Here is a 72,089-nt window from a genome sequence, read left to right on the forward strand (position 1 = left end):
CGTCGATCGCTTTCTTCGGACAATCACTATCAGTTCAAATAATTAGTTATAAATATTGAGTACAATAACTGAAATTAGTTGTTGCCGACAAATAGAAAGAAAATTGGAATCTCTTGTTCTTCAAACTTTGGAGTAGCCTTTCGGTGTCGTCGGAGCCTTTTCGAAGTAGCATATAAGAATGAAACTTATAGTTGTTGATGTTCTGAAGCTATTGGTCGAAGGCCCTTATATAGGCATATTCCAGGCGCCTAGACCATTACTGATGTGGCGATCTCTTATCAAAACTTTATTCGCAAAGTTTATCCACTTTCAGGCTCCCATACTCCCTTTGGGCGCCTAGACCATTGACATGGGCTCGGGCAGTTGACGCGCTCCAACTCAACTTAGGTTTAATTTTTCTGGTCAGGGCGTCTAGACTAGCTTCGGGCACCCAAACCGCTCGTGTTCCTGGTGCCCGCCTGGACGAGGCTGGTCTGGGTGCTCGAACCAACTCCAAGTGTCCGGAATCTGAGCACTTGAATCCCTCTCGGGCGCTTGAACACCCTTTTTTCAACTTTCTTCCCTGCAAAAAAGAGTTAGTCCTGAGAAAATAAAAATATGTTTATCCTGTAAAATAAAGTTAGCAGAACATAATAAGATAGAAGTAGTAATTAGATCCTGTCTCTCCAAGAGCGGGATCTAGTCAAGGTCTCAACTTAGATTTCCCAAATGTATCTAAGTTGGATTGATGCCTATAGTACCCTCAATCGGGAATGCGTCCTTACTGGATCTCTCCTCCAATTGCTTGCCTCTTACTTACCAACTGCAGTTGATTGATTTGCCTTTGACCCACCAGGTCTTCCTGCTAGTTGTCAGATCTCGTGGACCCAACTAGACTTCAGTCGGTTATCAGGTCCCACGGACCCAACCGAACTTCCCGCCAGATATCTAGTCCTGCGGACCTATCTGGACTTCCCACCAGCTATCAAGTCCCACAAACCTATCTAGATTGTAGTCTGGTGTTAGGTCCTTCAGACCCGTCAACTCCTATGCACTTGGTAAAGCAATTAGATCACAAAATACTCTAACTTTAATTCACTTGTCATTCATCAAAATCTAAGTTAGATCATTAATGTAAATTACACCAACACTTTGATCCTCGAGTGTAGATGCGTGACTATTTCACCTTATTTTATTCTAAAATTGATGATCTAATTCCAGAGTAGATTCCGTCTTACGAGTTTAGCCTCCGAGATCCCTTCATGCACTTCCAAAAAATTTTCCCAGAGGTCTTTGGCTGACTCGTAGGCTCTGATCTGGTTGACTTCTTGTGGTGGTAGAATGCTTAGCAAATAGAAATTTGCCTTGCCATTAGCCACAACGTTGGCTTGCTCCTTCTTCATCCACAGATATTCTTCTTTTTTGGCTCCTTGCTAATCTTGAGATGCTATAAAACTATATTTCATTATTAAAAGTAAATCAAAATTGATTTTGAAGAATACTTCCTTCTTTTTTTTCCATGTCATGAACTCCCCCCTCGAACTTAGGTGAGTAGATGCTGGGTCCAGCCATCGTCTTTGTGCTTTAATCAACGATTACTCCTTTTGATGCAGTTGGGTTCTGATATCACTTGTTGGCGTAGGTAGGCCGGCTAGAGGGGGTGAATAGCCTTGTAATAAAATAGAACAATTTTTTACTTTTCGAACTTAGCAAGGATATAAGTTAGTTACGCACAAGCAATTAATACTCAAAAAATAATAACAACTTAAAAGAAAAGAGGTGCAATAGTTACTTGGTTACAACCTAGGTGGTTGTTAATCCAAGGCGGTTGAAAGCTCAATGAAAATCTCATTCGTTGAAGGCGGAGAAACCTCTTACACTCTTTGAAAGCTTATAAATATACTAGGAATTGATCACTAGAGTTGTTATTTAATTCCTATCTCCAGGGGTCATTTTATAGCCTCTGAAAAAACTTATCCGCTGCTCCAACTAGGTCCATGTAACGACCCGGCCCTTTGGCCTCTTGGGCAGCCCTTGCGGCGGCCCACTGGCGGCCCTTATGTCGTCGGCCCATTTGGTGACCTCCGTTACTCACTAGGACTTTCCACCCCTGGCCAGTGGATTTTTGCCTCCCCGAGGATTCGAACTCTAGACCTCCAAGCTTAAGTACTAGAGTTTATGAATCCTGGTAGCCAAGTGAGCGACGCTCACTTGTCTACCAGGATTCATAAACTCTAGTACTTAAGCTTGGAGGTCTAGAATTCGAATCCTGGGAAAGGCAAAAATCCACTGGCCAGGGGTGGAAAGTCCTAGTGAGTAACGGCACGGCCAAGGGTCGTCGGTCGACGACATGAGAGGTCGCCAAATGGGCCGACGACATAAGGGCCACTGGTTGGCCACAAGGGCCGCCAAGAGGCCAAAGGGTCGGTCGTTACAATAAGCCTTTTATTGTAACGACCGGCCCTTTGGCCTCGGCGGCCCATGTCGTCGATCGCGATTTGGCCGTCACGACTTCCACACTGGCAGTAGATTTTTGCCTTCCCCAGGATTCGAACTCTAGACCTCCAGGCTTAAGTACTAGAGTTTATGAATCCTGGTAGCCAAGTGAGTGGCGCTCACTTGGCTATCAGGATTCATAAACTCTAGTACTTAAGCCTGGAGGTCTAGAGTTCGAATCCTGGGGAAGGCAAAAATCCACTGCCAGGAGTGGGAAGTCCTAGTGAGTAACGGCACGGCCAAGGGTCGTCGGTCGACGACATGAGAGGTCGCCAAATGGACCGACGACATAAGGGTCGCCACAAGGGCCGCCACAAGGGCCGCCCATGAGGCCAAAGGGCCAGGTCGTTACAGTCCAAGGCACCTTCCATAAGACAAGTTTTATCCACTAAAGATAAAACTTTATCTTCGGCTAACGGGTATTGAAGACACCTTCCATGAGGCATTGAAGGCACCTTTAATCTAGTTGAAGGCACCTTCCACAAGGGTGATAAGCTTTTAGCTAGTCTTCTTCGTGTGGGTGATGCTCCGGTTATTCGGAGTTGAGCTCACCCGAATCCAACTCTGACTGTCTCCTCGAGTAGACTTCCACTCCGGCTTCTCATCCCTTAGAACTGTCATACGCGTCCTTCTCGCTCTACTGGCGTACTCTTCCATAATTTCTCGTTCCTTGGATGCACCGAGCCAGTCAACTCGATTCTCATGCTATCCTTTTTGTCCGCTACATCTTCTTCTCGACTTCTTATGCTCCAAAGTTTCTGCACACTTAGACATAAGGCATCAAATACAAACATGACCTAACTTAACTTGGTTGACCATATCAAAACTATCACGTGGTACTTATAGCAGCCAACGTGTTACTCTTAACAAGACTTTGTAAGTACCCCATGGAGGTTTTGATGTGAGCCCTATTTCTTGAATAAGCTCAATATCGCATATTGACTCATTTAAGCATGGTCATGCATTCTTGTGTCCTACTAATCAAGGGGCCCATAGATATCACTTCCGTCATATGGAAAGGATAGATCCCATCAACATCACTCACATCCCTCCGAATAACTTATTGCATACCCAGTGATCGACTTTATGGTCCACCCTGTTACGGGTGAAGTTTGACGATACCAAAGTATACAACTCCTTATGTAGGGAACCGTAGTGACTTCAGGTCTAAGGACTATTCATACTAATAGTCACATGAGAATGTTTATGACACTCATATAACGATCCATGAAACATTCTCATGGCGGGTCATTCAGTATATATTCTCTAATATATACCTATGTGTCAACCTGATATTTCATATCCATGACTTGTGAGATTAAGTCATCCGTTGACCTACATGCTAGTCTCAACGCATTAATATTTTCCTTGCATATTAATGCTTGACTAGGAATAGTTAAGAGTAGTGTTATATGTATATCTACAATATCTCACTATCATTTCAACTAATTGATATGTTGTAGATTAGAACCTCCTACTCTAGGACATTATTATACTAATTCATTCGGCACTAAATTGAAATAAATATAATAACCAACTTCGCCATTATTAATAATGAAATATGATACAAAAGGAGCTCTTTACAATCATCTCATAATTGGTATTAGGGCTAATACTAACAGTCGAGGCAGAAGATTAGAAGAAATAGGGTTGTTGTTAAGAAAGAAAAAGTAGGACAACAGAGAAAGGAGAAGATTGATGTTGATCTTGGTGGCTTGGGGAGATGAAAAATATTGTTGTTGGCGGCACATACGTTTGAGAAAGCAAGAGAGAAAGGAAGGAGAGTGCCTGGATTAGCCTTCGAAGTAGAGGGAGGAGAAAGAGGAAAACTTTCTTAGCGCTTTGGGCGTAAAAGATAAGATGAAGATGGTAGTGCGTAAGGGATTACATTGATCGAAGTTAGGCAAAGAAGGAAAAGGAGCGTCTGAGTTAACCTAGAGAGCAAGGTGTGTGCAAAGAGGAGAAAATGAGGAAGAAAAAAAGTGAAAAGAGAGGAAAGAAATAGGAGAGATAATAGATTTTTTTTATCAAAGGAGAGGAAAGTTAAACAGCTCTCTAAAATGAAAAAAAAAATAAGGGAGAAAAAGAGAGGAGGAAGAAGCTGAAGCAATTGAAATTGAGGAAAAATGATTTTGATTGTTGGTGGTGGAAGAGGGGGAGAGGAAGTGTTTGGATGAGGAAGTAGGAGGTAGCGGCCAATTGTTATCTTTTAAAGAAAAAAATTGCATAAGAAAGGGAAAAGAGGGGCGAGAAATCCTAAATCTTCATAAGGAAAAAAAAACAATGGGTGAACTATAGAAAAATAAAGAGAGAGAGAGAGAGAGAGAGAGAGAGAGAGAGAAATAACATTAGAAAAATGTAGAAAGGAAGGAAAGAAGATATTAGAGCAAGGCACAATGGAAAAGAAGAGAAGAAAAGAAAGTAGGGTGCCACGAGGAGCTTCAACAAGTGCATCGCAGCTGCAATAGAAGCTCTATTGCTTGCTGGAATTACTAGATGGAGAAGGGGAAGACTTGTTGTTATTACTTGTTGAAAAGAGTGAAGGAAGGCTAAGGGGAAGATAGCGATTGCAATCCAAACATTGTAAGTCATTCGTAAGAAATAAATTTCTGATTAATATCCTAAATTGCTATCTTTGTTGTCATTATCAATCAAGTGAGAGCCAGCCATGCAAGATGAGAAATATTCTTTGTTATCTAACCAAATATGACAATTAGCAGAGTTACCACATAGGAAAATGATATTGTAAAATAAGTGGGTTTACCAAATAAAAGAACTACATAATTGTAGAAAGCATAATAATGCAAGATTAGTTATGAAAGGTTTTTAGTAGAAAGAAGGAACTGATTACTCTAAAATAGAATTTTTAGTGGTTAAGTTAACCATAATTAGAGCAATTCATGGGCTAGTGGCGAAGGAAAATCTGTATCTTCAATAAATGGATGTATAAGAACTTCCTTTTTTTCTTGGTGATTTGGAGGAAGAAATTTACCTGCAATATTGAGGTATAGGGAAAGGATAAAATAGTGTGCAAGCTTCAAATGAGTTTGTATGACTTAAAATGTTTAGATAGTGGTATAAAAAGTTTGACATTTTATGAGCAATAACAAAATTCTGAGATATCAAGTAGATTACTATTGTTACATTAAAAAGTTTGATAGCCCATATATCATTTTCTTACTATATGTTGATGATATATTGATTGTTGGAGCTAGTATATTGAAGATTGACATGCTATAACAGAAATTGTCAAAGGAGTTTGGTACTGCAAAACAAATCCTTGGAATGAAAATTTATTAAGGAGAAAGAGGTCCTGAAGTTATCTCCGGAAGAATATGTAAAGAAAGTGTAGCAGATTCAACATGGATAAAGCAAAGCTAGTGAAGACACCTTTGGCTTATCAATTTGGTCTATTCAAGAATCAGTCATCAAGAGGAACAAGTCTACATGGAGAAGGTACCCAATGCTTCTACTATTAGTTGTCTTATGCATGCAATGCTATGCACTAGACCAAACATATCCCATGTAGTGGAAGTTGTGAGCACGTTTATGAGCAATCCATGAAAACAACATTGGGGACAGTTGGATTTTGGGCATGGATATCTTCATGCTGATATGGCAACTTGAATTGTAGAAATAGTACTATTGAATTTATTTATACACTGGGTGATACTACTGTTAGTTGGGTTCGAAATTACAAAGATAGTAGTAATTCTACTATTGAGGTAGATTATGTTGCAGTAATAGAGGTTAGTAAAAAAAATGATTTAGTTGCAACCTTTTCTAGAAGAGTACTTGGGTCATAAATATAAAAAATATGTATTATATTATACAGTAGGAGTGTCTTCCATTTGGCTAAGAATCTTATTTATCATGTTAGGACAAAACATATACAGGTTGGACATCACTTTATAAGATCAACTTTAGAGGATGGAATTTTGGCTCTTGAAAAGATACTAAAAAGTCATAATCTAGTTGACAGACTATGATAGTTGAGAAACTGAAGTTGAGTAACTTCAATTGGACTTTTCCATTAAGGACTAAGGAGTCACTACCGCTCTACTGCAAATGAAAACAGTTGATGGTGAATTAATCTCCAAGTGAGAGATTGTTAGTATATGTGTGCACATTAATTATTTTATGTAAAGATATTTTAGGAATTTAACACATAATAATTGTAACCCTAATAACACTTATAACCCTAATTCACATATAATTGTGGATGGTCACCATTGAAAGAGGTGATTCACAGAGAGAGATAGCAAAAAAAAAAAAGTTTTGAGAGATTAAATTCTTGAATTCTCTTTGTAATCTGGGTTTCAATATAGTGAAAATTTATAACAGTGGCAAGTGGGCGTAGGTCTCAGATCGAGTGTGAACCACTATAGATCTTGTGGGTTCTCTGTGTTTATTCTTTCTCAATTTTTTATCGCTTTCGCAATTAGGATTGGTGCTTTGATCCTAACAGTTCACAAAAGCTACTATGAAGAAGGTCCTTGCCTAGCTTGATTGAATCTTCATCATTATAACTTTAATTAATAGCAATGGAGATTTAAATCAGTCAAATGATAATTGAGCGGCTTTTTGTAGCCATTTCTGTAGCAGATGCTTCTATAGGAATTGTGTGTGAGGAACATTCTGACTCATTTGTATACAAGGCGATTTCAAAGATGCAATGATAAACGACTAAAGTAGTTTTTTTTTTTCCATTTGGAGACTAGGAGTGAATAATACATATACATTACAATTTTTACACTGACATCAGGAGATGAAGAAACTATTTCGAATTTGCAATGTAGAAGGCCTTTGAATAAAGTACAATGCACATCCGGATAGCTACAATCTCATCTCCTTTGGCAGGCTGATGTCTAAGAAATATAGGCTGAAAAATCAAGTACCTTGTGAGTCGAATAAAGACAAGAACAAAAACAGGAGAAGATACAACAGTTAAATCATATAAATCATACATCACAATGTTCAAGTTTATTGATCTGCTGGGACCAAAACCAATTTATATACTAGATATGGATACGATTTGAGTTTAGTTGACTAAGAGTTGTGATGCAGCAGATGGTTAAATAAGCATGGTTCATAAACATATTGAGAGAGATGTTGGAAACTTTATAGCTGGTGCCAACTCAAAAGAAAAAGGAAAAAAAACTAAATGAATGATAAGCAAAGATACTAAGTGTTGAGGCTGTTTTGTGCATGTAGGTGTTGTCCTTAGTGTATCATTCAATTGGCCCATTATGGTTTGACCTCATTGGAGCATGTGTAGAAATGAGATGTTTAGTTCTAGTGTGAACCGATAAAGCATTTGGATGAGCAATAACCTTCCAGACATGAAAGCCATGCCGAGGAACAATGCCTGAATAGCCTGTTTATGTCCTGCATTGTCAAATGCTGTCGGCAGCATCTCATGCAGCGTGAGGAAGGCCATCACTCCACCAACTATTAGTTCAAAGAAAATACAACAATCAGAAAATTTAGAAATGATATGTATCTTTTGTTGCCAACTTCTGGGGATAAAGAAAGAATCGGTAAGCAACCTGATCCCAGTAACCCTTCAAGAATTTCGGGATTTAAACGTCTTGGGAAAATGTAAGCTGCATTAATCAAGCATTCGTATCAGAAGGTAAACATATAATGATGAACAAATTTTGTGCACCAACAAATTTAAGCATATCTTAATTTGGAAGACAATCGACAGTTTGGATAGTACAAATTTTGAATCCAAGTAAAATGAAAGAATCCAACTGCTTGAAAAAGAATTCTCCGCGACCTTGTAAAATTCGATATCATTTTAACAGAGTGAAGAAGTGACTTTTGTTGCATAGAATACAGAGAATAACTTCGATCTAGTAGGCAATCATGGCATTTGATTCCATAAGAGGAAATCAATCAAGTAAATGTAAAGATAAGACATGTTAGTTTTTTTTTTTTTTTGTTGCTCATTTTCTTTTGTAACTGAATGATTTTAATTCTGCACATCAAGAAAAAGATTTTTGGAACGTCTCCCACTGAGCTGAATAAGAAGTGTAGTAATAGTTCACAAGAATAGACAGAAATAAGCTACAAGGCCAACCTGATCCACAATATAGGAAGTTCCAAATAAGCCACAAAATCCTTGACAATCCAAAATATTAAGATAGTAATATGTAATTGGAGATGCACATACCCACAAATATCACTCCTATAGGTTCAGCAAAACCAGAAAGCGCTGCCAGTTTGAAAGCTTGCCATTTGCTAGTTCATGTGGATACCACACCAAAATTGACAAGGCATTAGTCTCTTCTTGTTAAAGAAAATAGAAATAGCATACGCACCTTTTATTTTTTGCTCAACTTTAGTTATTTTATACAGCAAAAGAAAAGCAAGTGTCAAAATCTATACCACCAGAAAAATACCTTTCAGTAGCATAATAGATAGGAAGAGCAACTGCAATACCCTGTAATAGAAATAATAATAATAATAATGTGTTCATTGAAGGTGAACTCTCAACTTCGATTGATATTCAAAAAGAAAGTTTTACAATGTGTTCATTGAAGGTGAACGTCTCCCATTGAAGGTGATTAGATGCATATTCAAAAAGAAAATTAAGCTGAGAAGCATTAAAAAATGTTTGACCAAAGTATAATCTTTTATTATACCTCAGGAATGTTGTGAAGAGCAATAGCCAGAACCAAGTTAACGGCAATTCGAAGTCCCTGTAAGAGTTGCAATGAAGTAAAACAATCAACAGAGGGCTACCATAAGGGGAAAAGGGAAAAGAAAGAGAATGGTCAATCAAATACATATTACACTGGTAAATTTTCCTAAATTCTTAGTTGAAGGTGGAATAAATTGTGTTTATGATAAACATTCTTTTAATACAGAAAAAAAAAATATAGATTAAAACCACATGTCATCACCAAAAATATGGTAGTGGCACTTCTGATTTTTTTAAGCAGTTGGACCATATATATAGAAGTAACTTCAGTTTTACTGAAAAGACTTCCAAAATCTGAAGTTTAGAGCGAGAGGTACCCAATCAAATGCAAAGATAACATTATATCCATATTTTTTAATATATATATATATATAGAGAGAGAGAGAGAGAGAGACCTCTACAACCTACTAGAATTAATACCCTATGTGAAACTATACTCTACCATAGTAAAGGGTTGGTTATTTTGTGAGTATACAGAAAGAAACAAAAGATAGCTATTCAGAAATGATTCCAAGGACTGTGTAGATCTTTTTCATTTTATTCAAATAGAAATTTGTCAAGAAGTTACAAAAAAAATAGGGAAAATAAAAGAACTTTTATGCTCCAAATTCAGTTTCATGGATAGATTGGAGAACAAATGGAAGAGTTGTGAAAAATTGGCTAGTAGTCACAAGGCATTATTAGGAAATAGTTTCCCCTAAAAAACTTAAGAATAACTAAACATTTATTTAAAAAATTTAGAGAATATGGTTACTATACAGAAAAATCCAAACTTAAATTAAGGGAGCGAATATAAATAAATAGAGAAACTAAAAGGTTCATTAAATGACACTGTAACCATAATTCGAAGCCTAACTATTTTAGTAATCTTGAATTGTACGTCTTAGCTTGGTCAAAATTATTTCTATAGTATAAACAAATCACATTTCAATAAATGATTACAAGAATTATTCGAGAAATTTGATCATTCATTCCTCAACTATTTTAATATATTTTTTCAGAAACGTGATTCAACTATAAATATATTGACTTATCATCACTTTTGAATGAGTAAATTCACTTCACATGAAAATGAAATTATCTTCCAGATTTATAAGTCATATATCTTAACATTCAGTCATAAAATCAAATTTTAATTATAAAGCAATTTCATAATTCAATGGGAGCTTGCTCATGACTAACCATACCTTCATCTAACACAAGTTCTCATAAGTATTAGAACAGATTCCAGTAAAAAAAAACAAAGAAAATGAATTCTAGAATAGCTACTGTCTTCTAATGATGAATTTATACCTTCATTGATCCAACAAAAAGGGCCATTCCTTCAGGAAAGTTGTGCACAGTAATACCTGCAACTGAAAACCACTTGCAATTAGATGAAGTAAAGAATTTTTAATTTGTCATTCTTGGAATTAGTGTATTATTAAAAGCGTCGTTAGAAAATAACAAACAAGAAAACCATATCAATCAAGTCGAAGGCATTAAAATATGCTAGTCATAAAAAAAGTTAGTGAGAGTTCCTAAATAATAGTTTTATCTTTTTTATTATTCTTATTTTATTTTTTTAGTTGGCTCTATATATCCCACTTATGCTAATTAATTCTGAGAGTAACCGGTCCGGTCTGGCCCCATGAGAGTTTTCTACCGACCACCAGGATATATCAGAAAGCGTTTACAATGGGTGGCTCATCAATCCAGCGTTCTTAAGTTAACAATCTGTTAAGGAAAACTCATCCGTTAATTCACTGAAGCTGAGACTCGATCCTTACATGCCTGAAGAACTGAGAAGACACCTTGCCGCTACACCATTGCCTCAAGGGCGGCAATAGTTTTATCTTTGGAGCAAAAGATGATATCACTCACCCTAAGCATTCCAGTATCGTCGACTCCACGTCAAAATACAATAGGTAATCACGAGGAGTATTTTGTCCTAGCGCAATGTCCCTTTGCATAAGGGAGGTTAGGCACTTAATGAGGTATTTTGTGTCTGTTGAAAATTGAACCCAAAACCCATTAGAGCAAACACCCATGTATCAACTATACCAAAAATTTTATCTTTTGGAGCAAAAGGTGATATTGCTCATCCCAAGCAACCTATTATCGTCGGCCCCACAATAAGATACAGACAGATAAATTACCTAGAGCAATGACCTTTTACATGGGAGAGGTCAGATGACCTCAAGACCTATTGAAGTAAATACTTATGCAAGTACCAACCATGTCAATAATTTTATCTTTTGTACATAACATATATGCTAATTAATTGGTTAATGGATTCTAGTTTGTTTTATTAATTTGATGTAACTACATAATCTGACACAAGAATTACAATTGCTCATGTGTTTATTATAGTAACCTTTTTTACGATGCACATACTAAAAAAAAGTTTGTGTTGAAGATAAAAAGATTGTCAATAAAGTTAATAATCTATCACTAAACATTTTGATGATAATAATCTTGTTACTATTAGAGCAAAAGATGATAATGTTCATCCCAGACGGCTCAGTATCGACGGCCCTCCAACAAGATATAGGTAGGTAAATCATGGGAGGCATTATGTCCTAGCATAGCGACCCTTTGCATAAGGAATGTCAGACACCCAATAATAATTTTGTTACTATATTCCTTTGCATAAGTGTCATAGTTAAAATTATTGAATTTTACTATTCCTATTAGGTAGACTTATTTGTAAATTGAACATGTGAATACAATCTAAACCCTTTAAAGTGATCTAAATTATATTTATTGGATTTTGAGTTATTGGATGCAGATTCAATGTATAGAACCCTTATGCCCAATCCGTTATCATCTATATGCTGATAATGGATTGGATTCCTATATAAAGGGGAAGTCCTAAAGGGTTTAGGTGAATCTTGACATAGTTTCTTGTTCTCCATAGATAAAAAGCTTTTTGGCGACATCACCCTCTAAGTTCCTTGGAATACCTTTCTCTTATTTCTGTTGCATCTTCTTTCACAAGGATCCAACCGATAATGTTAGGACAAGGACAATGGTTGTTCAATGAGGTTCCTTGTCCTTATGTTTTTGTATTACTTTCTTATATCATCTTTAATTGATGAAATTAGATCTTCTTGTTCTTGTATTTCTTATATGTGAGTTCTTCACGTTTAGAATTTATGCGGCTTAGGTTTTTACAAGAATTAACATGTGGTATCAAAGATTTGCATTTCATCATTTTTTATGGCTCTTAGGTTAAGTTTTTCATTGATTTGTTGTTTGCTTGCTAAATCAAAATTTTCTAGTATAAGACAATTTTTGATCGTCAAAAATCATGAAAGAAAAACCTAGGATAGGCTTGTTTTGTAAGATTTTCATGTTTCTGTGAAGAACATGAAAAAAGACGGAAAATCTCGTTGTTTAACCTAATTTTAGGTTAAAATCATGATGGTTCAATCTATTTCCTTGGTCAGGCAATCGATTGCCGCTAAAAATAGTGAATAGAACCATCAAGAATCGATTGACTTAATCGATCAGTTGGCCCTAACCAATTGCGTTGGTTTGGCAATCGATTAGCTCAACAATAATCGAATACGCGATTGACTTTAATTGATTACAAGTTTGTTCATGGATGCCTAATTTATTTGTGATTTTCGTTAATCGATTGAACGCTTTAAAATTAAACACATAAATGATTGGAATAGATGGATCAATCGATTAAAGTTATCCTAATAGATTGGGAATATTTTTCAATCAATTAACAACTTTAAGTTACAACATAATCAATTATCAATCAATTAGATTTTTTTTAATCAATTAAAAGCTTATCAATTGATTGGAATTCTTTCCAATCGATTAACAATTTTCTACGTGAAAGAAACAATTTCATCTATAGTAGGATTAAATTATAGGTTTGAATGTATTGCATGCATGCAATTGATTTATTGTATGCTTGAAATGCATGAGAAATGATTCATCCATGAATATTCAAGAATGAGATTAATTGATATTAAATAAGGATTAAATTAGAATACTTAAAGGAAGCTTTAGCTTCTTAAGGGTGTGTTATATATGATCATGTAGTCGTATACATTAAGCTTTCAAATCGATTATAGTAATTGATTGGGTAAAATCAATCAATTGTCATATAGTATCAATTAATTAATAAGCCTAATTTGGAGTTATTAAGGCTGATTAAGTAATTATCTGTTTGACTAAAGTTCCTAGTGTTTTTTATATCTATCTACATAACGTGCTAATAAGTTGAACTATTGTCTCAACGCAAATGAAGGCGCCTTTAATACATTTTACGTTGGTAGACGTATATCTATACTAAGAGTAATTGGCCTAAAGGAAGATTACTTTTATGTCAGACATATGCTCAAGTTAGCTTACAACTATGAAACAAAATTTTATTTTGTTCGGATCATGCACAAAATATATTGGTCCAAAGGAAGATATATTATGTGTCTGATTAAGGTTGTTATGAGCTATGGACAAATATATAGCTCATATAAAGTAACATATTATGCACACAATGGATCGGCTCAAAGGAAGACATATTATGTGGTCAATTAAAATTTGAGTTATATCAGAGAGTGTCGCTAATAAATTGTATTTTAGTCCATAGAGTGAAATACAATGTTATATTTTAGTCCATAGTCTTAAGTTGCATGGATTTAGATTATTAATTAAGGAACGATCGCCCGCACCTCTAACCAATTCTAGCACTATAAAATAGAGGATTGAATTTCAGCTATGGGAGAAATTAAATTGTATGTGTCTGAGTATTATGAGGCTTTCCATAACGGCACCAATAAAGAGCTCAATAACAGAGGGAGAAGATGCTAGGAGTTTCCTGAACCAACTGGCAAACTGATTCACCCCAAATGAAAAGGCCGAGATTACCACACTTCTTACGAAATTGGTAACCATGTGATACAGTGGTAAAGGAAAGATAAGGGAGTATATTATGGAGATTCCCAATATAGCGACAAGTCTGAAAGCACTAAAACTCGATATGTCTTAGAGTATGTTAGTGCATTTCGTCTTGATGTCTCTACTTGCACGGTTCACTCCTTTTAAGATATCATATAATACAAAAGAAAAAACAGACATTAAATGAGCTCATTGCTCAATGTGTGGAGATTGAGACATCTAAGAGTGCTCATTTAGCATCTGATTCTCAAAGTGTGATGAAGAAGTGAAAGATGATCAATAACAAAAGAAAAGGAAAATAAATTGCAGATTCAAGAGGCAATGACCATAAGGAGTACAAGAAGCAGGATAAAGAATCTATTTATTTCTTTTGCAAGAAGAAAGACTACCTCAAGTATGTCAATTGGTGTGTAAAGAAGGATAAACTTCTCAACTTTATTAGTTTGGAAGTAAATTTATCTATTATACCCACTGACACTTGGTAGATAGATATGGTGCTACTACTCATATAAGTGTCAATATGCATGTTTGTCTCAAGAGCTAACTTCCACTTGATGGTGAAAGATACATGTATACGGAGAAAGAAAAGAAGGCTAAATCGAGTAGATTATTGTTTTTAGGCTTTGTTTAAGAACTAATATCTTTTTAGATTTAAAAAATATATTTATTGTATCGTCTTTTGGATAAAATTTAATTTTAATTTTTTGTTTACACAAATCAGGTTATTCTTATTTATTTAGAAATAAATTTTTTAATATTTTCTTTAATTCAGTATTGGTTGACAATGTTTCTTTGGTTGATAAAATTTATAAATTGAACATATTTACTCCTATAGTTGATAAAATAATAATACATAGTATAGGTACGAAATGCAAATTGATTAACTAGAGTTCTTCCATGTTGTGGCATAGGTGTTTAGTGTTAGGACCTTCGGATGCGGCTAGAGAGGGGGGGTGTGAATAGCCGACCCCAAATTTTCGTTTCTTCCTACAATTTAGGTTAGCGCAGCAGAAATACAATGTAGAAACGAAAGTGGAGAAGATCAAACCTCAAACACGATGATGTAACGAGATTCGGAGATGATACTCCTACTCCTCGGCGTGTCCGTGAGGTGGACGAAGTCTATCAATCCGTCGGTGGATGAGACCCCTGAAAACCGGCTAATAGAAACTCCTTCTGGGTGGAGAAACCTCGCCACAAACTTCTTGCAACAGCAAGATAGGAGTACAAAGATACAGCACAATACAAAGGCAGTAAGAATGTAAAAACACAGCTTGTCTTCTCATCGACTGGATGAAGCAGCAACTTCACGAAACACCTACAACAGCAGGAACCAGCCGAAGGAAGCTTCCACGAAGCTTCAGGAAAAATGAGAGCTCAGCAAAGCTCTGATTGCAGTAAGTTCAGAAGGAAAAGAGAGGCAGTTTTCTTTACTATAGAGGCACTCGACCCCTTTATATCCCTCCTTTATATCCCTGAACCTGTGAACCTGCGAAGAGGGCAGAAGACATAGCAGAAATCTAGCCGTTGTGACTCAACGGCTAGAGCTGGACCGATCAGGCTCCAGACCTTCTCTGATCGGTCTTGGGACCGATCAGGACCTATGCTGATCGGTCCCCAGACCGATCAGCACGCTTCACAGAGAGTTGCCCAACTCTCTGATCGGTCTGTGGACCGATCAGGACTCAGGTGGATCGGTCCACAGACCGATCCCCCTCTTTCTTCTCCCGATCTTCTTCGCTTCTGTATGATTATTGATCGGTCACCAGACCGATCAAGTAATTCACAGAAACACACTGTTTGGTTACTGATCGGTCACCAGACCGATCAGTCAACCAGCGTATCACTGGATCGGTCACCAGACCGATCCAGGTTTAGAGCTCCCAGCCCTAAACCCTACCTGGTCCTGAGAATGAGCTACCGAGCCCTCTCTGACCTAGTCCGGAGAACGAGCTGCCGAGCCCTCTCCGACTTCGTCCGGTCCAGAGAACGAGCTACCGAGCCCTCTCTGACCTAGTCCGGAGAACGAGCTGTCGAGCCCTCTCCGACTTCGTCCGGTCCAGAGAACGAGCTACCGAGCCCTCTCTGACCTAGTCCGGAGAACGAGCTGCCGAGCCCTCTCCGACTTCGTCCGGTCCAGAGAACAAGCTACCGAGCCCTCTCTGACCTAGTCTGGAGAACGAGCTGCCGAGCCCTCTCCGACTCCGTCCGGTCCAGAGAACGAGCTACCGAGCCCTCTCTGACCTAGTCCGGAGAACGAGCTACCAAGCCCTCTCCGACTTCCCATGCCAAGTTTCCATACTTGGACTTTTCCCGTGCCAAGCTCCCTGCTTGGACTTTTCCGTGCCAAGTCTCCATACTTGGACTTTTCTCGTGCCAAGCTCCCTGCTTGGACTTTTCACCAGATGTCTGGTCAACCTTGACCTATCTGGATTTCCCTTGCCTGGCTTCACTCACCAGAACTTTCCAACTGCCTGGCTTCACTCACCAGGACTTTCCCTTGCCTGGCTTCACTCACCAGAACTTTCCAACTGCCTGGCTTCACTCACCAGGACTTTCCCTTGCCTGACTTCACTCACCAGGACTTTCACCTGGCTTCACTCATCAGGATTTCCCGAATTAGATCGACTCACCTCGGGTCAACCAGGTCAACCTTGATCAAAGATTGCACCCACAAACTCCCAAGTTTGTATTCTGTCAAACATCAGAATACAACTTTTCTACTCTCGTCAAACATCAGAATAGAACTTTTCTATTCTCGTCAAACATCAAAATACAACTCGAGTCAGGTCAACTCGAGTCAGGTCAACCTTGACCTAAGGTTGCACCAACAATCTCCCCCTTTTTGATGTTTGACAAAAACCATAATCAAGTTAGGTTAACCTAAATCAAGTTAGGTTAACCTAACTTAGGTTTTCCAATGTTCTTCCTTGAACATTCTCCCCAAACTCTAATGTTCTTCCTTGAACATTCTTTGGACATTCTCCCATTCTCCCCCCTTTTTGACACACATCAAAAAGAGTTAATCAAGGTCAAGAGTTTCTTCCTAATGAAGGTCTCATACCTTTCATTGAAACCCTTAAATTCCCCCTTGATACTAAAGTCAACAATCAACTTAGTGATAATCCCATATCACTCAAGTCTTTAGAGTAAAAAGTCCCCCTAAAAGTCAACTCCCCCTTGACTAATAGGTAAAACTCCCCCTAAAGGTCAACTCCCCCTTGACCATTGCACCAACAATGTCTTGGAGAGTTTCAACCCTTTAGAAATCTAAAATACCAACTTCCAGCTGAAATTTCAGACAATCAGTCGAAAATCAGCATTTTGGCACGCTCAGCCTTTACTAGATCGGTCACCAGACCGATCAGACTTCCCTGGATCGGTCCAGTGACCGATCCACACTACTCTGGACCGATCAGGCTCTTCTCTGATCGGTCCACAACTCTCTGATAAGAGTTCTGATTTTTTTTTTCTTCCCGAAATTCACAAACCCCTAAAAAATTACAGAAAATTCTAAAAATTGTAAAATTTTGAGGATACATTCCTCATAACATATATCATCATGGAAAAATAGTTTTTTATGAAAATAACTTCCATTTTCGAATCTTGATACAAAGTTTGAAAAACTTTGAAATAGCTCAAGGTTAATCCATCTTTGTATCAACTTGCTCAATGATGAATGCTATCACTAGAAAAGCTTCATCAAGGTTTTTCAAATCAATTTTGAAATGATTTTAAACCATTCAATTTAGGACCACAATCTTAGGGCTAAATGTACATGACTTGTACACAAGCTTTCCCTATGATCCTCAATTATGAACTAGGCTCATCTAGGTACAAGAACTATGCACCTTGATCCTAACTCATAATCCTAATATCTCACACACATCTAAGGTGTATCAAACACATCCAAGTCAATTTTGATGTGAGATATGGATTTAGGTCATCTTAAGCTACGTTCTAATGTATTTTCTAAACAACAATTTGATCTCCATATCAAGTTGTGTTTTTATCCTTACATCAATTTAATTGATCATACATGCAAGAGATGATGACATGGCATAAAATAATATCATAAGTGGAAACATGTGCCAATGTCATGATGTCATGGCATAAAGTATGAAACTTAAATAAGGCATGACATATAACTAACCTAAGCATTATCATGACATTTCAAATGATGGTAAATTAGATATGATGTCGTGACATGGCATATGGCAAACAATATATGGCAAATAACATATAAAGGTATAGAAAATACCTAATTCTAGCCTTAGTTGCCATTTTTGATAATTTTGATCATTTTGCCACAAACTCTATATTCCTAAGTGTAATAGACCTAAAATCATATACTAAAGACTTTTAGATCACTATGTGCCAATTAGATTGATCTTAGTAAACTCCTCAAATGTGGTTGGCACATCCTAATCACCTTAGGAATAGTTCTTAATTTCATTTTCAAGGCTTGATTACACCTTGAATATTCCTAAAATGCCACCTTTTGCCATGAGTAGGTTAACTACCTATCCAATTAAGGTTGGCACACCCTAACCCATCTAGCGTGAAGGAATCACGCTCCTAGGAACCCAATACCTATTTGAGCTCATTGGGTTCACTAAATATTCACTAGGGATGACTTCCCTTGCAACCCTCCTAGGCTTTAAAGCCTTGGTCATTTGGGACTCATCAAGATCAACTCTAGGGGTGACTCCCCTTGTGACCTTGGTGATGGTCTTCCTAGCCCTAGATCTTGTTCCATAATTGAATGGAACATTATGATAAGTGGGCTTGACCACTTGAGACTTAGGTTTGTGACCCAAACCTCTCATGTCCTTGGGCTTTGATTTTTGACCCTTAGACCCTAGAGTTGGCTTTTCCAAATTCTTAAGAGCCTTTTCTAAAGTGTCAAGTCTTGACCTCAAGACTTGATTTTCCTTCTCTAATACCTCAAGCTTTAATTTTCCATTTTTCTTTGAGGTACTCCTAGGCATATGTCTAGTTGTTTTGGGATTCCTACCTAGGTTTTCCTTAACCTTAGATGAGTTAATTCTAGGATTGGTATTTCTAGTATCATCCTTACCTAGACTAACATGTTTGGCACCTAAGCACATGTATCGGTTTCTATGGTTATCATGCTTATCATCATTGGCAATTGCAATAAAGCTACTAGCATGTTTCTTATTAGAATTGCAATAATGTGCCTTAAAAGATACCTTAGGGTTTACCTTAGCTCCCCCCATAGATGTGCTTGGTCTCTTGTCCTTGTGAGGTTGCCTCCCCCTCGAACATTGGCTCCTATAATGTCCCCTTTGCTTGCATTGGAAGCACACCACGTGCTCCTTGCCCTTGTGTATCGGGACTCCGGCTTCCTTGACTTTTGGTGTCGGTGGAGTCTTCCTAATCCTCTTTGGACATTTACTCTTGTAATGCTCATATTCCCTACACTCAAAGCACATTATATGTAATTTACTTGAAATTAAGTTGCTTGAGTTACCTAGGGTTGAGGATGGATATAAGCTCTCTTCTTCATCCCTTCTGGAGGTAGAAGCTTCTTCTTGCACCAATCTTGATGAAGAACTCTCCTCCTCTTCTTCCTTAGATGTTGAGTAGCCCTCAACTTCTAATTCCATACCTCCATGATGTGAGCTACTTGGCTCACTTGACTCCTCTTCATGACTTGAATTGGAGCTCTCCTCATGGAACTTAGCCAAGTTGTTCCACAACTCCTTGGCATCGTTGTATCCACCTATCTTACACAAGATATCATTAGGTAATGAAAATTCAAGGATTTTCGTCACCTCGTCGTTGATTGTGGATTGGTGGATTTATTCCTTCGTCCACTTCTTCTTCTCGAGAGGTTCTCCCTTTTTATCCACCGGAGGAGTAAAACCTACTCGTACACAATTTCAATTCACTAGGTTAGTCATAAGCAAATACTTCATTCTTACCTTCCAATACGCGAAGTCGTCGCGATCGTAGAAGGGTGGAATCGTGATGTCTTCTCCAAGTAGATCCATTCTCTAGCTTGTGCTCCCCCTGATGTTAATCCGACGAAGAGCAACCTCGCTCTGATACCACTTGTTAGGACCTTCGGATGCGGCTAGAGAGGGGGGGTGTGAATAGCCGACCCCAAATTTTTGTTTCATCCTACAATTTAGGTTAGCGCAGCGGAAATACAATGTAGAAACGAAAGTGGAGAAGATCAAACCTCAAACACGATGATGTAACGAGGTTCGGAGATGATACTCCTACTCCTCGGCGTGTCCGTGAGGTGGACGAAGTCTATCAATCCGTCGGTGGATGAGACCCCGGAAAATCGGCTAATAGAAACTCCTTTTGAGTACAAAGATACAGCACAATACAAAGGCAGTAAGAATGTAAAAACACAGCTTGCCTTCTCGTCGACTGAATGAAGCAGCAACTTCATGAAACACCTACAACAGCAGGAACCAGCCGAAGGAAGCTTCCACGAAGCTTCAGGAAAAATGAGAGCTCAGCAAAGCTCTGATTGCAGTAAGTTCAGAAGGAAAAGAGAGGCAGTTCTCTTTATTGTAGAGGCACTCGACCCCTTTATATCCCTCCTTTATATCCCTGAACCTGTGAACCTGCGAAGAGGGCAGAAGACATAGCAGAAATCTAGCCGTTGTGACTCAACGGCTAGAGCTGGACCGATCAAGCTCCACCCTGATCGGACCAGACCTTCTCTGATCGGTCTTGGGACCGATCAGGACCTATGCTGATCGGTCCCCAGACCGATCAGCACGCTTCACAGAGAGTTGCCCAACTCTCTGATCGGTCTGTGGACCGATCAGGACTCAGGTGGACCGGTCCACAGACCGATCCCCCTCTTTCTTCTCCCGATCTTCTTCGCTTCTGTATGATTACTGATCGGTCACTAGACCGATCAAGTAATTCATCGTTGCTTATTCCCGATCGGTCACCGGACCGATCAAGACCCCTCTGGATCGGTCCCCAGACCGATCCGGGCTAGAGTCCTCTCCAACTTCCTCCGGTCCCGAGAACGAGCTACCGAGCCCTCTCGACCTAGTCCGGAGAATGAGCCGCCGAGCCCTCTCCGACTTCGTCCGGTCAGAACGAGCCATCGAGCCCTCTCGACCTAGTCCGAGAACGAGTGCCGATCCCTCTCGGGCCGTCGGTCGAGAACGAGCATCGAGCCCTCTCGACCTAGTCCGAGAACGAGCTGCCGAGCCCTCTCCGATTCGTCCGGAGAACAAGCTACCGAACCCTCTCGACCTAGTCGGAGAACGAGCTGTCGAGCCCTCTCCGACTTCGTCCGGTCCAGAGAACGAGCTACCGAGCCCTCTCTGACCTAGTCCGGAGAACGAGCTACCAAGCCCTCTCCGACTTCCCATGCCAAGTTTCCATACTTGGACTTTTCCCGTGCCAAGCTCCCTGCTTGGACTTTTCCGTGCCAAGTCTCCATACTTGGACTTTTCTCGTGCCAAGCTCCCTGCTTGGACTTTTCACCAGATGTCTGGTCAACCTTGACCTATCTGGATTTCCCTTGCCTGGCTTCACTCACCAGAACTTTCCAACTGCCTGGCTTCACTCACCAGGACTTTCCCTTGCCTGGCTTCACTCACCAGAACTTTCCAACTGCCTGGCTTCACTCACCAGGATTTCCTGAATCAGATCGACTCACCTCGGGTCAACCAGGTCAACCTTGACCAAAGATTGCACCCACAAACTCCCAAGTTTGTATTCTGTCAAACATCAGAATATAACTTTTCTACTCTCGTCAAATATCAGAATAGAACTTTTCTATTCTCGTCAAACATCAAAATACAACTCGAGTCAGGTCAACTCGAGTCAGGTCAACTCGAGTCAGGTCAACCAGGTCAACCTTGACCTAAGGTTGCACCAACATTTAGAACATATATCCAAACAATGCCTAGAAAGATTAATATCACATGAAATTTTTAATTCCCTTGACATGTCAGACTTTGATGTCTGCATAGAGTATCTTAAGGGCAAGATCACTAACAAAAGGAACAATGGGGTTAGCCATTGTAGTGACATTTTGGAGCTAATACATATGGACATTTGTGAACTATTCCCTAAGGTATTTTGGAATTGACACACATATTTTATTAGCTTCATAGATGATTATTCCATATTTAGATATATGTACCTTATTTATGAGAAGTTGCAATCTTTGGACATGTTTAAAATTTTTAAAGCAAAAGTTGAACTTTGACTAGGTAAGCAAATTAAAGTTGTCCGATCTGCCCATGAAGGTGAATATTATGGTCGATATGATGGATTAATTGAACAACGTCTATGACCTTTTGCGAACTACCTAGTTGAGTATGGGATTATGCCATAATATACCATGTCTAGTATACCTAGTTAGAAAGGTGTAAATGAGCATCACAATCAAACCTTTAAAGACATGGTGAGAAGTATGTTGGTATTCACTTCTCTATCGGAGTTTTTATAGGTTGAGGTACTCAAAACTGTAGTTTAACTACTCAATAGAGTATCTAGTAAGACAGTAACTAAAATCTCATTTGAGATGTGGATGGATAGACGACCTAGCATTAGACATTTACATGTCTACTGTTGTCCAACTTAGGCTAGGCCTTACAAGCCCAATGAAAGGAAACTAGATTTAAGAACTGTTAGTTGTAATTTTATAGGTTACTTTGTGAAATCAAGGGGGTATAAATTTTATGATCCCTCTAATAGATCATTCAAAATAAAAAATGTAAAATTTATTGAGGACAGTGAGAGTGAAGGAAAATATCTTTTGAAAAAAATATTTGGTGATCCTCTTGTGATCACTACTAGTGTGATTAGTTGCGTATGTTACCATACCACATATTATGAATATTTCACATCTAGTGAGCGTAGTGAACTAAAATATTTTCATGACATCTCCAATGCAATTAGAGGAGCCAACCATTGAAATTGAGGTATTGACTTATATTGATGAGCAAGTACCTAACCACCTCAAACACAAGTGTCTTTAAGGTGATCCATAAGTGAATGTGTAAAATACCAGAAAAGGGCAGATAATGATAAGGAAAATTTTCCGGAATTTTTGGAAATTTTTTGAGAATTTTTCGGAGACCGTATGGACGAGTTTACGGGGATAAAAACGGGGCCCGGGAAAACCTATTTAGGCTACCCCATTTTAACGAGGAAAAGTTTTATATCTCCTTTTCTTTTCCTCTTATTCCCGTGCCCTAACCCATGCGACGCCGTCTCCTCCCTTTCTTAACCGGCGCCGCACGCGACGGTTCTTCCTTTCCCTTCCTCTCCGATCGACGCCGGCCAAGCTTCTACTTCCGCGTCTCTTCCTCTCTTCCGGCCGAGCAGCGCCAACTTTCCCTTTCCCTCACACCGCCCCGGTTGCTACGGCCAACACCGGTCGCCAGCCGCTGGTTTCCTCTTCGCTTCTTCGCGCCACCACCCTAAGCATACCTCGGCGCTAACCGATCGTTGACCACCGGGGGTTTGAGCTCTTCCCCCTGCCCTAGTTGGATTCGCCAATCCTCCCTTCTCTCCCGCGCAACCAACCCAAGCTTCTCTGCCCTAGATGCGGTCAACATCGTCGCAGCTCTTGCATATGGTTCCGGCGCCTGCAATCGGGGGCTACTCGATCGTCGACCATCCTCACCAGGCTGCCGCCGTCAAACAGAGCAACGTCAACCACCAGATCTCTCCGGTGTGCCCTGGATTGGGTCTATAGCTGTCGAATGCGCCACTGATCGATCCACTACCACCTACTGCAGTCACCTCCCGATGCCTAGTGCCCTCTGCCCTAGTTCACCACCACAGACGCATTTGGATTCCATCTGAGGGAAATCAGTGGACTCAGTTAGGGCTTTTGGCTGCTAGATTTGAGGGATAGTTGGATTGTCTTTTTCTCCAACAGTTGTTCAGCAGCTGAGACATTCAGATTTAGGTAAGGTTTATATTCATTTAAAATCTATTATTCTGTTAGAGATGTTTGTGGAGTTATTTGGCCGACCATTGTTGATCCTATTACAGTTTTTCTAGCAGCAGTTTCTCCTAGCTCCAGCCATTGTTTACCAATGGCAGGTTTTCTTCGGTTGTGAGCCTACAAAGGAGCATCCAAATTTGGGTAAGTTTTGGAGTTAAATTCATTTCTACATTTAATTGGTTTAGTGGTGATTGATCATGGATGTGTTAATTGAGGATTAATTGATACATGATAGATTGTATTGAGATAAGATCTGATCAGTGGTTGATTATTTGAGTGTTTGTTCCATTTGGTAGTAGATTGGTTATTTGATTATAGATTGGGTGGGTTGTACATATTATATGATTAAGGGAGATCTGATTTCTTGGTTGTGATGGATGGATCATTTTCCAAATTGGATTGGAAATCTGTTGTGATTTGATTTTGGATTAGAGATGATTTATGTATAAATCTAATCTTGAGAAGGACATAATTGAGATTAATCATTTCGATTAGGGTTTTATCTATGGGTTTGAATCTTTGGGTTTAGCTAGTTGTCGCTTATGTAACTAGCTAAACTGTATATTATATGGTTATGCAGGAAGTTGATTTGAGACAAGCGCCTCGATGTGGGAAGTGTATTGGCACGGTTTTCGCAATGAAGGCGGGTACCTTGACTTATCTTTGATAATGTCATGTTGATATGTTTAGCAGGTTATAGCCTTTAGTAATAATTATGTTCGTTCTTATTTCGATATGTCACTACCGGATACCTGTTACATGCTTGTTTGCTCACCTGTTATGCATTTATTGTTAGTACCCACATGATTTTATATATGCTCATATGGTATGACATACCATGCCTCATTATGCTCAGGACCTAGGTTTTTATATCCTACTTGACCTGTGTACCTTAGGTCTTCAGATTTGACCATCGATACTACGGTACATATTTTATATATATGGATATTGTTATGCTGATCAGGTTATTTCCATGCTTAGTGGCATGCATCATCTCGCATGATTGCATGCTGCGCCATAGTCTGCTCCATTATTGTCGAGCACATCGCCAGTTACATGTATCCGTATATACCATCACTCATGGGTTAGTGGTATATCAGACAGGTGTGTGACAGTTCTGTTGTTTGGCTCCGTTGGTCTGGTGACTCAGCGTGGTAGCCGGCAGACATTTGGTTTAGTGTAGCAGCGTGGTAGTCGGCAGGCGGTTGGACTCTGTTTGACTCCGTTGGTCCGCTCATGGGTAGTGTGACGCAGCATGGTAGCCGGCAGAGATTTCCTCCCCGTCATCATGTACCGGGAGATGAGAGCATTGAGCTCCCCCATTATGATTTGGGATAGGAGGATAGGTGTACTCCGACAGCATCCCATCTACTCGGTCACTCATCAGGAGCAGTGACGTCAGAGTGCACGGTTGTCACAGCCCTACCCACTCGGTCTCACCATTGTGTGTGAGATGGCTGACTGGCGTCAGGCGTGACCATGTCATTGACATCATATGCATTTATGCATTTACTGATTGTGTTTGTTGTATTTATATGTTGCATTTGGATGGATGCATATGTTTGACATGCATACAGGATTTATGATACTCTCGGTCTGACGACCTAATTATTCTGATAGGAGGCCTTGGTGAGTATAGTTCTCTTCAGCCTTTTCTATTGTGCATTTCCAGCTTTTGTCCAGGAGACTGTACTCCATAATTATTACTGTCTGTTATAGCTTACTATACATGTCAACTGGTATCTGCTGAGTTGTTGAACTCACCCCCGTGGACACTATTTTTTTCAGGTACCAGGTCGTTATGAAGTCGCTTGGAGTATCATGTTTGCCGGTCCTCACATCACATCAGAAGATTTACAGTTTCCCTTTATGTTTTATTTGATTTATGTGTCAGTGTATTTAGCTTTGTGCTCCGATTTTGTTTCTGGAGTGTTGTTGTTGTACGTGGTATTTTGTATTATTTGTTGGTTGTGTAAGCCTAGCCGGCTAGCAGTCATTTATTTTAGTTTGTTTGTGTGTCCGTTGTATTTTCGCTGTGTTTGATTCTAGTACAGCCGAGTGGGCTGTTAGTTTTACATACAAATGCGTGGTGGTGTTTTTATTATATCAGCCGAGTAGGCTGCATATAAACTGCGTGGTTGTGTGTTTATTCCAGCCGTCTGTGGCTGAGGTATATTGTGCATGTAGAAATGATTCAAATTGTCAGCCGTACAGGGGAGGTGCTGCCGAAATTTCTTCGGACAAGGACTCCCCAGGGACATGATAATTTAGTGGTATCACAGCAGGTATACGATACTTGCTATGTGTTCTAGATTTTCGAGATTTATCTAATACCAATTTATTGGTATCAGAGCTCGGTTTACGAGTCTTATTTCTCGTATTTCAGATTTCGTGTTTTAATCTTCTCGATGTGACTTTTCGGGTTTTGGGACCTGGCAGCGGCAGGACATCTCCAAGCTATAGGAGGTATGTTGGTATACCGTTATCCTACCTTTCTGTCGGTGTATACATTGTTGACTGTGATAGTTATGACATGTAATAGCACTTTGTATCTGGTATCTGTCTGATGTTGTAGCCATATTACATGTGATGGGTTAGCCACTGATGATAATCAACCCTATTAGAGATCAAGGATTACAGTTTCTGGTAATTTTTCATATCATACACCAGTAGTTTTAGCTTCTGTTACTACTAGTTGGTTAGCAGATTGAGGCACGTACCAGCCTCTACTATTATTAGCTGAGTAGTAGATAGTATCTATATCTTCATGTTGACCTAGCCAGTAGTATATCATTTTATCTTAGTTAATTGCATCAGTAAATATTGATTTACTCTTGTTAAATCGGTCAGTAGAAGACTGATTTACGTTTATCGACTTGGGTAGTCGTAGATCGATATACCTTTGTGATTGCGGAGGATTAAGTACATTTGTTAGATTTAGATAGTCGATGACTGATTCATTTTGGGTTGGTCCGATCAGCAGGGGATCGACTTACTCTATTTTATAGAGATGTTGATCTTTGGGTTATTCGTGCTTAGTTAGATATCTTGAGCACATTGAGTACATGGCTTGTACTGACGTGGGGAAAGACTGAATTAGCCATATACCGTTGTCGGTTTGGTTAATCTATAGAGGATCGATGTATCCTATTCCATGTGGACTTTCATTGTAGACTGTATGTACCCAGTTGGATAATTTAGAAAGTAGCATAGGGAATGTCAGGTTGATTGGATTAAATATTCTGATTCTGCATATCTATGTGGTGTGTACATATGATTATTATGTGTTGTAGGAGTGTTATGATGGGCGGTCTAATTGCATGTAGTGGGTATATACTTTTTCAGATTATGATTGTTGTGGGTTTCTAGTAGATTATACCCGAGTGGTCTGATTGGTTTATTGGAGGTATTTTGTCGATTAAATCTATGTTGTGATATGTGCAGATGTGTTCGGTGTAATATTCGAGGTATCTTGTTCATTATATTTGTTCTGTGTGTACACTCGTGTCGATTATGATTTGTTGAAAGTATTACGTTGATTATACTCTTGGCATAGGTGTATATATGTCATGTGAGTGTTGTTTGAGGTGTATTGTCGATTATACATATGATGATTTATGCACACGGGTTCGCATGTAATGTTGGAGGTATCACACTGATTTTTACCTATGTTATGAGTATGTTTGGTGTGTACTAATTGGAGAATTATGTTGATCATACCTATGTTGTGTGTGCACGTGTGCCAGGTGTATTGTTGGTAGCGTTATGATGATTCTACTTATATGCAGTGTCTACACTATGTCATTGTGGTATTGCTCTGTCAACTAATTCTTTTATTAGTGGGGGACCCACTACGATGTTGATGGAGTTGACGATGGATTTGATTTGCTTATTGGGTTGTGATACCCCTGGCTTCCACAGTGATATGTGGTTGAGTGATCTCGTGCAGTCTTTTGTTGGATAGTTTGAGGTCTTGTTCACTTATGGAATGTTTTGGTGGAGCGTGCTCCTATATATTATGGATTGCTTATGGTAGAGCATTGTTCCCACATATTTTAGATTGCTTGTAGTGGAGCATTTCTCCCATATTTATTGTAGATACATATTTCGGATTTTATGTGGTGGAGCGTTGCTCCCACAAATGGAGGATTTCTTGTGGTAGAGTGTTGCTCCCACATATGTGGTATTTCGTGTGATGGAGCGTTGCTCTCACACTGGAGGAGCTATTCTTTGGTGATTTATATCGTTGGTGATCAGATTCCTGATATGTTATCGAGGATCTTATGGTTAGAAATGTCTGTAATACGGACATTATGTCTTGGTTTTACCATTAGGGCTTGCGGAGCCTTAGATGTTTTCAGGGACTCGATGAATTTGGTATTCCTAGGATGTTGGATCGATTTCCATTGTCTTTGTTGACAATGTTGTGATCTATTTCAGATCCGAGGTGAGTCACGTACACCATCTTCACATAGTTCTAGAGATGTTTCGACGAGAACATTTATATGTGAAGATCAGTAGTGCGTATTTGGTTGTCTTCTGTGAGATGTTTGAGACACACGGTCACCAGTAGAAGTATACCGTGGTTCCACAGGAGATAGAAGTTGTTACCGTTGGGAGTAGACGGAGTCTATAGAGGAGGCTCGCAACTTCCTTTGTTTGGCTCGATATTTCCGGAGATACGTTGAGGGTTTCTCTCGGATTGCTATGCCACTTACACGCCTAACCAGGAAAGGCATGAAGTTCACTTGGACTGAGGATTGCGAGACTAGTTTCCAGGAGCTGAAGCGGAGACTAGTGTCGGCTCCGATTTTGGTTTTACCTTCTGGAGAGGACGGATTCGTGCTCTATATCGACGCATCTCTACAGGGTTTGGGCGTTGTTTGATACAGCACGGCAGGGTAGTCTTCTGCTTCTCGATAGTGGAAGGAGCATGAGAAGAACTACCCAGTTTATGATCTGGAGCTAGCTGCCATCATCTTTGCTCTGAAGCTTTGGCGACATTATTTATACAACATTACCTTTGAGATTCTCACGGATTATAGAGTCTCAAATATATTTTCATCCAGAAGAAACTTAATTTTCGACAGAGGAAATGGATGAAGTTCCTGAAGAGTTATGATAACACCATTAGCTAACACCCGGGGAAAGCTAATGTGGTTGCTGATGCACTCAGCAAGAAATCCAGAGGGACTCTAGCTTACCACCGAGTTATGGTCACAGATTTGATTCAGGGCTTCTCTGAATTAGACCTTGAGGAGCAGGGACAGACAGAGCAGGGTCTTCTGGTTACCATGGTTGCTCAGTCGTCGATCAGGATGAGGATCCGAGAGGCCCAGGCTGGTGATCAGCATTTGTATTTTTATTGGCAGCCAGATAGTTTCCGGGCAGCAGACCGAGTTCACACGAGACAAGGAGGGTATTATATACTTACGAGGCAGATAATGCGTACCTCAGTCTCACCCGGTCTTACAGGAACTACTTCAGGAGGCTCATCGCTCTCGATTTACGATCCACCAGGCAGGACTTGCATGTATCGAGATTTGAGGCGTTCCTGTCAGTAGAACGACATGAAGAAAGACATCGCAGAATGCGTAGCTAGATGTTTTGTCTGTCAGCAGGTGAAGGTTGAGCGCCAGAGATCTGTCGGATTTCTACAGAGGATTCCTATTCCTAAGTGGAAATGGGAACACATTACCATGGACTTTGTGGTGGGTTTGCCGAGGACATGACGAGCCCATGACGCGATTTGGGTAATGTTTGATCGATTAACCAAATCGGCGCACTTCTTAGCGATCCGGAAGACGGATTCCCTGGATCGATTGATAAATTTGTATTGCTGGGAGATTATCAGATTACATGGTGTCCCGTTGACTATTATTCAGACAGAGACCCTCGGTTCACGTCTCGTTTCTGGCAGAGTCTGCAGCAGGCCTTGGGCACTCAGCTCTGTTTCAGTACAACTTTCCATCCGCCTACAGATGGACAGTTAGAGCGGACCATTCAGACTCTAGAGGACTTGCTGAGGTCTTGTGTATTAGATTTTGGAGGCAGTTGGGAGGACCATTTGTCGTTGATAGAGTTCGCTTACAACAACAGCTTTCATTCGGTTATCCAGATGACACCGTTTGAAGTGTTGTATGATAGGCCTTATTCGGACACCCACCCTCTGGGACGAGGTTAGGGAGGCCCAGCTGTTGGGATCTTATAGAGCTCAGCTGGAGGCAGAGTTTGTCCGTACTATCAGACGGAGGATGTCAGAGGCACAGGACTGCCAAAAGGGTTATGCTGATCGGAGTCGGAGACTCTTAGAGTTCTCCATTGGCGACCATGTAATTCTGCGAGTTTCACCACGAAAGGGGTGAAGAGATTTGGCCTCAGAGGTAAGCTAGTTCCGCGATACATTGGCCCTTTCCAGATCCTGGAGAGGATGGGAGCGGTAGCTTACCGTCTGACACAACCACCGTCCCTGGCAGGTGTTCACGATGTATTCCACGTATCTATGCTAAGGAGATACGTTCCCGACCCGACACATGTGCAGACAGATGTCTTAGTTCCCGTTCAGCCTGACGTCACTTATGAGGAGATTTTGGTACGGATTTTGGACCGGAAAGAGCATCAGTTGCGGAACAAGACTATTCGGCTGGTAAAAGTTGGATGGCAGCATCATTCGGACGAGGAGGCTACTTGGGAGATCGAGGATACGATCCGAGCTCGATATCCCCATTTTTTGATTTGAGGTATGTGATTTAATTTACCGTTAAGCATTTTGTACTCTTTACCTGTTATTAGTATTTGCTGATGGTAGATAACGAAATTTGGGGACCAAATTTTTATTAGTGGGGGAGAATGTAAAATACCGGAAAAGGACAGATAATGATAAGAAAAATTTTCTGGAATATTTGGAAATTTTTCAAGAATTTTTCGGAGACTATATGGACGAGTTTACGGGGATAAAAACGGGACCCGGGAAAACCTGTTTAGGCTACCCCATTTTAACGAGGAAAAGTTTTATATCCCCTTTTCTTTTCCTCTTATTCCCGTGCCCTAACCCATGCGACGTCGTCTCCTCCCTTTCTTAACCGGTGCCGCACGCGACGGTTCTTCCTTTCCCTTCCTCTCTGATCGACGTCGGCCAAGCTTCTGCTTCCGCGTCTCTTCCTCTCTTCCGGCCAAGCAGCGCCGACTTTCCCTTTCCCTCGCACCGCCCCGATTGCTACGGCCAACACCGGTCGCCAGCCGCTGGTTTCCTCTTCGCTTCATCGCACCACCACCCGAAGCATACCTCGGCGCTAACCGATCGTCGGCCACCGAGGGTTTGAGCTCTTCCCCCTGCCCTAGTTGGATTCGCCAATCCTCCCTTCTCTCCCGCGCAACCAACCCAAGCTTCTCTGCCCTAGATGCAGTCAGCATCGTCACAGCTCTTGCATATTGTTTCGGCGCCTGCAATCGGGGGCTACTCCATCGCTAGCCATCCTCACCAGGCTGCTGCCGTCGAACAGAGCAACATCAACCACCAGATCTCTCCAGTGTGCCCTAGATTGGGTCTATAACTGTCGAATGCGCCACTGATCAATCCACTACCACCTACTGCAGTCACCTCCCGATGCCTAGTGCCCTCTGCCCTAGTTCACCACCACAGACGCATTTGGATTCCATCTGAGGGAAATCAGTGGACTCAGTTAGGGCTTTTGGCTGCTAGATTTGAGGGATAGTTGGATTGTCTTTTTCTCCAGCAGTGGTTTAACATCTGAGACATTCAGATTTAGGTAAGGTTTATAGTCATTTAAATTCTATTATTCTGTTAGGGATGTTTGTGGAGTTATTTGGCCGACCATTGTTGATCCTATTACAGTTTTTCTAGCAGCAGTTTCTCCTAGCTCCAGCCATTGTTTACCAATGGCAGGTTTTCTTCGGTTGTGAGCCTACAAAGGAGCATTCAAATTTGGGTAAGTTTTGGAGTTAAATTCATTTCTACATTTAATTGGTTTAGTGGTGATTGATCGTGGATGTGTTAATTGAGGATTAATTGATACATGATAGATTATATTGAGATAAGATCTGATCAGTGGTTGATTATTTGAGTGTTTGTTCCATTTGGTAGTAGATTGGTTATTTGATTACAGATTGGGTGGGTTGTACATATTATACGATTAAGGGAGATCTGATTTCTTGGTTGTGATGGATGGATCATTTTCCAAATTGGATTGGAAATCTGTTGTGATTTGATTTTGGATTAGAGATGATTTATGTATAAATCTATTCTTGAGAAGGACATAATTGAGATTAATCATTTCGATTAGGGTTTTATCTATGGGTTTGAATCTTTGGGTTTAGCTAGTTGTCGCTTATGTAACTAGCTAAACTGTATATTATATGGTTATGCAGGAAGTTGATTTGAGACAAGCGCCTCGATGTGGGAAGTGTATTGGCACGATTTTCGCAATGAAGGCGGATACCTTGATTTATCTTTGATAATGTCATGTTGATATGTTTAGTAGGTTATATAGCCTTTAGTAATAATTATGTTCGTTCTTATTTCGATATCTCACTACCGGATACCTGTTACATGCTTGTTTGCTCACCTGTTATGCATTTATTGTTAGTACCCACATGATTTTATATATGCTCATATGGTAGTGACATACCATGCCTCATTATGCTCAGGACCTAGTTTTTTATATCCTATCTGACCTGTGTACCTTAGGTCTTCAGATTTGACCATCGATACTACGGTACATATTTTATATATATGGATATTGTTATGTTGATCAGGTTATTTCCATGCATAGTGTCATGCATTATCTCGCATGATTGCATGCTGCGCGATAGTCTGCTCCATTATTGTCGAGCACATTGCCAGTTACATGTATCCGTACACACCACCACTCATGGGTTAGTGGTATATCAGACAGGTGTGTGACAGTTCTGCTGTTTGGCTCCGTTGGTCTAGTGACTCAGCATGGTAGCCGACAGATAGTTCTGCTCTGTTTGGCTCTGCTGGTTTAGTGTAGCAGTGTGGTGGCCGGTAGGCGGTTGGACTCTGTTTGACTCCGTTGGTCCGCTCATGGGTAGTGTGACACAGCGTGGTAGCTGGCAGAGATTTCCTCCCCGTCATCGTGTACCGGGAGATGAGAGCATTGAGCTCCCCCATTTATGATTTGGGGTAGGAGGATAGGTGTACTCCGACAGCATCTCGTATACTCGGTCACTCATCAGGAGTAGTGACGTCAGAGTGCACGGTTGTCACAGCCCTACCCACTTGGTCTCACCATTGTGTGTGAGATGGCTGACTGGCGTTATGGGTGACCATGTCATTGACATCATATGCATTTATGCATTTACTGATTGTGTTTGTTGCATTTATATGCTTGATTTGGATGGATGCATATGTTTGACATGCATATAGGATTTATGATACTCTCGGTCTGACGACCTGATTATTCTGATAGGAGGCCCTGGTGAGTACAGTTCTCTTCAGCCTTTTCTATTGTGCATTTCCAGCTTTTGTCCAGGAGACTGTACTCTATAGTTATTATTGTCTGTTATAGCTTATTATACATGTCAACTGGTATCTGCTGAGTTGTTGAACTCACCCCCGTGGACACTATTTTTTTCAGGTACTAGGTCGTTATGGAGTCGCTTGGAGTATCCTGTTTGCCGGTCCCCACATCACATCAGAAGATTTACAGTTTCCCTTTATGTTTTATTTGATTTATTTGTCAGTGTATTTAGCTTTGTGCTCTGGTTTTGTTTCTGGAGTGTTGTTGTTGTACGTGGTATTTTGTATTGTTTGTTGGTTGTGTAAGCCTAGCCGGCTAGCAGTCGTTTATTTTAGTTTGTTTGTGTGTCCGTTGTATTTTCGCTGTGTTTGATTCTGGTACAGCCGAGTGGGCTGTTAGTTTTACATACAAATGCGTGGTGGTATTTTTATTGTATCAGCCGAGTAGGCTGCATATAAACTGCGTGGTTGTGTGTTTATTCCAGCCGTCTATGGCTGAGGTATATTGTGCATGTAGAAATGATTCAGATTGTCAGTCGTACAGGGGAGGTGCTGTCGAAATTTCTTCGGACAAGGACTCCCCCGAGGCGTGACAGAACGAAGAACTATGAATTCTCATGATTATGTTTATCTCTAAGAGCATGATTTTGATATAAGATTAGAAAGCGATCCGACATATTTCCAAGAGGTCAAACAATGTTATAACCCTGAATGGTGGATTAATATCATGTAAGAAGAGTTGAAGTCTTTGGCAGATAATGACATTTAGGAACTCCTAAAATTGCCTGAATGTAAGAAGTCCATTAGTTATAAATGGATATTTAAAATCAAGAGGGATTCAAGCGGCAATATCAAAAAGTATAAAGCTCGTCTTGTTACCAAGAGATTCACTCAGAAAGAAGGCATTGATTATAAGGAAACATTCACACCTGTGTCGACGAAAAACTCCCTTAGGATAATCATGACACTTGAAGCTTATTATAATTTGAATCTATATCAAATGGATGTAAAGACTGCATTCCTCAATGGAGACATAGAGGAGTCTATATATATGTCACAACAAGAGAATTTTGACTCCAAGGACTCAAAGCACATAGTATGTAGATTAAAGAAGTCCATTTATTGTTTAAACAAGCATCCCGTTAATGATACCGAAAATTTGATCAAGTAGTTACCTCATTTGGATTTAAACAGTCTCATTGATCAATGCATATATGTCAAGTTCAGTGGAAGCATGTTTATTATACTTGTTTTGTACATGGATGATATATTATTTACAAACAATAATAAGGGTTTGCTGTATGAAACCAAGTCATTTCTATCAAGTAATTTTGAAATTAAATATCTTAGTGAAGTATATTTTGTTTTAGGCATTCAAACATGTCATTATTGTTCAAGAAATATTCTTATACTTTCACAACAGACTTACATTGAAAAGGTACTTATAAGGTATGATATTCAAAACTATACACCTGGTGACAAACTTATTTCAAGAGGTAACAAATTCAGCCTGCAGTAGTGTCCACGGTTGGAACTTAGAATAAAGGAGATAGAACAATTCTCATATGCATTAGCAATGAGAAGTCTCATATATGCACAAGTTTGTACTCGACTAAATATAGCATTTATAGTAAGGATGTTAGGTAAATATGTTAGTAACCATAGATTGTCGCACTGAAAAATGGTTAAGAGAGTGATATAGTATTTGCAAAGAACTAAAGGACACATGCTCATGTATCGGAGGCCAGATCACCTGGAGGTGATTGGATATTTTGACTCTAATTTTTCTGGATGCTCACGCATTTTGAAGCCAATTAAAAATTGACTTGTTGGAGGGGCTCTATCTTAGAAGAATGTCAAGCATACGCTAATAGCCACTTCTACTATGGAAGCAGAGTTGGTAGCATGCTACGAAACATCTAATCATGGGATTTGGTTGCAGAACTTCATCACAACATTATAGATCGTTGATGACATTAACAAGCCATTGAGGATCTACTATGATAATAAAGTCATAAAACTTTATACCAAGAATAATTGAAGTTTGTCGAAATCTAAGCACATTGATATCAAATTTTTAACGATTAAATAAAAAGTTCAGAGTCGTCAAGTCATGATAGAGCATATTAGTATATATTCCATATTGGCCAATCCACTCACCAAAGGTTTAGTACCTAAAGTGTTTCATGCACATGTTGTGGATAAGGGAGTCCTTCTTATGGAAGAAGAACTTATCTAGCGAGAGTATGTATTTATTTTATTATTCTATATTTGATAATAAAGACAAACATTTTTTGTTTTGATTATTGTACATACTTAAAGTTCAAAATATTCATGATTTTTTTTTGTTTTTTTGGATATTCTGAATTACAATATCATGATTTACTATTACTATTTAGCATTTAGTATTTGTAAATGTGATATAGATTACTTTTGGAATCATAAAGTTTGGATCATCATTTACTATTACAGTTTAGTATAAAATATTTACATATATGATCTAACTTCTTTTGAGGTCACCTTAGGACCAATTGAAAATTGACATGTATTGATCACATTTCATATAATTTCTACACTATACATCCGCATCTTAATTTATGTCGTTAATGACATTGGTATTGTGATTAATGTTGGAACTTGTTACTATCATATACAAAAGTTATAACCTAGCTCTTTAGTCCTTACCAATGAAGTTAATAGACCAGATTATTTACAGGAGTATCTTGTACCCATAAAGTTTGATATCAACTAAAATTTTATTTGTATTTCACATAAAACTCACATGTAGTCCAAGTGGGAGATTATTGAATTTTATTATCCCTATTAGGTGAGCTTATTTATAAGTGGAGTATTTGAATACAATCCAAACCCCTTAAAATGATCTAACTTATATTTATTAAGTTTTGAGTTATTAGATGTGAGTTCAATGTGTAGAATCTTTTAGCCCAATATGCTACCATCTATGGGCTGATAACGAATTGAATTCCTATATAAAAGGGAGGTCCCTGAGGATTTAGGTGAATCTTGACCTAATTTCTTGTTTCCCATCGACAAAAAGCTTTTTCGATGTCATCACCCCCTGAGCTCCTTGGAAAACCTTCCTCTTCTTTATGTTGCATCTTCTTCCACAGGGATCAAGCCGATGACGCTAGGACAAGGACAATAGCTCTTCAATCAAATTTTTTATCTTTATGTTTATGTATTATGTCATGTTTAATTGATGAAACTAGATCTTATTATTTTTATATTTTCTACATATGAATTCTAGTGTTTTAGAATTCATGCAGCTTAATTTTTTACCAGAATTAATAAAAGTTATTAATTATAGTAAGTTAACTAATTCATCACTAAATATGGCATTAATGGCAATTTTTCATTGCTAATTAACAATTTATTTATAGTATTGTCATTAAATAAGTAACAATTACAAAATTTTATGATAAAATATTTTTATTACATATATAATCGTTATCCATAGCTTAATCACAAAAAATATTTTTAGTGAAACTCTTTATAAATATTAGTCGTGGGCAAAATTAACCTCATCATTTTGTAATGAGATGATATATTAACAAAGAGAAGACTGTTGATAAACATAGTAAAACAACATGCTTACCAATTGCAGTTACTATCCCACTAAACAAGACATGTCTGCGATGCTTCCTAAGAATGCCCTTGACTGATCCATCTCTCTCTTCCTATATCTCCCGAAACAGTGAAAAAAAGTCAATATTAACTCAGGTCAATGCAAAGAAAATTAGCTATACGCATCCAGAATAAGGAAAAGATCATGCAAACCTTGTACTTCTCTGGAACAAGAGTTGGTTCTGGAATGATATTGATAACAGAAGCAAAGAACAGAGCACCTACATAGAACTGCAAAAGCAGTCAGGAGCCATTCATATAGATAAAGACAAAGTATGGAAGGAACTTGAACCAGATCCTACTAGAGTCATTTTATTATATGAAAACTATTTATGGTGTTCCACGGTAATGTTACCCAGATGTTGCCTTTGAGGAAGCCAAGAGAATTCATACAATTGTGTGCCAAGTCGAAAAAGGACATGCTCAACATAAGGCCAGCTGCAAAACCCTGATTTTGAATGATTTAAATTGATAGCTTCCTTGCAACATTAGAATAATCAAAAGGCTGGACAAGAAATTAAAGGTCAGACTCACTTGTAAGTTACCAAGAATCTTAAGATTGGGAGTGTCACTAAGAATCACCAAAAGCCCACCTGTTCAGATTATGAACATTCCTATCAGCAAAGCTCATTTGATAAAATTAAATGTAGAAGAAAGCAAGATATGACATAACTTGTATGTTATGGAAACATATCAGTAACCTTGTAATGAGAACAAGGCAACATGCCATTTTCATTAGCAAAGTATTGCCTCAAATTGCAATGCAGAATCTTGATTTCAAATGGCAACTAATAAGGCTTCTTGAGTACCAAAATTTCATTTTCTAGACTAGAATGGAATTAATTTTATCATGTGGAGAATTGTTTCTGAGAGAAAATTTGGTCGTGGTTTAACATTTGCAGATATATATTTATGCTCTAACTTATGTGCAACAAGAAGAAGTTAAACGACACTAGAGATCACATCTCTTCTGTTCAGTGACTACATGAAACATATTCTCAACTATTAAAGCACATCTATATAGGATTAAGTCCACATGAGAAGACTAAATCTAATTAAGTCCACATGGATGAATTTAATCTTCATAAGATAGACTTACACCTGATTAACATACACATAACTAATTATCATTAAGAAAACTAAACCCCAATATTAAGTGATCTAATGCTTGATTGAATATAAAGGAGGTTTGGATTAAATGGATGTGAATTTAATATATAGATCCAACAACCCGGTTCATTAATATTGATGGACTATTAATGAGGGATGATTTTACAGTGGATAGTCTCCATAGATTGGGTCGGGTGTATAAAGGAACAGATTAGTTCAATTAGAATGTGCTAAATCTTGCTCTCTTCCTCTTGCTTCTTTTCTCCGATTGAGAAGGACCTTGGGTGACCGGCTCAATCCTGTTGAAGATATCCACTGTGTTTGCAAGATCTCCTGTGATCAGTAAGAAGCAATAGTCTTACGATGGATTTAGGTCAGCTCTTCGCTAGCTACTGTTTCGGTTTCAATATTGCTTTAGAGATTTATGATAGCTAGATCCTATTATAGATGCATCCTTTAATTCATTATTAATGTATCACAATTCCTAACAATTAGTATCAGAGCTAATGATTAACTTATTATCATTTTTTAAGACGTAAGGATTATTTTTTCAACAATTTGACACTTATACATCAATTATTCATTTAATTTCATATGATGAGCGAAATTGATGCATATACGTTAAATGTGACATGGATAGATTAGGATTTAACTTTTGAATCGAGTTTTTTACATTTTCCATGAAGAACATGATTGACGATGCGATTTTAGGGATTTTTGAACTGAAAATCACTTTAAGAAAATCAGATTTTCATATATCAATTGATTGGGGAAGGGTCCCCAATCGATTGACAATTGTGAATTCGTGAACAGAGGGTTGTCAAATCAATTGGGTTGATCGATTGGTGTTTACCAATCAATTATCATAAGGGTCAATCGATTGGGATGTCAAGGATCGCAAACAAGGCATTTATGAATCGATTGAACTGAATAATCAATTGGTGTTCACCAATCGATTACCATGAGTGCTGATCGATTACAAAACTTGATTTGCAAACAGCAAGGTTCCAAATCAATTGGGTGATCGATTGATGTTCATCAATCAATTACCATAAGGATCTAATTAATCACAGAATCTCAGGACACCCACATAGAGTTTTCAAATCCATCGGCTAATTGATTGGTTCGATCGCTAATCTATTAGTGTTCACCAATCGATTGAGCCAATCAATTAAATTTCATAGAGTTGTCCACAGAAGGTTTTTGAATCGATCGGTCAATCGATTAGTGTTCGCCAATCGATTACACTAATTGATTAAAGTGGATGAACTCGTGAACAATGGCTTTCAAAATCGATCAGTGGATCAATTGTTGTTTACTAATCTATTGTCAATGGTGGATAATCAATTAGCGCGCGTGTTAATTGATTCCCACCTATTGTTAATTGATTAAAAAGAGTGTTAATCGATTGGTATTTAATACCGATCAATTGATAACTGAATTTAGCTCAGTTTTCAATAGTTTTCTTTCCTGTATTCTTCTTTGCTTTTGCTATTTAGTCAAATCTATACTATCGTCAAAGTGAGAACTATTGGAGAAATTAGGAGTATTAGTTTAGAGGGATGTATGTCCATGTTAAGGGTAATTGACCCAAAGAAAAGTTATTCTTATACAGGATATATTTAAAGAAGCTCACAAATTAAATTAAACTTCTAAGTCATGCACATAGTGTATTGGCCTAATGGCCGATTAGAAGCATTGTGAGTGATAGTTGGAAACATAAACTAACTAAGGAAGCTCATAAATAAAGTATCATGCGTATAATTCATCGACCTAAAGGAAGGCGAGTTATGTGGCAGATGAAGATAATTATGAGTTGTTTGGAGAATATCAATAACAAGTTACAATTTAGTCCAAAAAAATATGGATCCGCTACATTAATGACTCCCTTAATGTTGGTCCCATGGATATGGATGGATGTAAATGTAGGTACACATGCGTTAGAGGCATAATGGGGTAAATGTCAGGTCGTCAGTTCTTGAGAATCGACCCCTGACCATTACTCTATAGATGTCATGTGTCCATCATTTGCGCTACACCCTGGGGGCTATAATTTAGTCCAAAGACTTGATGTAATATTGCACTAGTTATCTCTATTAGTGCCCATATAGTTGTATGTTTTGTTTGTTACATTTTATGATTGATACATGTCTTGTTTATTAAATTAAGCTATGTTATTTGCTTTTATTTATGTAGTACTCTCAATGTTTGCTAATCTAAACATCCCCATGCTTTTTAGCATAAACTTTGGATAATAGAAAGAGCATATTATAGTCTTATTGGGCTACATAGATCTAGACTTTGCATTTAGGCATGATCACCCTATACCTTTAACTAATTATTTCACTGTGGATTAAAAGGTGATCTTTGACAAGTGGGAGCGATCAAATCGCATGAGCCTAATGATCATGAGGTTGTCCATTCCATAATCACTTAGGGGTTCAATAACTAAGAATGAGGATGCTAAAACCTTCCTTAAGTAATTAGCGGACCAATTCATCTCTGTTAGGGTCGTTTGGTGCTGGGGGGGGGGGGGGGGTGAATAGCTCGTCATGTGTCTCGTTGTGCTTCTTGGTGATGATAGGCAGCGAAATGAACAAGAAACAAAACTTACAGCGCTAAAACAAGGATTTACTTGGTATCCACCTCAAGATGAGATGACTAATCCAAGGATCCACATACACGAGCACTCTCCAATACTCCTTCTCGGTAACTACCGGAGGTGAAGAGACTTCGTACAACACTCACACATACAACACTCAACACAAGAAGAAAAATACAATGAATACAAGTGTAAAACTCTCTCTTATTGCTTACTTGTTGCCTCTTGAACCTTGGAAGTGCACCAACACTTGTCCCCAAGAGCCTCTAAGAACTAGCTGTAAGCGTCGAGGAAGAGCGTGTGAAGATCGGGAGAAGTGTTGTGGAGAAGAAGCTTGCCAACGGCTATATACCTCGCACTCCTAGCGCTCCCAATCAATTAGGCATGCTCCCAATCAATTGCCATGTCAGATCTGTGCCATCCCAGCCATCCATCGCTCGCTTCTTACACAACGTTCGAATCCCAATCGATCAACTAATCGATTAGGGAAGTCTGAATCGATTGACTGATCGATTCAGAGCACCTCTGTGCTCTTTGTAGAAAATCTAGAATTGATTGACCAATCAATTCCGTCTGCCTTGCGTTCTCATGACAAAAATTGAGCCCAATCGATCAGCTAATCGATTGACAGCTTTCATGAAACTCTCCCAATTGATTGACCAATCGATTGGGAGAGTTTTGATCGATTACCTAATCGATCAAGACAATTTCTGCACCAAATCGTGTCAACCAATTTATTGGCTGATCAATTAACCCCCCCCCCAATCGATTGGCCAATCGATTGGTAAGTGGAAAAATGTGTAGAGCTTGAAACGAGCTTCATTTCGCATCTGAGATCACCTCATTCCAATATCTGAGTCAAAAGTTATGGCCTTCGGAAGTTTACTACGTCTGAACTTCCTAGTTCCATACCAACTCCCTATTGGACTTACGACCGCTAAGTGTTCGATCAACTTTTGACCCATTTGGACTTTCTCTTTGCCAACTTCTCATTGGACTTCTGATCACCAAGTGCGGTCCTCCTTGACCCACTTAAATTTACCGTCTCGTGCCAAGTGTCTGGTCCTCCATGACCCACTTGGACTTCCTTCCATCAGATGTTCGGTCACCCTTGACTCATTTGGATTTCCTTGTGCCAAGTATCCGATCAATCCTTTAACCTACTTGAACTTCTCAATACCAAGTGTCCGGTCAACCTTGACCCACCTGGATTTCCACATGCTTGGCTTCACTCACCAGGTCTTTCCATCTGCCTAGCTTTACTCACTAGGACTTCCCATCTGCCTGGCTTCACTCACCAGGACTTTCACCTAACTTCACTCACTAGGGTTTTCACCTGGCTTTACTCACTAGAATTTTTTCACTGCCCGGTTTCACTCACCGAGACTTTCACCTACCTGGCTTCACTCACTAGGACTTTCACATCAAACTAGTCAAACCTTAACCAGAGGAAAATTGCTCCAACAATCTCCCCAATCGGATGATTACACCTGCAATCTCCACGTATTGTCATTCTTCATGTATCGTCAAACATCGAAACCCAAACGTTAATACTCAAGCTTGTGTCAACTCAAGCTTTGTCAACCTGATCAACCTTGACCAAAAGGATATTGCACCAACAGTCTCAAACGAAAAGGTTAAGACTACTACACTTCTTATTAAGTTAGTGTCTATACGGTACAACAGGAAGGGTAACATTAGAGAGTACATAATAGAGATGTTCAACTTGGTTATAAAGCTTAAGACACTAAAAGCTAGACATGTCTGGCAGTGTCCTTGTGAACCTTAACCTAATCTCTCTGCCTACACAGTTCACTCCTTTTAAGATTAGCTATATTACTCAAAAGGAGAAATGAACACTAAATGAGCTCATAGCTCAGTGTGCATAGGAAGAAGAGAGATTGAGGGGTGACACATCTCATAGTATTCACTATGCATTCTCATCTTAGTATTCGAACAAGGAGAAAAAAAGGGTAATGGTAAGAATAAGGGTAAATAATTTGCAATTACTGGGGCTTCAAGACATAATGTACAAAAGTAATAAGATCTGGATCCAACTTATTTCTTTTGTAAAAAAAAGGCCATCTGAAGAAGGATTGCCCAAGATACGTCAACTGGCATATCAAGAAAGGTAAACTTCTCAACTTTATCAGTTCAGAAGTCAACCTAGCTACTGTACCTAATAATACTTGATGAATAGATACTAGTGCAACTACTCACACAAGTATAACTATGCAGGTTTGTCTCAAGCCGAATGTCAATTGATGTTGAAAGACTCATCTATATGAGAACCGGCAAGAAAGCAAAAGTAAGGCAATAAGTGTCTTTAAAGTTTGTTTAGGGAACAATGCACTTTTGAATTTAAAAAATATATTTGTAGTGTCATCTTTTAGATGGAACTTAATTTCTATTTCATGTTTAGACAAATTCAGATACACTTGTTCATTTGAAAATGGAAAGTTTAGTATTTTTTAAAAATTCTATCTTATGTAGTATTGTTTCTTTGATTGATAAACTATATAGAATGGATACTAAAACTTATACAAATAACATTATAATACATAGTATAGGTGTGAAACATGCTGTGATAAATGAAAATTCATCCATATTGTGACATAAGAATTTAGGGCACATATCTAAACAACATCTAGAAAGATTAATATCACTAGGAATTCTCAATTCCATTGATATGTTAGATTTTAGAATCTGCATTGAGTGTATCAAAGGAAAAATGACTAACAAAAGTAAAAAGGGTTCAAGGTAGAATAACGATGTCTTAGATCTTATACATACAAATATATGTGGATCGTTCCGTAAAACTTCTTGGAACGGTCAAGCATATTTTATAAGTTTTATAGATGACTATTCCCGATACGAATACTTGTACCTTATTCATGAGAAGTCACAATCCCTAGACATTTTCAAAACCTTCAAAGCCAAAGTTGAAAATCAACTTGGTAAGAAGATTAAGGTCATAAGATCAGACCATGGTGATGAATACTATGATAGATCAAGTGAATAACATCCTGTGCCATTTATGGATTAACTTGCTGAGTGCAGTATCGTGGCACAATACATCATGCCTGAGACATCTCAGTAGAATGGTGTAGAAGAGCGACGAAACCATACCTTAAAAGATATGGTGAGAAGTATGATTGCATTTTCTTCTCTACCGGAGTCTTTATGGGGTGAGACACTTAACACTGTGGTTTACCTACTCAATAGAGTTTCTAGTAAGGTAGTAACAAAAATCTCATATGAGTTGTGCATAGATAGAGTGTCTAGTCTTAGGCATCTACACGTCTGAGGTTATCCAACTAAGGCTAGGCCTTATAGGCCTAACAAAAAAAAATTGGACTCAAGAACCGTTAGCTACCATTTTATTGGATACTCTAAAAAATCAAGAGGTTTCAAGTTTTTCAACCCCTTGAGTAAATCCTTTTTGAGATGGGAAATTTCAAATTTATTGAGGATGGTGGGAGTGATAAAGTTAGAAAAATATCATTTGATGAGAACATTGGTGATCCTAATATGGTATCTACTAATACAGCTGATAGTGAAATGATTACCATTCCACATATAGTTGAAGTCATATAATCGGAAGGAGTAGTTGACCATGATATTTTTATGTCCCCTCCAACTCAATTGGAAGGTATGCCATCTCCAATAGAGTAGTTCTCTCATACGGTTGAGAATAACTCCTAACCATCTCAAGATCAAGTGTCACTAAGAAGATCCATTAGAGAAAAGAGATCCATGATGTTTTGTGATTATGTATATCTCCAAGAGAATGAGTTTAATATTGGGTTGAAAGATAATCCCACGTCCTTCCAAGAGGTCAAACAAAGCCCTCATCTAGAAAAATGGATCGAAGCCATGAAGGAAGAGATGAAGTCTATAGCAGACAATGTCATTTGGGAACTTGTCGAATTACCTGGAGGTGTGAAACTTGTTGGTTGTAAATAGATATTTAAAACCAAATGAGATTCACATGACAATGTCAAAAAGTATAAGACATGTCTAGTCACCAAGGGATTCACTCAAAAGGAGAACATTGATTACAAGGAGACTTTTTTATCGATTTCAACAAAAGACTCCCTTAGGATAATCATGACACTTGTAGTTCATTATGACCTAGAGCTACACCAAATGGACGTTAAGACTATGTTTCTTAATGGAAATATTGAGAAAACTATATACATGATGCAACCGAAGAACTTTGAGTTGGGAGATTCAAAGCACCTAGTATGTAAATTAAGGAAGTTCATTTATGGTTTAAAGTAGGCATCTTGTCAATGGTACCAGAAGTTTGATCAAGTGGTTACTTCATACAATTTTAAGGAGAATTCAGTTGATTAATATTTGTATATCAAGTTCAGTGGGAGCAAGTTTATTATACTTGTTCTATATATGGATGGTATATTGTTAGCAAGCAATGATAAGAGTCTACTGCTAGAAACCAAGTCATTTTTATCCTGTGAATTTTAAATGAAGGATCTTGGTGATGCATCCTTTGTCTTAGGCATGCAGATTGTACGTGATCATTTGAGGCACACACTTATACTATCTTAAAAGACATATATATAAAAGGTGCTCATTCGGTATAACATACAAAATTGTTCTCCTAGTGACACTCCGGTGGAAAAGGGTGATACACTTAGCTTGCAACAATGTTCATGAAATAAACTTGAGATTAAGAAAAATACAACAATTCCCCTATGCATTAGCAGTAGAGAGTATGATGTATACTCAAGTATGTATGCTTTCAGATTTTGTATACATTGTAGGGATGTTGGACAGATATTTGTGTAACCTTAGACCAGAGCATTGGAAAGCTGTAAAAAGAGTTATGCAATATTTACAAAGAATAAAGGGTTATATGCTCATATATAGGAGATCAGGTCATCTGGAGATCATTGGATATTTAGACTCTGATTTTGCTGGATGCTTAGATAGTAGGAGGTTCATCTCAAGTTATGTCTTCATGATGGCAGGAGGGGTTATATTATGAAAAAAATATCAAATAGACGGTAATAGTCACTTTCACTATGGAGGTAGAGTTTATAACCTGCTATAAAGATTCCAACCATAGGATATGGATACGGAACCTTATCATAGGTTTATTAATCATTGAGAGCACTGATATGTCATTGAGGATCAACTATGATAATAAAGCTATAGAATTATATTTCAAGAATAACCATAGTTTGTCAAAGTCTAAACACATTGATCTAAAGTTTTTGGGGTTAAAGAAATAGTTCAGAGTGGTCAAATAATGATAGAGCATATAAGGATAGATTTCATGTTAATGGATCCACTCACCAAAGGCTTATCACCCAAGGTGTTTCATCAGTATGAGCTGAACATAGGGTTCTTCCTTTTGATGAAGCACCCATTATGTAGAAATTTATGTTTTGTATGATGGTCTATATTCATGAACACATATTTTGGGTCATTGTATATACTGAAGATTTTCTATATGTGTGCATGATTTTGGCTTTCTCTGACATATGAATATCATATTTACTGTTATAGTTTTGTATTTGGTTATAGTAAATATGATGTGAACTCTATTTGGAGTTATAATGTTGAATCATGATTTACCACTATAGTTTAGCATAAGATTTTGGTAAATATGACTTGGACCCAGTTTGGATTATAAAGAAGAGTTATTAAGAATGGACACTTACAGATCACATTTCATATCATTCTTGTACTATACATTCACATTTGATCTATGTTGTTAATGATATTAGTATTATGATTACTATTAGATTTTGTTACAGTTATAATAGTTGTGACTCATATACTAATTGATTTAATAGACTAGATTATTTAAAGAGGTATTTAACCCATAAAGTTTGGCATGTTGAGCTCAAGTAAGAGGTTCTATGGTGTATAAGAAATCAAGTATAGTCCAAGTGGGAGATTGTAGGATTAAGTTCATATAGATGGACTAAATCCAATTAAGTCCACATGGGTAGACTTAATCTCTATAAGGTGGGCTTACACTTGATTACCACACATACAACTAATTTCCATTAAGGAAATTAAACCCTAATATTAAATGATATAATGCTTGATTGCATATAAAGGGGGTTTGAATTAAATGGATATGGATTTAATATGTAGATCAATAACCCAGTTCATTAATATTGATGGGATGTTAATGAGAGATGAGCTTTATGGTGGATAGTTCCCAATAGATTGGGTTGGGTATCTAAAGAAAGAGATTGGTTCAATTAGGGCATGCTGAATATTGCTCTCTTCCTCATACTTCTTCTCCCTCATTGAGAAGGATCTTAGGTTGTCTATTCAATCCTGTGGAAGACATCCTCTGCGCTTGCAGGATCTCCGTTGATAAGTAAGAAGCAATAGTCATGTGATGGATTCAGGTCAGCCCTTCGCTAGCTATTGTTTCGGTTTCAATATTGCTTTAGAGATTGATGATAGGTAGATCCTATTGTAGATACATCATTTAGTTCATTATTGATGTATTACAATTCCTAACAATCTGATAATTAGTTCCATGAGGCGTTTGAATGATTTAGCTGAGGTTAATTTACTGAAAAGGTAAATTCATTTATTGATAAATTTGCAATGATGGCCATATTATCTGCTTCTTCTAACAATTATAATTAGTGCTTAACATGAGACAAAATAATATAAAAGTATCAGACTAATGTGTCTGCTTCATGCTAGAAATGTGAATGAAAACAGATGAAAAAAATGATTTCAATGAAAATGTGAAATAGTTCCACATTAGCAAAATTAAGACAAGTGGGATGGTTTATTTTGAATCACACTATTAAGATGATGTGAATGTTATTGAGTGAAATACTCTCTCTCACATATATGTTCACAAGGGTACAAATCTAGGGCCCAATTTTTTATTATTAAAGTAATTGTATCATGTGCGACTGAGACCTACACATGGTAAATGCCTGACTAGTTGAGGCAAAATGAGGGAACTACAAAGTACAAGAGTTACAAGTCATTGATCTAAGAGTTATAGAGCACTAAACCAAGAGTTTCATTTGGATTTCGAACCTATAAATATGGCCTCATTTTCTCAATCTCATCAACAACATCCAACAACAAACCTTCTTCTATTCCTCCTTTTCCCAGTTTTTGTACTTCCATGATAGCATTTAGAGACAATTTAATTCATCATATAAAAATTTGTGCTTTATTGCTAGAGATGGTTTAGCCTTTGTATCTTAAGAAATAATTATCCATTTGAACCTCTAAGCATTGCTAGAGAGGGGACAAATTTGTTTAAGGAAACTATGGTTATCACGGGCTTCGATGTATCTTTGGTTAACTGCCCTTGTCTACATCTAAGAATCAATATTACAATAACTCTATTTCAGTAATTTTGTATTATATTTTATTATAATTCTATAATTTGTAATTTTCCTAACAATCTCGAAGCAGATTCTATTTTGATTGAAGGGGAGCCTTGCACAATGACAAAGTTGTTGTCGTGTGACTTGGAGGTCATTGGTTTGAGTTTTGAAAATAGTCTATTACAAAGTAGGGTAAAACTATGTATAATAAATACTTCTCTAGGATCCCGTATTGGTGGAAGTTTCATGCACTGGGCTATCCTTTATGGAGATTGACTAACATAGGCAAGCCCTCTTTTCTCTAGAGATAACAATTTCAATCCACCACAAGGAGAAATAAGAGAAGTTCACCATATTGAATTATAAACAACGGCAACAAAAGATGTTATTTGATCTGACCACATTGAATCCCACCCAATTTTTGGTTGAGGAAACTTCTAAACCAAATGAGGATGAAATTGACGCCCAAGCCACCTATGCACGCATAAAACCATTCATATGTATGAACTACATATATTCCCAACTATCTTGCCGATTTTCCATATAATGTGTATAACACAAAGAATATAGTGAAGAAACAATGGGAGTCTCTAGATATGAAATATAAAACTAAGGATACAAGGGATAAGGAATTTATTGTTGGCATATTTGTATACTATAGGATGGTCGACTCCAAACTTGTGATAAGTCAAGTTCATGAGCTCCAAGTATTCTGCATGAGATTCACTATGAGAATATAGTATTAAGTGAAATGTTTAAAATTATGGTTATCATTGAAAAGTTGCCACCAGTTTGGAAGGATTTCAAGTATTACTTGAAGCACAAGCGAAAGAAGATAAATGTTGAAGAACTCATTATAACTTCACATTGAGGAAGAAAGAGTTCAGAAAGAGAATATTTTTCCTACTACTGTTAAAGCCAACATGTTGAGCATGGACCAACCTCAAAAACAAAGGACCCTAGCTCATTAAGCAAATGGGCTCAATTTGGATCCCAAGTGTCGTTACATGGAAATTTTCTAGAAAAATTACAATTGTGATCAAATGGGGTCATAAATCCTCGAAATATAAGAAATTGTGGAAAAATTAAGAGGCCAATTTGGTGGATAAAATCATGAACAAGGTGTCAAACATGGATCTATATGCCATATATAGTCTTAGAAGTGAACCTAGTAAGTTCAAACCCAAGCCAATAGTGAATTGATACCAGTGTTATCGTATGTGTGTGCTCGAATAAGGTGTTGTTGCACAACTTTGAAGAGTTTACAAAAAGGAGGAAACGTTGTTCATGGGGAACTCATATACCTCAGACATCAATAGCCTAAGTAAATTGGTTCTAGAGACAACCTTCAAAAAAGAGTTAACTCACAATAATGTGTTATATATTCTAAATATTTGAAAGAATTTAGTGTCCCAATTTCTTTTAAATAAAAATAGTTTTCACATTGTATTTGAGTTAGAGAAATTTTATCAAAAAATGGAATGTTTATATAGAAGGGTTTTGTGAGTGATGGGTTGTTCAAATTTATTATAACGGCTATTAGGCCTAAAATCAATAAAATCAATAACCCTTCACCTTATTTGTTTGTCTTTCAACTTGTTACATGGTAGACTAGAATGTGCTAATTATGATATATTCTATAAATTAATTAACTTGAGATGCATACCTACATTACAAATTGATTTAAAATATAGACTTGTGTTGAGGCAAAATTAACATGGTCATCCTTGCAACATGTTGAAAGAAATAGTGAACCAATTGTCCTAATTCATAGGAATGTGTGTGACCTAAAATGTATACAAACACGTAATGAAAATAAGTATTTCATCACCTTTGTTGAAGATAACACGAGATTTTGATATGTGTATTTTTTTTCAAAAGTAAAGATGAAGTTATAGAAAAATTTATTCTCTATAAAAATGAGATTGAAAATCAACTTCATAAGAAAATTAAATTGGTACAAAGTGATCAAAGTGGTGGATATAAAATTTGTTGAGATTTGTGTTGATCATGGAATTAGACACGAAACAAAATGGGGTTCCTAAAAAATAATGTGTTGGAGCAATCTTGCCTTAAGAAGTTCTGAGGTGACCATGAGTTTTGATGTTTTGGGCAAAGGGTTTAATTTATGTTTACTTTTGTATTTGATATGTGTATTTGAGTTGTGTAAGTTTGTAGGATACACATATGACTCAGCTTGATGGCTTCGAGTCCAGTGAAGAATGGAGCATCTGAGGAACCGTGACCAAGGAAGTAAGGACAAGAGCCGAGGGAAGCGACTTTGAAGCATACGGTAAGGATGACATTGGAACAAGCCAAAAGCATGAATGCATCCAAGGGATGAGAGCCAAAGGAAGTAGGATTGAAGATAAGAGGTCAAGGCTGCGAGGAAGAGTCAAGTGAGTCGCGAGTGTAAAGGTCTGAATGCTGAGAGACTGCACTCGGGGTACGAGTTGACTAATACTTTCATCAGTCGATTGGACAGTCGACTAGGAGTGAACAAAATTCTTTTGTTTGCTCGGCCAGTGTGGAGCAGTCAACTGTTATTTTCACCAGTCGACTGGTATTGAGCCATTAGGATGTAACGGTCAAATTTTCCTAGAGGGCAGTCGACTGACACTTTTACCAGTCGACTGGTATGTGAGATTTTCCAACCTATAACATCTATAACCAAGACATGAGGGCTTAGTTAAGGTTAACAAAATAGAGGTGGTTAACCTCTATTAGTAGTCTCCCAGTACCGTAGCATCTCAAGTGTTCTTGTGAGAATTGTGGTGAGGTTTCTCCACCCATAAGGAGCTAAGTGAGCTAGCAGGAGTTTGTCGGGGAATTATCCACCGACGGATCGGGATCATCCACCTTATAGACAAGTCATGGAGTAGGAGCTTTATCTCCGAACAACATTAAACGAGTGTGTTGAGTTTAGTTTTCTTTCTTGTCTTCTATTTAGATTACCTTTCATATTCATATTTGTATTCCTTGTATTCCGCTCTGCTAACAAATACGTAGGAAAGTGATTTGGGGTAATGAGCTATTCTACCCCCCTTCTAGCCTGCCACCGATCTCCAACTAGTGGTATCAAAGCAAGGACGCTATCCGTCGGACTAACCACTGAGGAAGTTAAGAATGACCGGCTTGATGGATCCATCGAAGTATGACAGAGGAAGCTTATGGGACATCACTTTTTGGATGATGAAAATGAAGAACTTCTTCGAGACTGATTGGGACACCATGATGGTCATAAAGGAACCATTTAAAGTCCCAAGTGATAAAAAAGGGAAGAAACTCCGATCACATTATTGGACGGAAGAACAAGCCTCATGATTAAAGGAAAATTCAAAGGTAATATCAATATTAAGTGATATTTGGTCTAATGATGTGATGAGTCATGTAGGAGAATACGAAAACACCCACGATTTGTGGAGTAAAGTGAAGAATGTTCTAGGCGAAGAACTTATGCTTACACAAGAAGAAAAACCTGAAGAAAGTGATGAAGTGGCTCAAGTGGAGGAGGAGCAACCGGAAGATGACATGTGTTCAACTTCCGAGGAGAAGGAAGATGAGGAATCATCCACATCATCAAAGGTTGAAGAAGAAGCCAAGACAAGTGAAGAGGAAGTCTTGGAAGTCAACCTTGCAAGTATCTCCACCGAAGTGAAGTCAAAGTACCATATCATTTGCTTCAGTTGTAATGAGAAGAGACACTCCAAGAGTAGATGTCCGTAAGAAGAAGGTAACTCCTAAACCCAATCAAATTATTTTAAATACTAATATGGGTTGTAGGAAAGGAGTCAAGGAGAAGAAGCATATTAGATGCTTCACGTGTGGTAAAATGAGACACTACCACACAAAATTCCCAAGAAAAGGAGAGCTCAACAAGTTGGAGCATTTGAAGAAATCAGAAAATAAAAGGAGCTCAAGTCGAGGGGGAGCTTCAAAGGTAGGGAGGTATACCCAAATTTGAATTGTAATTCAAATTTAAATTCTTTCATGCATGTTAGAAATAATTTTCATTATTTACCCATGCATAATTTTGGTTTTATATATCATGATAGAAATAGGATCAATGTAGATCATAACCCTAAGGTACCTATACATAATAAACCTAGACATGTTAGATTCTCATTATCTAAGGAGAAAAGGTAATGAAGAACCTAGGCAAAAATCCCAAGATGTAGATACATATGCCTAGAAAGATGGATAGATCTAAGAATGCCCAATGTAAACAAGTCAATTCTAGGGTGAGGAACCTAGAAAAGGAAAATCAATTTTTGAAGGCAAAGCTTGATAGTTTGGAAAAAACCCTAGCAAGATTCACGGTTAGATCTAGAGAGTTAGATATGGTGTTGGGTAGTCAAAGACCTAATAATGATAGATTGGGTTTGGAATTCCAAGCTAGTCCCTCCAAGGCCAAAAAGAAATATGAAAGGATTGCATATGACTATGGCAAGGAGAAATTAACCAAGGATGGATCATCCAAGGATAAGAACAAGAAGAAGTTAACCAAGGACAAGGTGTCCAAGGTTAAGAAGAAGAAGATACCAATGGTGCACCATGTGGGTGTAGCCATAATGGATGAGTCATCTAGGGAGGTGATTAAAGTTAAGAGCCCTAAGGTTAGGAGCTCAAAGAGCTTTTGGGACCCATGGTAGATATGCTATCAAATGTGCCAAGTGGTTAGGAGACGAACTTGAGTCTCTAACCTAATGAGTTGGCACAATTGGGATGTTTTTTCATGGACAAAAATATGATTTGGGTTCATATTGCATGAGAATTAGTTTTGGTTGTATAAATGTCATATAAACCAGTGTTAGGGATGCATTGTGGTTTGGTATGGGCAAATACATCAAGAGAAAGCTAAAATTAGGATTTTAGATCAAGGTTCAATTGAACTAGTTTGCTAATTTTGAGTTTTATGTCAATATTGTAATCCAATATATGTACTTTTTAAAATATATTTTTTTCCATGTAGACACGGGTAAAACATATCTCTCCATAAAATTTAGAGACTTTTGGATGTCTATAGAATTATTGGTACATTTCTGAAGTTGGGTCAGAAATATTATTTGGGCTAAAAAAGAGTATCAGTCGACTGATGCAATTACCAGTTGATTGGTAATAGTGTTTATCGAACACAGAATATATCTGTGAGTTAAATTCGATAAGGGCAATCGACTAATGTTTAGGACAGTCCACTGATACAAGTTTGAAACTATTTTTCAGCACTAATTTTTAACCAGGTCAACTTGCATGGGTGTATGAGATCCTTGGGAGATAGATACACGAGTTTATGGTCAGTTTGGATGATAAAGTTTTGACAATTGGGATATTGTTGGAAGCTTTTTGATATTAGGAAAAGGGGAAGAAGTAAGGGTTTAGTTGGGAAAACCTTAAATGTCTTTGCAAGAAAGCCTAGCTCAATAAGGAGCTTAGGTGTAGAGAGAGTCTTGTGATAGGTTCCGATGCATGTTGCATATTTTCTTGACGGTGTGAGTCCGAGTATGTAGCCTTGGCAACGTAAGTACATTTCTTGGCTGTGTAAATCTAAGTGAGTAGCCTTAGTAACGTAAGTCTATTTCTTGGCGGTGTAAGTCCAAGTGTGTAGCCTTGACAACTAAGTCCATTTCTTGGTAGTGTAAGTCCAAGTGTGTAGCCTTGGCAACATAAGTCCATTTCTTGGCGGTGTAAGTCCAAGTGTGTAGCCTTGGCAACATAAGTCCAAATATGTTATTAGCATGTGTTATTGCTATTTGTTTTCCCTGACTTAAATGTATTGTCAAATATCAAAAAGTGGGAGATTGTTAAAGCAATCTTACCTCAAGATAGTCTGAGGTGACCATGGGTTTTGATATTTTGGGCAAAGGGTTTAAGTTAGATTTACCCTTGTATTTGATATGTGTATTTGAATTGTGCAGTTTACAGGATACACATATGATTTAGCTTGATGGCTTCAGGTCTGGTAAAGAATGAAGCATCTGGGGGACCGTGGACAAGACAGCAAGGACAAGAGTCGAGGGAAACGACTTCGAGGCATACACAAAGGATGGAATTGGGACAAGCCGCAAGTTTGAATGCATCTGAGGGATGAGAGCTAAAGGAAGTAGGTTTGAAAGTAAGAGGTTAAGGCTGCGAGGAAGAGTCAAGTGAGTCGTGAGGGTGAAGGTTCGAGTGCTAAGAGATTATACTCGAGGTACCAGTTAACTGATACTTTCATCAGTCGACTGGTTCAGTCGATCAGACAATCGAATGGGAGTGAATAGAATGCTTCTGTTCACTCTGCCAGTGTGGAACAGTAGACTGGTACTTTCATCATTCGATTGGTATTGAGCCATTGAGATGTAACGGTCGAATTTCCACAGAGGACGGTCGATTGGTCCTTTTACCAATCGACTGGTAGGCGGGGTTTTCTAACTCGTAGCCTATATAACCAAGACTTGGGAGCTTAGTTAAGGTTAACAAAATAGAGGTGGTTAACCTCTATTAGTAGTTTACCAGTGCCTAGCATCTCAAGTGTTCTTGTGAGAGTTGTGGTGAGGTTTCTCCACCCACAAGAAGCTACATGAGCTAACCGGAGTTTGTCGTGGAATCATTCATCGATAGATCGAGATCGTCCACTTTACGGATAGCCGTGGAGTAGGAGCTTTATCTCTGAACCACGTTAAATGAGCGTGCCGAGTTTAGTTTGCTTTCTTGTCTTGTATTTAGATTAGCTTTCATATTTGTATTCCGTTGTACTAACAAATACGTAGAAAAGTGATTTAGGGTAACGAGCTATTAAACCCCTTTCTAGCTGGTCACCGATTCCAAACATAATGTACTTTGAATGAGATGATAAATGCTATTTTAGTAAGTTCCATATTGTCACAGAACATGTGAAGAAAAGTTATATTGACATCTAATTACTTTTAAATAAGGTGTTTCAGAAGAAAATAGATAAGAGTTCTTATTAATTGAGAAATGAAAGAAAATCCTCTTATAAATACTTATGAGTGTGGGTTTCTTACTAAGGTGAATCGGTGATGGTGCCTAATTATCAAAAGGGGGTAAAGATTGATAAAAATTATTGATTGTATATTTATTTGATATAGGCAAATAGTAGTGTTTATTGGTTCCATGTGTAAGAGTCTCTGATATATAAAATAACATGATAATTGAATAAATTAGTAAAGTCATTATATGACTTTCAATAATTCAATAAGTTCAAAAAGTTGTGACATGAAAATATTGACAATGTCATGAAAGAAAGTATAATCAAATCTTAACAAACCTCTCTGCACCATCGAAGAGGGAACAAATTTTATCTAAGGAGATTGTGACTATGTTACCCTTATTGATATCTAGGAGTCGTTATATGAACTTTTTTTTTTATATATATTCTATTTTATTGTAATTTTGTAATTTATGCAGATTTCGCCTAACATTCCGGTCCAGCAATTTCAGCTGAGAAAAATATATAATTAGTTGGAAATAATATACAGTTCAATTTAAATGAGAGGCTAGGTCATTATAAATATTTATGGCACTTTCAAACTTACTTGAAACGAAACAAGCGATCATCCACGTTGAAAAGCATTATTCACTATATAATTTGTCTTCTCGGGACGGTCTAATGACTAACATATGAAGTTTGAGATTCGAATCTCGGTAAAGTCAAGGTAAATACCTCTCTTTTGTGTTAGTCACTATTCAAAGATTAATAGTCGTCCGTGATTATTTATATTCTCCGTGTTGACCTGGGATGAGTTGACGAGCGCTGGAGACGAACGTATTCACTTTTTACCTCCATTATTCATTGCATAACTTAACAAAATACTTTAATAAGCTTGCTCATCCGCTGGAAGAGCACATCCTGCGGCAACTAAATTTATAAATTAAGTATTGGATTAATTTAAGTTCAAGGTGATACCGTCAACTAGCCACGGAAAAATATCATTGTCTAAACTCTTCAATCATAAACTTTAAATGGACATCTCTCCCACGTTAATGCCCTCATTCACTTTTTCGAAAGCCTATCCACGGGCGAAATCTACCCATGCATCGATGATCAAATCAAAGGTAATACTAGATCACGATAAGGTATAATAATAATAATAATAATAATAATAATAATATTATTATGTTGAATCGCACCAAATGTGACATGGAACTACAGAGAAGGCTCGAGAATTGAAACACCATTAACCTCAACCGATCGATCATGAAGGACCCAACAACTAAAAAACCATGCACCACGAATAAACAGGATAACCTTCGCCAAGATTCAAAATCTCCCGAGGTTCAACCCGCATTAAAATGAGAAAAAGCTTCAAATAGAGAGAGGAAGATATTAACAGACCACTGAACCAATCTGTACCACATACCGATCGAGGTGCTCAATCCGCCGACCAGTGAGAACGTGAGCGCGACGAGCAGTTGCGTCTCCATCGAGAGCAAACCCTGGCGTTCCTCAGTTAATTAGAAGAAGCGGGAGAGGAGGAACTAGCAGATGCACAAATGGCTTCATCCGTGGCTATATAAATAAGCCCGTGAAACCGGAGCCGTTGAAGTGACGTCGTAATCACACAATATATGGATTAAAAATTGCTCATTTTTTAAAAAACTTTCTTTGCAGAGACAACCTTTCACAAGTATTTATTTCCATATGCACCCTCATAATATACCCTTTATAAAGTCTTCCAAATATGATAATTATAGGCTTGATGCAATTAAGTCTTCCAAATATGACAAAATTTCAGGAGAAAGTTGTCAGCCCTGCAAGCTGAGTGGGTTACGTTAGGAATAGCCTTCTGTTTGTTCCCTTCTTGGAATAAAACAAGCAATGCTTTGCCTCTCATGACGCATTACTAAAGCCGAGCTATCAAGTCCCTTGTTTTTTAACCCTAATAAATTAAGGCTCCTCAGTTGGTACTTTGAGTGCCGATTGGTCTAGTGGCTTGGATTTTGTTAATTAGTCTCGACAAATCTGCATCCAATCAAAGTTAGAAAAATAACGTGGCATCATCAACAAGTAGTGCCCATTGATCCAATTGCGTGAATCATGTTGCTTAATCAATTAATTGCTTGATGAGGTGATGAAAGACTCTTGTTGAGAGTGTGATTTTATATGGTTTTTTTTAATTGCATTAAGTGTGGTTGTTTTAAGGGAGTTGGACTATTAGCTGTGAGGGTAATTAGGTAGGTATGAGGTGTTTCCTTGGGTGGATCATAACTAATTAGGAAGGTTGTCTTAACTTTTGCACTTAAGGCTAACATATAATTTTATTAATGTTTATGTTGCATGGCTTGAAGATCCAAGCACTAAAGTGCATTTAGTTCAAAGCAAACTAGTCTTTTTAATACCTTACTTTTTAAAAAATAAAAAAAATATATACGATGACATATTAAAAATGTTGTGTATCACTAAAAGAAAAGAAGAGTTTATCCCTAAAAACAAAACTGATAATCTTATTATTTTAGTCAGTAATATGGATTATGGGCTAAAAACATTTCACCACTAGTAATTCATGGTCAATAAATATCATTTTCTGATCATTATTTTAGCTGATATTTTTTTAAAAAAAATTATTGGTGAATCAAATGACTAATATTTCTTTTTAAAAAATAACAAATAAATATATATTTTACCGATAATTTTTTTTATAATAAATGACTGGTAATTTTCTTTAAAATACCGATTAAATATATATTTGACTAAAATTTTTAAAAAATTTGTTAGCTAATATATATTTAGTCAGTATTTTCAATTGAGTTACAGAAAAAAAAAACATGTAGTTGCTAATTTTTTTAAAATATACTAACCTATTTTATCAATTTATCAATCATTCTACAAATAATAATTGATAAAATTCAAAAATAAGTTAAACAATTGATAAAAAGGTGAATTTTACACAAAGTATCCAAAAAGAATAACAAAAAAAGTAAATACCAAATAACTAACGAAAGGATGCTACAATAAAAGATCTAAGTAGGATATCTAGAATTATTTAGATAATCTATGAACCTTCATAGGTAGGAGTTGACTCTTATTGTATGAGTAAACCACTAGGCTGATATCGCATGAAAAGCTACTGCAATATTTCTTGGGTCTTGACTTATCATGGTGCCTATGCTCTTGCATTATCTTCATTTCAAGCTTTAGTTAAGATATCTGCACCTTCTAAAAGGACAAAAGACACATCAAAAGTCTCATCTATCGGTGCAATCGATCTCGGATTAAAATTGATCAAATTGACTGAGATTGAATTTTGATATTAGATCAATATGTAAGAGAGAAATTAAGTAGGTCAAATATGACCAGATACTTGATGATGTTAGAAGTCCAAGTGGATCAAAGAGGACCCGACACTTGGCAACAAAAGTCCAATGAGAAGTTAGTAACAGAAAAGTTCAAGTGGATCATAGAGGGTCAGACACTTGGTGACTAGAAGTCTGATGAGGAGTTGGCAAGAGAAAAATCTAAGTGGGTCATGGAGGATTGAGCACTTAGCACGAGATAGAAATTACAAGTGGATCAAATATTAATCGGACACTTGATGATGAAGCCGTGGCAAGTTAAGTTTGTCTAGATGTTAGACAATGAGAAGTTCCAACAAGTCACGGTTGACTTTAGACTTGTGAAAGAAACTCTAAACTCAGATTCAAAGTTTAATTAGGGTTGGGCAATCAATTAGTATAATTTATTAGCCCAAAGCAATCGATTGATGACTTATCTCGGGAGAACAGTACGCCCGAAATCGATTGAAAAAAGTTTCACAAGGAAACAAAAATCATTCGAATTGATTGACATAATTGATTCAACCTTGTCAATCGATTGGATTAATCGATTAACAATGCTTTCTTGAGAGAATAGAAGACTTTCGAATCAATTGACTTAATTGATTGAAAGCTAGAAATTGATTGATATGACTAATCAATCAATTGGTTAGGTAAAAAAGAATATTCTACAAGTTTGAACCGTTGGTTCTGATGTGACAATTGATTAAGGGTAAGGTCAATCGATTGGAAAGCATAAATCAACCTAAAAAGAACCTTAGAAAAGGGAGTCTCGTGGAGATTTGAAGAAGCCCATTCTTAGAGACTTTAATGCGAAGTGCTTGTGCATTTCTGAGTCAACAAAAGGTATTTCCGAGCAATAAGAGATCAAGAAAGAAAGGTTTTGATTGTAAAGTTGTTTTCAATTATATTTGTGTTTCTTGTTGTTTTCTTGTAAGAATGAGTTTATAGAGGCTTCTTTGCCTCCAAAAAGTTTTAGAGAAGGAGAGAGTTCATAGTGGAAGAAGATCACTAGTACGTATCCTTGGATTAGTCACTACAAGGAGGTGGATACCACCAAGTAGACCAAGGTGTTGTGCATGTGGAGTTGAGTTTGAAGTAAGGTTTCCGTTGCGTATTCAACAACAAGCACAAAGCAACAACAAAAAGAAATCGAAGCTATTCCTCTAGCTCGCACGGGTTATAATAAGTGGTATTAGAGCAAGACTGCTCTTCATTGGAATACTATTAGAAGAAACACAAGCTAGAGGAAAGAAGAAGAAAGCGTGGTTTTGAGATCTTCAATAGCAATAAATCATTAGACTGACCTTTGAAAGAAGCCAACACCAAAGGAAGCATGGATTTTGGGATGGAACCCTGAGATGGATTTGGATACGACATCTGAGTACCTCCACTATTGGGATTAGGAGGTTTTGATTATTAGAAATCAAGAATGATATATCTTTTTAATGATGATATAGAGCAATGATTTGCTCTAATGGAAGGTTTTGAAGCTCTAAGTGATACAAAAGGAAAACTTTTTCAGAAGAGCAAATGGAGTGAGGAACAAGTTTAAAAGTCTATGACAAATGAAAAGGTAATTAAATTACTAGTTAATACTTTATCTAACTAGATTTTGTGTACAATAGGAAATTATAAGGACGTAAGTGTTGGTTGCTACTCGGAATATCGTACCGGTTCTCATGTACAAAAATTTTGTACAAGTCCTGAACCTATCCTAACAACCTATTGTGTTCTTTAGAAATTAAACTTGGAATTGAAAATAGAACTTAACATTATTGATTCCAAATTTAACTTATCTGTTCTTAGAGGTTTAGACTTGGATCGCAAACGATGCTTAACATTATTGATCCAAATCCACCCATGTTACAAATTCGATTAAATATTTATTTCAGAGATTGACTCCCAGGTCAAACATGGTGAGACACTAGGCCTTCTTGGGTATGAGATCATCCACCACTGCCTCGACAAAGCCTTTCAAAGAAATTCAATATTTAATCTCCTTATAGTAACCCTAGGTTTAACCATTAAGAACAATCGAATCAGAAGATCGAAAAAACAAAAGAAACATAAATTCGAATCACAAATCCAAAACCTAGAATCACTAGCCTCTTGTGTTTGGTATTTCAAGATATAAACAAAAGGATGAACTAGTTATGATGCGGAAACTAACAACTAGTTATACCTTTTGTAGCTTATAGACCTCACGATCTTCTATCGTATTCCTCTTCTTATCTCGGGCGTCGTGTGGGCGACGATCTACCGAGACGAGAATCCACCCAAGCTTCCTTCTTCTCCTTGCAAGTTTCGGCCAATCAACAAACTCCTAGAGATGAAGAATTTCGGCCACCAACCAAGCTCCAAGGGATGCTAAGAAACAAAGCCTCCTTTCTCTCCTTCTTCCTCTAACAAGATCCGGCCACCACCAAGCTCCTTGAGATGAGATGCCACCGGCCACCAAGGAAGAAGAATAGGAGAAGATGAAGGATGAGAGGGCCGGCCACACCACCAAGGAATAGATGAGAGGAATACTAGATTATGTGTTATGAGGTGAGGCACCTCTACCCTCTCTTTTATATTCCTTGGTCTTGGCAAATAAGGAAAGTTTTATAAATAAAATTTCCTTATATTCCTTGCCAATGTTTAAGAAGGAAAATTTAATTAAAATTTCCTTATCAAACCTCTAATGGCCGGCCACTTTATTCCCTCCAAACAAGGAAAGTTTTAATCACAAAATTAAAACTTCCTAATTTGTCTCCGGAAATTTTAAAATAAAAATTTCTCTTTAAAAATTCCCTTCATGGTTAGTTATAAAAGAAAACTTTTATAAATTAAAATCTCTCTTTTAAAACATGTGAATGATTACAAAAAGAAAATTTTTCTCAAAATTAAAATCTTCCTTTTCAATCTACAAATAAGGAAAGATATCAAATCTTTCTTTTAATCTTTTGTAGAAAGCTATAAAAGAAAAAATTTAAATTTTAAAACTCTCTTTTAAAACCATGAGGATGGTTAAAAAAAGGAAAGTTTTATCAAAAATTAAAATATTTTTTTTAACTACAAATAAGGAAAGATATCAAACCTTTCTCTTAATTCTTTGTAGAAAGCTATAAAAGGAAATATTTAAATTTTAAACTCTCTTTTAAAACCATGACTTCCACATAAGAAAATATTTTTTAAAAATTAAAATCCTTTTATTGTGTTGTGGCCGACCACCTAAGCTTGGGTTCAAGCTAGGGTCCGCCACCAACTCACCTTGGTTTGGCCGGCCCTAGCTTGGGCTCCAAGCTAGGCTTGGTCGGCCACCTTAAGGTGGGTAAGAAGGTGAGTATAGGTGGGTATAATACTTTATAAATAAGAGGCTATGACAGGGACCAAAAGGAGGAATTGGTTTTGGTCTCCTGATGAACTTGAGCTTCCCGTGTTCGCCCCGAATACCCAACTCGAGTTCATCAATAATAACTCATTCCACTAAAGAGTTATTATTGAACTATCGCATCAATCCCATATTACTATATGGGCTCCTTCTTATCATGAGTGTGTAAGTCCCCCTGTGTTTAAGATATCGAATGTCCACTAATTAAATGAGTTACTGACAACTTATTTAATTAATATCTAATTCCAAGAGTAGTACCACTCGGACTAAGTCCACTTGCAGGATTTAACATGACAATCCTTATGAGCTCCTCTTGGGGGCATTATCAACCTAGATTACTAGGACACAGTTTCATTCTATAATCAACAACACACCATATAAATAATATAATTTCCCAACTTAGCGGGCCTATTGATTTAACTAAATCGCACCCTTTGATAAATCAAAGAAATGAATATTAAGTATATGTGCTTGTTATTATATCATGATTAAGAGCACACACTTCCATAATAACAAAGGTCTTGTTCTTTTATTTAGTCAGTATAAAAAGAACTTACCTTAAATGGTCCAGCTCAATACACTCTGAGTGAACTAGTGTAATTTTATAGTCAAGATAAACTAATATCAAATTACACTACAACTATTCAAATGGTTTGTTCCTATCCATCTTAGTCGTGAGCAACTGTTTATAATTTATAAAGAACTGATAACATGATCTTCTGTGTGTGATAGCATACACCATGTTATCTACAATATAAATTAATTGAACAACTACACTTAGCTTATAAATGTAGATATTTGACCAATATGATTCTTATTTCTAAGTAAATGTTTATACAAAAAGTTAGACTTTTAGTATACATTCTAACAATCTCCCACTTATACTAAAAGACTATATTGTCATATACCCTGTCATACATCTGATTCTCAACCCTTCAACATGTCTATCAAAAGCTCTTGCCTTAAGGGCCTTAGTGAAAGGATCTCCCAGGTTATCACCTGATGCAATCTAGGCAGCAACAACTTCTCCTCGCTATACGATGTTTTGTATTGAGTGGTACTTGCACTCTATTGTGTTTACTTGCCTTATGGACTTATGGTTTCTTCGAGTTTGCTACTGCACCACTATTATTACAATAAATTGTAATAATTTTTGGGTAAATCAGAAATCATGTCTAAGTCCATCATGAAGATTTTGAGTCATATAACTTCTATGGCATCCTTAGAGGCTGCCACATACTCAGCTTCTATGGTGGAGTCCGAAAAAGCACCTATGCTTAACACTCCTCCATTGTTATGACTTCACCTCCTAAAGTAAACACAAAATCCCGAGGTTGTCTTACTATTTGTCCCTATCTGATTAGAAGTCAAAATCCGTGTATCCCATAGGAAGAAAATCATCTGTCTTGTAAACTAGCATATAATCTCTAGTCCCTCTAAGGTACTTTAATATATGCTTTACGGCAGTCTAGTGTCCCGGTCCTGGGTTACTTTGATATCTGCTAACCATGCCCATGACAAAACAGATATCTGGTCTCGTGAATAGCATACATTAGGCTTCCTATAGCTGAAGCATTAGGAACTGTCTTCATTTCTTCTATCTCTTTTGATGTCTTCGGAGATATCTCTTTAGATAAATATACTCCATTCCCAAAAGGTAGAAAAACCTTTCATGGAGTCTTGTATTTTAAATGAGCTAAGATAGTATCGATATATGAAGCTCAGGATAAACACAACATTCTTTTCTTATGATCCCTTGTTACTTTGATCCCGAGAATATGTACGCATTCTCCTAAGTCCTTTATATCGAATTGCTTGGACAACCATACCCTTACTTCCGACAACACTTTGATATTATTTCCAACTATCAAAAATGTTATCTACATATAGTACAAGAAATATCACCACATTTTCATCACACTTCTTGTATACACAAGACTCATCCGGACACTGAATAAATTCATACGACTTGATTACTTCATTAAACCAGATATTCCAAGACCTTGAAGCTTGCTTTAGTCCATAAATAGACCGATTGAGCTTATATACTAGATGCTCTTTGTATTTTGCAATAAACCCTTCTGGTTGCTTCATATAGATGTTTCTTCAAGACTTCCATTAAGGAAAGCTGTCTTGTCATCTATTTGCCAAACCTTATAATCCATATGAGCAGTAATAGATAAGAGTATCCGGATAGGCTTAAGCATAGCTACTGGCGAAAAGGTTTCCTCATAATCGATTCCCTCTTTCTGAGTATACCCCTTCACAATAAACCTTGCTTTGAAAGTTTTCACCTTCCCGTCTGTCCCTCTTTTCCTTTTGTAGATCCATTTACATCCAATAGCTTTTACACTATTTGATGGTTCTACTAGCTCCTAGACTTTGTTAGAGTACATAGATTTTATTTCTGAATTCATTGCTCTTTGCCAAGATGCTGCATCTATATCTTGGAGTGATTCGTCATATGTCCGGGAATTAGGTTCATGTTTACTAGGGATCTAATCTAAAGACTTTCCCAAAACATGAATCTTTCAGGTTGCCTAACAACCCTCCCACTACGACGAGGCACTGTCTGCAATTGTGCATCATTTGTGACTCGTGTTGCAGTTTCTTATGGTATCTCATCTTGTACTGTTGGTACTAGATTAGACGTATCCTTTATTATTTCCTTAAGAACAAATTTACTTATGGGCTTGTGGTTCATTACATAATCCGCTTCTAAAAATCGGGCATTGGTGCCAACAATGACCTTTTGATTTTTAGGACTATAAACCTTCTTTCATTTTTCTAAGATAACCCACAAACAAGTGAACTCCTGTCCAACTTATCAGTGTCTCCCTTCAGCACATGTGCTGGACTGCCCCAAATCTGAATATGCTTCAGACTAGGCTTATGCCCATTCTATAATTCTATGGGAGTAGAGGATTCTGACTTAGAAGGTACTATGTTCACTTCCATTTCCAGAGTATATCCTTAAAATGAATTTGATAATTCTGAATAACTCATCATTGATCTAACTATTTCCATAAAAGTCCTATTCCTTCGTTCTGTCACACCATCTTGTTGGGGTATACCAGGTGCAGTCAGTTGTGATTGAATCCCCACATCTGATAAGTGACTCCTAAACTCTCCTAAGAGGTACTCACCACTACGATCTCACTGTAGTGTCTTGATACTTTTACCTTGATATTTCTCCACATCAGCCTTGTACTCTTTGAACTTATCAAAGCACTTAGACTTACGGCGCATCAAGTAAATGTACCCGTATCTCGAATAGTCGTCTATAAAAGAGACGAAATATTCGAAACCACCTCTTGCCTGGATAGTCATAGGTCCACACAAATCAGAATGAACCATTTCCAACACATCTTTGCCTCCTTACCCCTTAGACTTAAAAGGCTTCTTAGTTATTTTTTCTTCCAAGTAAGACTGACAGGTTGGAAAGTTTTCCACTACCAATGAACCCAAAAGTTCATTAGCCACCAATGAATCCTACTCAAGTTAATATAACCTATCCTTAGATGCCAAAAATATGATTGGTTCATTTCCGAAGGTTGCTTTCTCTTATTAGAGTTAGAAGATGTGTTATTAATTTCCATTTGTTGCATCGTGGGAGTTATTGGATTATAAATTGCCAACCAACGTACCAGAACTGATAATTTCCCTATTTTTCTTGATAACAACTTTGTTATCAAAATAGTTAGAATATCTATCCTTAAATAGTTTTAGAAACTGAAATCAAGTTCTTTCTAAAACTTGGTATGTAAAGACAATCTATGTTTTATTCCTTTCAAAGGATAAACATCTCCCACTGCAACAGCTGCTACTTTTGCAGCGGTGCCCATGTAGATGGTATTTTCCCTTTCATATAGTTGTCAGGTTTCCTGGAACCCCTGCAATGAATTGCATACATGATTAGTGGCTCTCGTATCTACACACCAGGTACCGGTAGATAACACCACTAAACATGTTTCAACAACTAATGAATAAAATATACTTTTATTGTTCTCATTTCTGAGAGGACAGTTCACCTTAGAGTCCAAGTTTTGTTTTCAATCATTATAATTAGGACTACTAAGTCTATTCTATAGTATAACAGCTAGGGGATTGACAAATATTTGAAATCCTAAGAATCCCAAAAATATTTTGTCAAGACCAACACCTCAAAATCCCCGTGAATTTTGTATGTCACGTTAGTGTGGATATATACAAATTCAATCTTTAAGAGGAGATTTTATCCATTAATTTTATTATCTCGTCAACCTAACTTTATGACAAATAAAATTAATAGTTGGTCTGTCTTTGATCAAATATTTGGTCAAAACTTTGAATTTAAAATAATGTTGATTCCTTAAAACAATATCATTTAAATTCACCAACACCTCAAACACCGTGAATTTTGTATGCTACGTTAGTGTGGACGTATATAAATTCAGACATTTGTAAGAGGAGGGCCTTACCCATTAATTATCTTGTCAACCTAACTTTATGACAATTAATAGTTGGTTCTCCTTTGGTTATACATATAATAGCAGTGACTCCGTTTGGGAGGATACTATTGAATGTGCCTAAGTGTATATACCATTACTCGATTACTTATAGGATTGTACTCCTTCACCTAGAGAAGATCACACAAACCTAAACAATTTCCTATAATTAACCATAAAGGAAGTTTGATCTAGTGATCCACAATCAAACTATCTATACCTTTTGTAGCTTATAGACCTCACGATCTTCTATCGTATTCCTCTTCTTATCTCGGACGTCGTGTGGGTGACGATCTACCAAGACGAGAATCCACCCAAGCTTCCTTCTTCTCCTTGCAAGTTTCGGCCAATCAACAAACTCCTAGAGATGAAGAACTTCGGCCACCAACCAAGCTCCAAGGGATGTTAAGAAACAAAGCCTCCTATCTCTCCTTCTTCCTCTAACAAGATCCGGCCACCACCAAGCTCCTTGAGATGAGATGCCGCCGACCACCAAGGAAGAAGAATAGGAGAAGATAAAGGATGAGAGGGTCGGCCACACCACCAAGGAATAGATGAGAGGAATACTAGATTATGTGCTATGAGGTGAGACACCTCTACCCTCTCTTTTATATTCCTTGGTCTTGGCAAATAAGGAAAGTTTTATAAATAAAATTTCCTTATATTCCTTGCCAATGTTTAAGAAGGAAAATTTAATTAAAATTTCCTTATCAAACCTCTAATGGTCGACCACCTTATTCCCTCCAAACAAGAAAAGTTTTAATCATAAAATTAAAATTTTCTAATTTGTTTCCGGAAATTTTAAAATAAAAATTTCTCTTTAAAAATTCCCTTCATGGTTGGTTATAAAAGGAAACTTTTATAAATTAAAATTTCTCTTTTAAAACATGTGGATGATTACAAAAAGGAAAGTTTTCTCAAAATTAAAATCTTCCTTTTCAATCTACAAATAAGGAAAGATATCAAATCTTTCTTTTAATCTTTTATAGAAAACTATAAAAGGAAAAAAATTTATTTTAAAACTCTCTTTTAAAACCATGAGGATGGTTACAAAAAAGAAAAGTTTTATCAAAAATTAAAATCTTCCTTTTAACTACAAATAAGGAAAGATATCAAATCTTTCTCTTAATCTTTTATAGAAAGCTATAAAAGGAAAGATTTAAATTTTAAACTCTCTTTTAAAACCATGGCTTCCGCATAAGAAAAGATTTTTTAAAAATTAAAATCCTTTTATTGTGTTGTGGTCGACCGAGAGAAGGAATTGGTTTTGGTCTCTCAATGAACTTGAGCTTTTCGTGTTTGCCCCGAATACCCAACTCGAGTTCATCAATAATAACTCATTCTACTAAAGAGTTATTATTGAACTATCGCACCAATCCCATATTACTATATGGGCTCCTTCTTATCATGAGTGTGTAAGTCCCCCTGTGTTTAAGATATCGAATGTCCACTAATTAAATAAGTTACTGACAACTTATTTAATTAATATCTAATTTCAAGAGTAGTACCATTCAACCTTATTGTCATGTCGGACTAAATCCACCTGCAGGGTTTAACATGACAATCCTTATGAGCTCCTCTTGGGGACATTATCAACCTTGATTACTAGGACACTGTTTCATTCTATAATCAACAACACACTATATAAATAATACTATTTCCCAACTTATCAGGTCTATTAATTTATCGAACTAAATCGCACGCTTTGGTAAATCAAAGAAATGAATATTAAGTATATGTGCTTATTATTATATCATGATTAAGAGCACACACTTCCATAATAACAAAGGTCTTGTTCTTTTATTTAGTCAGTATAAAAAGAACTTACCTTAAATGGTCCAGCTCAATACACTCTGAGTGTACTAGTATAATTTTATAGTCAAGATAAACTAATACCAAATTACACTATGACTATTCCAATGGTTTGTTCCTATCCATCTTATTCATGAGCAACTGTTTATAATTTATAAAGAACTGATAACATGATCTTCTATGTGTGACACCACACACCATATTATCTACAATATAAATTAATTGAACAACTACACTTAGCTTATAAATATAGATATTTGGCCAATATGATTTTTATTTCTAAGTAAATGTTTATACAAAAGCTAGGCTTTTAGTATACATTCCAATAGTAAGTGAGTTATGGAGTAAGTTGGTCAAGCTCCATGATGATTCAACCTCTATGTAAAGTAAAGGAATTCAAAGAGGGAGTCTCTTTGTTTCAAGAACATGAGGATTCAGAGGTTGAGAGGTGTTCAATATCTAAGAAGGAAATTGAAGAAGTATCCACCATAATGATTTATGTGTCATTAACACTGGAACTAAGAGAAGCATCCAAAATTAATGAAGAAGAATGATGTTCCACTTCTACAAGTCAAGTGAGCACAAATCATGAAGGTATATCAATTTCAATCAACAAAAATAAAAATTATATTGTATGTTTTGAATATAGGAGAAAGGACACTATAAGACCAAATGTATAAAATTGATTAAGAATAAGGTTTAAGTGGCACCCAAGGTGAGACAGAAGTCAAAGAAGGTCTAAATCCTGATACGAAAGGGCAAGAACCACATAGTGTGTTTCTTGTGCAATCAAAAAGGGCATTATCAAAATCAGTTCTCAAAGAAGAGGTCTTCAAGTAAGAATACCAAAGGAACCTCAAATCAAAGGGGAGCTTATAAGAGTAAACCAAATATACCATTAGTTAATGGTATTTTTTTATATCATGATAACAAGCATACTAGAGACAAGTTTATACTTTTAGTGCTAATTATCATAAAAATAGGAAGCATATAATTATAAAAATAATTATAGATCATATCATGCTAGAACAACTCTACCTAAAGATAGAAAGGTAGAGAACAATTTAGGTAGGAACCATAAGGAAACTAGACATATATCTAAAAAGAAATATGATCAAGGTATTCATGAAAAGTCAAGGATTAATGACTTAGAAATGGAAAATCAAGTTTTGAGGTCAAGACTAGATAAGTTAGAAAAGACTCTCAGGAAAATGACAAATGAAGTAAAAGGGTCCAAGCAGAAAAATCTAGGCTTAGGTAGACAAGAATCATATAAGGACAAGAAAGGTTTGGGATACAAACCTAAGTCCAAGGAAAGCATCACCTCATATTATATAGTTCCATATAGCTATGGAACTAACCATAGATTTAGGAGTCAAGTCAAGATTGTTGGTGTGGTTTGCACTAACGGTCTAACTCAGATTTTGATAAATGACAAGTAAGTTAAGTTTGTTAGAGTGTATACTAAAAGCCTAGCTTTTGTAAATATTTATTTTTTGAAATAAAAAAATCACATTGGTCAAATGACTATATTTATTTGTTAAGTGTAGTTGTTCAATTAATTTATATTGTAGATAACATGGTGTGTGGTGTCACACACAGAAGATCATGTTATTAGTTCTTTATAAATTATAAACAGTTGCTCACGACTAAGATGGAAATGAACAAACCATTGGAATAGTCGTAGTGTAATTAGGTATTAGTTTATCTTGACTAATAAATTACACTAGCACACTCTGAGTGTATTGAGTGTAACACCCATAGGGTACTAAGCAAGATTTTAGATATTTTTATCATGAATAAAAATAGGTCTTAGGTAAACATTAGCCAAAAAAATAAAATGGAAATAAAAATATACAAGACCTAGGACTTGAACCTTGGATCTCTCACTAAATACATGAATATGTTAACCAATAGACCAAGAGTAATTATTGTTAGAAAGGAGAGGGAAATTATGGTTAAAGGTAAGGAAGTGAAGACTCCTTTCACTTAGAAGGAGAAGTTGGAGTTGCCTTCTTCCTCTCAAGGAAAAGATGAGCCTTGCTTCTTCTTTTCATTAAGAGTGAGTAAAAGAAAGGAGAAGGAAAAGTGCATTTTCCCTTTCTCCTCTCATGTAGAATAAAAAGGGAAATTAAAGAAGAGATTTCATTTTTTTTCTCTCTTCCTCTTCCCTCCTTCTCTCCACCGTGACCAAGCTCTTCCCCACCTTCATTGCCGAAACCCAAGCAAAGGAAGGCTTCTCTCTAGAAAGGCTCCACAAGCAAGGTCTCTTCCCTAAGAAAATCAAGCGAGGATGTAAGTATCCCCTCACTGCAGTACAAGTAGTTGTCGATCGTTTTATATGTAGATGTTTTTGAAACCTTAGAGATTCTTCTTGAAATTACGGCCAAGATAAAATGGGTGGTCACTTAGGGTTAATAAGTTACAAGTTATGTTTTATGTGGGAAAAAAAAGAAAGAAATCTAGAATCCCCTTGAATGTTTTGGCTAAGACTAAAAGTATTGGTGGAAAATAAAGTTTCTTTTGACAACATGCTTGTTTATGCTCCTTCATGATATATGAATTTTTATATGTTGATAGCTTAGGTTTTTATGCTTCATGTGGTAACAAAAATAATGAAAACCCTAATGTAAAGTTTCGGCCAAGATGGGTTATAAGAGTTAGGGCAAAAAATTTTGAAAAGGAAATATATTTGTTTATGCTCCTTCATGGTATATGAATTTTTATATGTTGATAGCTTAGATTGTTATGCTTCATGTGGTAACAAAAAAATGATGGAAACCCTAGTGTAAAGTTTCGGCCAAGACATGATACCAAGCTTAGGGTCAAAATTTGAAACCCAATCATGCTTATTTATGCTTGTTCATGAGGTATGATATCTTGTATGTGGTTAGGTTAAGTCATTATGTTACATGTTGCATTAGAAAAATTTAAAACCCCATTTATAGGGTTCGACCAAGGTGAAATGCAAAGCTTAGAGGAAAGTTTTGAAATCTAATTATGTTTATTTATGCTTACTCATGAGGTATGATATCTTGTATGTAGTTAGGTTAAGTCATTATGTTACATGTGGCATTAGAAAAAAAAACTTAAAACCCTAAATGTAGGTTTCGGCCAAGAGGATGCCAAGCCTAGGGTAAATTTTTGAAACCTAATCATGCTTAGTTATGTTTCTACACGATATGTGATCTTTTGTATATTGTTAGATAAGCTTTCATGCTACATGTTACACAAATGAAACTTAGAACTTCACCTTAGGGTTCGGCCAAGCAAGTGTAGAGACTTAGAGCCATGTTTTGCAAACTAACCATGCTTGTTTATGCCCATTTATGATATATGGTTATTTATCTATGGGTGACTTTAGTTTCATGCTTCTTATAGTGGAAAAAAAAAATGGGAAATCCAATTAGTAAGGTTTCGGCCAAGGTGGATAAATGGGTTTAGAGTGAATCTAACCAATCATGCTTATGTTTTCTAATGATGTATGGTCTTTGATATGTGATTAGTTAAGTTCCATGTTCATGATATGATATGTTATGCCTTATGTTATGAGATAAGCTATGTTCCATGATATGATATGCTATGCTCATGATATGATATGCAATGCTCATGATATGATTTGCTATGCTCATGATATGATATGCTATGTTCATGATATGATATGTTATGCCTTATGTTATGAGATAAGCTATGTTCCATGATATGATATGCTATGCTCATGATATGATATGCTATGCTCATGATATGATATGTTATGTTCCATGATATGATATGCTATGCTCATGATATGATATGCCATGCTTGATGTTATGAAGATCACATGTTATATTTTATGTTATGATACGAACATGTTATGTTTCATGATATATATATGAAAGGCTTAT

At 37.3% G+C, this 72,089-nt stretch overlaps 1 protein-coding gene across 1 annotated transcript; it reads right to left on the minus strand.

Annotated features, from left to right (window-relative positions):
* Positions 1-7,135: 7,135 nt before the first annotated feature.
* Positions 7,136-56,725, minus strand: LOC122056603 (zinc transporter ZTP29-like). Its single transcript, XM_042618667.1, has 12 exons — positions 56,619-56,725; positions 37,732-37,790; positions 37,553-37,645; positions 37,351-37,428; positions 37,169-37,250; positions 10,478-10,533; positions 9,126-9,182; positions 8,883-8,923; positions 8,654-8,721; positions 8,025-8,081; positions 7,809-7,926; positions 7,136-7,357 (listed from the first exon to the last, which is right to left on the minus strand). The coding sequence occupies exons 1-12, from the start codon at positions 56,680-56,682 to the stop codon at positions 7,312-7,314; spliced, it is 819 nt and encodes a 272-aa protein (XP_042474601.1). The 5' UTR covers positions 56,683-56,725; the 3' UTR covers positions 7,136-7,311.
* Positions 56,726-72,089: the final 15,364 nt, after the last annotated feature.

Source organism: Zingiber officinale, chromosome 1B, assembly GCF_018446385.1.
Source record: "Zingiber officinale cultivar Zhangliang chromosome 1B, Zo_v1.1, whole genome shotgun sequence".
Lineage (NCBI taxonomy): Eukaryota > Viridiplantae > Streptophyta > Magnoliopsida > Zingiberales > Zingiberaceae > Zingiber > Zingiber officinale.

Excerpts from the sequence above, each read along its gene's own strand:
- LOC122056603 (XM_042618667.1), bottom strand. The coding sequence starts at position 56,682 with ATGGAGACGCAACTGCTCGTCGCGCTCACGTTCTCACTGGTCGGCGGA. Across the intron at positions 37,646-37,731 it reads AGATTCTTGGTAACTTACAA|GGTTTTGCAGCTGGCCTTAT; the intron begins GTGAGTCTGACC and ends ATTCAAAATCAG. Across the intron at positions 9,183-10,477 it reads TTTTTGTTGGATCAATGAAG|GGACTTCGAATTGCCGTTAA; the intron begins GTATAAATTCAT and ends CAACTCTTACAG.